Source organism: Panthera pardus, unplaced genomic scaffold, assembly GCF_024362965.1.
Source record: "Panthera pardus isolate Hobbes unplaced genomic scaffold, ASM2436296v1 HiC_scaffold_15, whole genome shotgun sequence".
In the NCBI taxonomy this organism is placed as follows: domain Eukaryota; kingdom Metazoa; phylum Chordata; class Mammalia; order Carnivora; family Felidae; genus Panthera; species Panthera pardus.
The window spans coordinates 12,006,589-12,076,578 of record NW_026526710.1 but is presented as its reverse complement, the minus strand read 5'-3'; the positions used below and the strand labels follow the sequence as shown (position 1 = coordinate 12,076,578).

The 69,990-nt window shown below is 49.2% G+C and overlaps 3 long non-coding RNA genes across 3 annotated transcripts; 1 reads left to right on the top strand and 2 right to left on the bottom strand.

Annotated features, from left to right (window-relative positions):
- Positions 1-9,543: 9,543 nt before the first annotated feature.
- Positions 9,544-25,730, bottom strand: LOC109277506 (uncharacterized). The gene is made up of 5 exons (XR_002085180.2): positions 24,646-25,730; positions 20,301-22,110; positions 15,473-15,824; positions 11,995-12,141; positions 9,544-11,166 (listed from the first exon to the last, which is right to left on the bottom strand). It is a non-coding gene; the product is annotated as an uncharacterized LOC109277506 (long non-coding RNA).
- On the top strand, positions 20,947-36,112 carry LOC109277507 (uncharacterized). Its single transcript, XR_002085181.2, has 3 exons — positions 20,947-21,067; positions 26,818-26,919; positions 36,017-36,112. It is a non-coding gene; the product is annotated as an uncharacterized LOC109277507 (long non-coding RNA).
- Positions 34,369-35,237, bottom strand: LOC109277508 (uncharacterized). Its single transcript, XR_002085182.2, has 3 exons — positions 35,016-35,237; positions 34,703-34,936; positions 34,369-34,666 (listed from the first exon to the last, which is right to left on the bottom strand). It is a non-coding gene; the product is annotated as an uncharacterized LOC109277508 (long non-coding RNA).
- Positions 36,113-69,990: the final 33,878 nt, after the last annotated feature.

Here is a 69,990-nt window from a genome sequence, read left to right as displayed (position 1 = left end):
ATGGAGGGAGCCATGTAATAAAGAGGGTAACTGTGGGCTTCTAAATTGACATCCTCTCCTAAGCCTTGACCTTGAACATAGCAGCTGAAACCAGCTTTCATTTCAGGCTCACTGAAAGGGGGATTGTCTGCGGAGGACCCAGCCAGGTGGAGACAAGGGCCATTACTCAGGACATCTGATCCAGAGAGACAGGCAAACCACCCAAATTATCTGATTTGTCAGGTCCCCGGGATCGGATGACCCAGATAACGGTCAAACTGCCATGGAGACACCACACATCCCAGCCAAAATACCCATGAGGTGGACCCTTCTCCCAGAGCCATACTTGTGGGCAGAGCAGACAGCGACCTTTGCCACCCACCCCCCCCCCCCCCCCCCGCGCCCCCCTCCGCCAAGGTCTCATTTCTGCAAGAGAAGCTTTGGAATTCTCTGAGCGTCTGCAGCGGCCCCAGAAACGTGAAGCCAATCTGGCCCCCACGGGACTCCAGGCAGGTGCGCTGCTGGTCCTGCACTTCGGCTCTCTCAAGGACCCACTCTAAGCCATTGGGCGTAAATTATCTCATTTAATCCAGCAGCCCTAGGAAGGAAGTCATAACTTCATGACTCCCATTTTCAGCCGTGGAAACAGGCACAGAGGGGTTAAGCGAGTCACCCAAGACTGAACACCAGAAGGGACTGGAACCAGTCACTTTTGAACCCATTCCCTCACCAGCCATGCCCTGTCCCCTCAATTCTTCCGCCAGGGGCGCTATTCCCCATTTCTCACCCTAGTCACTCACACATCAGGCATCACTGTGAGCCAGGATGTTCTGCTCACCGACTTCAGATCCTCCGCGATGCAGGAAGAATCAGAATGGATGAAATCAGAAGGGCATGGGATTGACGGAGAAAGGCTCCGGAGAGAAGAAAGACAGACGAAGCAAGACTGGACAGGAAGAGGCTTCAGACTGTGGTGCGGGTCTGATACCTGAGAACAGCCCGGGGAAGGAAGATCTGGGCAGGAAGATCCTCAGGCCATGGCTCAGCTCGGCGGCAAGAATATCACCATGAAATATACCTTTACTTATGTGGAAAAATCATATGCAACAGACCCTGACACATCTTTTACAGAGGGGGGGCAGTACTGAGCAGTGACTATCTTACAACATCATTTATTGTGTATTCATTCGGGTATCTGTGCCCCCAGCCTGGGAAGCCAAGGATCCGTATCTTATCTGTCTGTGTATTGTCAGCACTTAGCGAGGAGCTTACACATCATAGGGACTCAATAAGTGCACATTTCTGGGGCTGCCTGGATGGCTCAGTGGGTTAAGCATCCGACTTCGGCTCAGGTCAAGATCTCATGGTCTGTGAGCTCGAGCCCCGCATCGGGCTCTGTGCTGCTGACAGTTCAGGGCCTGGAGCCTGCTTCAGAATGTGTCTCCCTCTCTCTGCCCCTCCCTCACTCATGTTCTGTCTCTCTCTCTCTCAAAAGTAAATAAGCATTAAAAAATTTTTTTTAAATAAATGCACATTTCTGATCCCAAACTGGAGGCACAGCCGTGTGACCCATGTGCCACATGCATTCGCTGATTTAATCCCTACAACAGCCCCGTGTCGTCAGTACTGTTCCCATCCTCCAAATGGAGAAACTGAGGCCCACCGAGGTGAGGCAACTTTCTTGAACTCGCAGAACTTGGAGGTCTCAGGCCTGGGTTGTCCTGGCTCCACGCTGGGGTTTTTCCACAGGGACATGTGGCTGTCAGGCCCAGCAAACAGGTCATTCCAAGACCCAGGCTAAAATGTAGCCCAATGCCCTCATTCTCCCCGGAGACTCCAGCCCGGACTCTAGAGAAATGCTTTTGGAAACTAGCTTCTTCTGGCACGTTCCAACTCAGACACATGAGTGTCCTAGGAGGAGAGTGAGCCATGGGCTTGTGGGCTGAAGGGGTTTTTGTTACCTTGGAATTCAGGAGTAGTCAGCCTGACCTAGTTACAGAGCTGTTTTTGCTTTTAAATGTTTATTTTTGTGAGAGAGAGAGAGCGTGCACACACACACAGGGCGGGGGGGGGGGGGGGGGGGTGGACAGAGGATCTGAAGCAGGCTCCACTCTGTCGGCAGTGAGCCTGACTCAGGGCTTGACTCACAAACCTAGAGATCACAAACAGAGCCGAAGTCAGACGCTTAACAGACCGAGCCACCCAAGCGCCCCAGAAGCTTCAGTGTTTTGAAGGTTATTTCTTTCCCATGTCTTCAGTGTTCAACCTTTCTCCATGCAAATGAACTCAGGAGCCACAACACATAACAAACAACAGCAACAGGGGCGCCTGGGTGGCTCAGTCGGTTGGGCCTCCGACTGGCTCAGGTCATGATCTCACGGTCCGTGAGTTCGAGCCCTGCGTCGGGCTCTGTGCTGAGAGCTCAGAGCCTGAAGCCTGCTTTGGATTCTGTGTCTCCCTCTCCCTCTGCCCCTCCCCTACTCTCTCTCTCTCTCTCTCAAAAAGTGAATAAACGTTAAAAAAAATTTAAAAAGGAAAAACATTTGTTCATCGCCTACTGTGGGCAGGTCTGGCGTCTGCTGGCCTGGGGCCGTCAATCACATCCATTTCAGCTTCACAAACTCACAACCGCCCTGCATTTCGGGAATTCCTTACTCCCATTTTCCAGATGAGGAAAGTGAGGCTCAGGGCTCAGGGCAACCTGCCCAGCGCTGGCAAGTGGCTCAGATGAGAACTGGATCCGGCCAGGGCAGGGCCGAGCAGAAGATGGGGAGAGAGGGCACCAGCAGCCTGAGCCCAGCTTGGTGTTTCGCCACCCACCTTGGAGGCGGCCGGTCCTTCGAGACATATTGGGACAGCCTCATCCTTGCCACCCTGCCTCCTGTCACCAGCTTGGCCATCCTCCAAATCCAGCCACAGCGATCTCTTAGAACATACACGGCTCTGACTACACCACCCCCCTGCTTAAGTCCTCCAAATGGCTTCCTGTTTCTCACAGCTGAAAGCCCAGGCTCCTTCACGGAGCCCGGCCTGCAACCGGGCCTCAAATCTACTTCCTGCTTCCTTTCCCACCATTCCCATGTGCCCTGTCTAGCAGACTCTTCATACCTCCCCACGCTCCTTCACCACCTTGCCTTTCTTTGCATATGCCATTCCCCTCCCTGGAATGTTCTTTCCCTCATTCCGCTTCTCCATCCAACAAACTCCTGCTCGTTTTTCCAGTTCAAATAGTGCCTTCCCTTGAGGGGCCTTGGTTTCTAGAACCCCATGGCTTCACTAACACCGCAGGGACAGGAGAGTACAGCGAAACCAGTCCGGAAAATGGAATCTTGTTATCTTCTTTATGCCTTTGGATATAATCCGAGAAGGCAATTCCGCGTCCTTAGTGTAGACAACATGTCTCTCAACAACCATTTACAGAAGCTGGGAGCCCTCCCTCCGCCCTTCCGTCCACGCTGATTCTTCTAGTTGCCCAGAAAAGCATACCCCATCTTTGTGAGAACTGCTTCTTTCCACTCTAACCTTGTGTATCTGGGGGAAGCCATCCGGAAGGAGGAAGGGACACCTTTGGGTCTCGCTTGGCCAGTCTTAGAATCCCAAGGCCCCGCCCACAGCGATTGGTTCAGGAAACGGCACACGACCCAAACTCAGCCAATCAGGGAAATTCCCTGGGAGTTTTCTGACTAGTTGGTGGGAAACAACCCTATTTCGTGTGGTCAGCGCTGATGGGGGAGCATAAGTCAAGGTGACAGGCCACAAACACCCCCACCCCCAAGGTGGGATGTGCGTGACAGTCCTCAGGCACTCCTGGCTGCCCAAGAACAAAGGAAAGGGGAAAACCAATGGTTAACTGAGAGAGATCACCGTCCTGCAGGACATTCGTCTCCATCAGTTTACAAATATCCTAGTAAATTACAAGAAAAAGGTAGTCTTATCAATAGCCTCATCTCCGGAAACCTATAGACTCTGTTTCCTGGAGCCCCCACATCACCCCTCCATAGTGATGTGGGGAACAAAGGCAAAAAGGAAATGGCAGGTAAAATTCAATTTCCTTATAACCCGCAGCCCATTGGCAACTGCTTGAGGCCAGCAGAGTAAAATGTTTCCCCAGGAAGTCCCCCGCTGTCTTAATGTTAACGCTTTGCTAGAGGGAAAAACAACCTTAGCTTGACAATAGCTGGGCCTCCACTATCCTGGGAATCTTCTTTAGCATAGGAAAATCGCACTGGAAACTTACCCCGGACTTGACCTCCCCCAAGCTCCCAAGCATATAACAATTCTGTCCTCAGGATCCCTGGGCCGCTCTTCCCACAGGTCCTGTCCCTGTGCTTTAATAAAATCACCTTTTCGCACCAAAGACATCTTCAAGAATTCTTTCTTGGTCGTCGGCTCCAGACCCCACGAACCCCACCATCATCCCAAAGCCTCATCAAGGAGTTTCTATGTTTAGATATCCAGAGCTACCTGTGATGTTGGTTTGAGTCCAGTGAGGATGACTTACCTTGAGGGAATGAACCTTCACGCAGACGAAAGGCTAAAGAGAAAGTATGTTGTTGAATTAGTTCCTGGCTCCAACCCTCCCCAAGATCAGCTACACCCCTGATCTTTCTACAATTGGGTCATAAGAGCCCATGAAGTCTTTGGCAGGTTCAAGTTCAAGGTGGGTTTTGGTCTCACAACCATAAAGTGTGTTTTGGTCACTTAACAACCCGAGGGTCCTAACAAACAAGGTTTAAAACTCTTTTCAATTACATTATGCAATAATGTAGTCAACAAATATTTATTTATTTTAATGTTTATTTATTTATTTATTTTAATTTTTTTTTTTTTAACGTTTATTTATTTTTGAGACAGAGAGAGGCAGAGCATGAACGGGGGAGGGTCAGAGAGAGAGGGAGACACAGAATCGGAAGCAGGCTCCAGGCTCTGGGCCCGAACTCACGGACCGTGAGATCGTGACCTGAGCTGAAGTTGGAAGCTTAACCGACTGAGCCACCCAGGCGCCCCAATGTTTATTTATTTTTAAGAGAGAGAGCACGAGCGCAAGCGATGGAGGAGGGGGACAGAGAATCTGAAGCAGGCTCTGTGCTGAGAGCAGAGAGCCCTGTGTGGGGCTCGAACTCACGAACCATAAGATCACGACCTGAGCTGAAGTCGGACGCTTAACCGGCTAAGCCACCCAGGTGCCCCGGTCAACAAATATTTATTAAGGACGTGGTGTAGAACAGACACTCTGCTAATGGGGACGCAAGAGTAAGATAAGAAGAAGGTCCCTGCCCATACAGAACTCAGTCTGCAGTTGTTGCTGTGCGATGAAGCAGCCACTAGCCTGACTTAGCTATTGAAATTTAAAATAATTAAAATTGGGGCACCTGGGTGGCTCAGTTGGTTAAGCGTCCAACTTTGGCTCAGGTCATGATCTCGCGGTTTGTGAGTTCTAGCCTTACATCGGGCTCTGTGCTGACAGCTCAGAGCCTGGAGCCTGCTTTGGATTCTCTCTCTCTCTCTCTCTCTCTCTCTCTCTCTCTGCCCCTCCCCTGCTCGCGCTCTGTCTCTGTCTTTCAAAAATAAACATTGAAAAAAAAAATTATTTAAAAAAATAAAATAATTAAACATGGGGCACCTGGGTGGCTCAGTCTGTTGAGCGTCCGACTTCGGCTCAGGTCCTGATCTCGTGGTCTGTGAGTTCGAGCCCCGCGTCGGGCTGTATGCTGACAGCTTGGAGCCTGGAGCCTGCTTCGGATTCTGTCTGTCTGTCTCTCTCTCTCTCTCTCTCTCTGCCCCTCCCGTGCTCATGCTCTGTCAAAAATAAATAAACATTAAAATAACTAAACTTAAATTGATGGAGAAATGAATAAAGTAGGCCAAAGGTGGCCAAGGGGACTGAAACAAGCTCTGGTCTCTGGCTTGGACGCCCCTCTTCCAGGTTCTTCTTTTGCCCTGTTTGCCGCGCGCATGAAAACCCCCACGGATATGGAAGCTGACAACTATAAATTATCCTTCCCACTTGCATTCGGCGTTCAGATCGCTGGAGAAACGGTCTCCTCTGAGCCCACCGGTGTTAAATAAATCTCTGATCCACCAAGATCTCCGAGTGCCGCTTGGTTTTTCCGCCAGCGTTCCAGCCTGGTTCTGTAACAAAATAACATTTAAAATTCAGTTATGCAGTCTCACTTGCCACCTTTCAAGGACTCAGTAGGCACACGTACCTGGTGGCTACTGTGCTGGGCAGCATGATACAGAACACCATCCTCAGCACAGAACATTCCATGGGACACTGCTGGTCTAGAGCCTCCCTAGTCAAAAGTGTTCTCGAAACCAGGTTCACCCAGGGGCTTGCTGGAATTGCAGAATCCCTTCTTTCCTGGCAGATTTCGAGAGTCGGAATCTGCATTTCAGAGAGATCGCCGTGTCTTTGTTAAATTAACATTTGTTAAGCACAGCCCCAGGGGGCTGGATGTTGCGCCACAGTTCTAGGAGACCGGGAGGTTTGAAAGAGAGTTCGTGCATTACTCCCCAGTCAGGGAGGAGATCCTGAGCCACCTTGAGGAGCCCAGAGGGGAGGTCAAGGCGGAGTGCAAGGGGCACACGCCTTTATTAGGGTCCGTGGGTAGAGGGCTTTGGGGTTTCCGGTCTAAAGCTACCTTGGGAAATTCAAAACAAAACGAGTGGGTTTGGTAGGCTTCGTGGCCCTGGGAGGCAGGAGAGAAAGCTCATCACAAGGGCCTTTGGGGGAGTCCTATCAGGAACCTACACTTACCTGATGACCACAGGCCGTTAATCTAGGACACGTGGCCGTTGAAGGGGCTAGTGTCACCTGAAGGCCCCTGCAGGCCATTGGGCCACGCAGAGTGGATGCCAATGCGAAAATAACTATGTAGTAGTTTAGCTAATTCTCCACAAAGATGCCCCGTTATTTCACGTGCACATCAGAAGAATCCTGTCCTGACAGCCATTCCAAGTTTACTCTGTCTGCCTAACACTGTCACAAATACCCTCCCATGAGCAACAGAGAGGGTCCCAACCTTGAGAAGGACACTCAGGCTCGCCTGGTTGTCAGCTCCCTGACCTCTCCCCAAGCCACAAAATAACCGCCTTTGGCATTTGTCCACGGAACAAAGGCTTGAGGGAATAACACCAAGATTCAGCTGAACAGACTCCTTCTCCTTGCGCTCACCAACTTGCTCACCAAGTTGATAAGTACGACTCGGGTTAACGATGTCCTCTGGGGGCGCCTGGGCGGCTCCATGGTTAAGTTTCTGACTCTTGGTTTCAGCTCAGGTCATGATGTCAACGGTTCGTGGGTTCGAGCCCCGCGCCTGTCAGCGCAGAGCCTGCTTGGGATTCTCTGTCTCCCTCTCTCTCTCTGCCCCTTCCCCACTCACTTTCTATCTCTCAAAAAAATAAAGAAAGAAAAGAATATGTAGGGGCACCTCGGTGGCCCAGTTGTTTCAGCATCAGACTTCGGCTCAGGTCATGATTTCGCGGCTCTTGAGCTCGAGCCCCACATTGTGCTCACTGCTGTCAGCCTGTCAGCTCAGGGCCTGCCTCAGGTCCTCTATCCCCCTCTCGACGCCCCTCCCCCACCTGTGCTATCCCCAAAATAAAAATAAATATTAAAAAATTTGTTTTTAAATAACAAGCATTGGACTAGGTTGAACCTTGGGGCATTCCCACCCCAGGGATGATTTTTCAATGATACAGTTCTTCCGGGTAAACTCACTGCAGGAGAGCTGGCAGTGATCAGAGATTTATGCTGTTATTATTATTACTTTTATTATTTTTCCAGAAAGAGGAAGAAGGCCCTTACTGCGGGGCATGAGTTCCGCTTGTTCTCATGCTATAAAGGATGTGCCCACCCCTGTGTGGGCTCAGAGGCTGTCAACCAACCCAGCCTGATTGAGAAGCGCTCTTTGAAAAACCTTTACACACACACACACACACACACACACACTCCTACTAATTGGTGGCACCCAACCATAACCAAGAAAAAAGGCAACAAACTATCCATTTAAATTGCAGATTGTGACCTTTATGCTTGAAATCTTTTCAAACATCCTGTTTATAGCTTTGGGGTTCTGGCACTCAATAATTCTCCAAATTATTTTCCTTGGTTGGATTTTTTTTCCCAGTGGTTATTATTATGCACTGCATTTCCCCAATTTCTGGGCCTCACCCCCCAGTTGGTTTCTCCTGAGAATCTAGGTAATTGAGGACTTTTCTTGAATATTGCCACTTTATTCTGCTCAGCCGAACCAGCTGCACGGAGCTGCTTTGCAAGGCTTGGCCCTGCCCACGCAGAGACAGAGGCAGGGGGGTTTCCAAAAAGGCCCCGGAGGTGGGGGGTGGGGGCGGGGAGGGCAAACAAGGGCTTTTTCTCCAAGCTGTGAAACTCCTCTGCCCGGCAAAGATCTTGAATGCACTGGCCTGTGCTGGCCTTCCCTGAAGTGTTAGTAGATTACAGGGGCGGATGTTAGTAGGTTTTACAAGGTAACCACGGGTTAAATTCAAATGAAAGGGTTCCTTCATGGGGGGTTTCTCAAGACCCTCAAACACAGCTCTTTTGGTGTCAGACCAGCAGGCAGGTTTCCCAAGTTTACTTTATCAGAGTGCACCTGTTTGCCTGGAGAAGCCTCATCAAAAGCGGTCCAATCCGGGGAGACGCTGGGTGTTGTGGTTAGCATTGCTGCAAGGTTCCTAATGACCCAGCCCAGATCCAGCCTGGATGGGAAACAGCCTCTTCCTCTCCCTAGAACGTACGCCCCCTTCTATGGGCTACACTGCTCCTGGCTTCCCAGACAGCACAGTAGAAGACTCAAGAGTCAGAAAGCATGGGTATGAGCCCTGCTTCCTGGCATCGTTCTTGTCCATTTTGGGTACCAGCTCATCCCCACAACTGTACCTGAAGATCTAGGAACCTAGGAGCCAGAGTGGACATTGTGACATCTGCCTTCCCGTTCTCCTCTCTCTTCTGGAAACAAACCCCTTTCCTGAGGGGAAACACATAGATCCTTAGAATTCGCCTGTGGAGGCTAATAGCACATCTGACTTTTCTCCGAGAGCTGAAGCCTGCGACAGAAGTGTTTGATGACTGAGCAGGGGATTGATGAATAATTCTAGCCAAACTAAGTAACAAGTGGTAACAAAAATGAGTAAGTACCATGTGCTTCCTGTGTGCCAGGCACTGTGGTGAAGGAGCTTCAATTCACTTACTTAATCTTCATGGCAGCTCTATAAAGTGGCTCCTACGATTATTCCTATTTTACAGATGACGAACCTGAGTCGTTTGCAAGACCTGTCCTTCACGTCTGCAAGTCTTTTTCTTTTTTTAAATTTTTTAACGTTTATTTATTTTTGACAGAGACAGAGCATGAGTGGGGGAGAGGCAGAGAGAGAGAGAGAGAGAGACACAGAATCCAAAGCAGGCTCCAGGCTCTGAGCTGTCGGCACAGAGCCTGACGTGAGGCTCAAACTCACGAACTGGGAGATCATGACCTGAGCTGAAGTCGGACACTCAACTGACTGAGCCACCTCACGTCTGCAAGCCTTAAACACTCTACGACAGACTGGACAGATGGAAAAGCAGCCAGTACGCAGGATAGTTGCTATTAATGGAATACTTTCCTGTGCCAGACTCGTGGGTTACTATCTACCAACGACTTTGGGTAAACCAGGCTCTGCTCCAAGAACTGAATGTTCATTTAATCCTCACAGCGACCCCATAATGTAGGGATGACTGGTTGAGGAAACGGAGGCACGGCAACATCTGTTCATCTGAAGAACAGAGGTTATCTTATCAGCAAAATGGGTTTATTCGGGAATAGCAGAGAGTTGCAAAACAGTAAAACCAGGGGCAAGTGCAACAAACAAAGGAAAGAAACGCTTTATGGAGAAAGAGGAAGTTAGTGGGGTTGTTTTGCATGAAAGGCCCTTAAACAAAGCAAGAGTTCAGGACAGTTTCTCACTAGCTGAGTTGCTGGGATAGTTGATTTCTTACAGGGGATGTAATGTACATCTCTCCCTGTTGGGGCCTGTAATTGATGATAATTTCCTGAATTCTGTTGGGAGTCTGTAATTGACAATTCTTCTTAAAATTGGTATCTGAGTGATACTCTCCCCCTCCCCCCAGACTCCCTTCTGGCCTCCTGACTCCCTTTTAGTGAGGTTCCCTTTTAATTAATCTTTACATGTTAAATGACCTGTCCAGTGCTACACAGCTTCTTAGTGACAGAAATGGGACTCTTTTGAGTCCAGAGGCTGTGCTCTTACCCCTTACCCTCTGTCTTACCCACAGAGTCTGTGCCCTAGAAAAGGACTTTTGTTCTCTCCTGGAGGGCAACAACAGTTTGGACCAAAAAGCCAATGGTCTCAATGCCATTCAGCTCTTCCTGAACCTTTGAAAGCCGGGGCGTCAGCAAGGTGGTGGCAATGTCCTTCCCTCTTCCTTGGTTCTGAGGACACGTACCTTTTCAGTTCCCCTCACCCTCCTTGGGCCGGCCCTTGCATGAATCAAAGCTTTCAGACGGGAAGGAAAACTACAGATGGGCCAGGAGCCCAGCCTCCGGGGTCCTGCTTGCCAGGCCCGGCTGTTCGAACAGCCCTCATCACGTCTGACCACTGTTCTGACACCAGAGCTGAGAAATTTTATTTAAGGGTCTCTGAAGGCCCTGGCAGGCCCACCCCGAATTCCCTGAATTCCCCGCTGCCTGGGGTGGAAAGAATTTCCAACCAAATTTGGCGAGCCAGGAACGACTGTGGTCTGGCTGCTCCCTCTGAAAGGTGCTATGTGGCCCTGGCAGCCCAAAGCATCTTTTGCCTCTCTTCGTTCCTTGCTAAGAATAACCAGGCCACCTCCACACCCTCCACTCAGGCTCAGCCTTTTCTGAGATCTCCCTTTGCTGGGTGTAAACCGTCTTCGGCAGCAGAGAAAGTAGACGGTGAGCCTCCAAGAGCTGGGATTTGAGCCCAGGACGCGTGGTTCCAAAGTTCATTCTCTCCCCACCTATGGGCAGGGCTTTTCCGGAGATCAGAGATGTTCTCCACTGGGACTGCATTCATGGTGCGGGGAGGAGACCCTCAGACCCTCTGTGGCTGCTGCTGTCGCTGTCTGGCCCATACTCCCGTGCACTCATCAGTCTCTTAAAGGGCAGTAGTTTCTTGTGCGAGCCTGGGTCTCAGCCGTAAGAGCTGGGGAATTGGCAAATGACACTAAGTGGGTAAATGCACCAGGTGCTCGTCCTGGGGTAGGACAACTCTGGGCACATTATACCCTGTCTGCCCCAGAGTCCCCCAGTGGGGCTGCCCACGGCCCTTACCAGCTTATTAACACAGACTGTGCTGGTTTCCTTCCCTTCCCGGCTCCCAACCCTCTCCTACTCCTGTTCCCAAGGATCTGCTTCTTCTCTCAGTGTCTCTTATGGGGACATTCAACCTAGGAGGCCCCCTGAGACTCCTAAAGGGGAAGCCTAAGGGGTCTCTTTTTTAAGGAGCCAGGCTCTTAGTTGTCCAGGCTCATTGAAGGCGGCAGGATAGAGTAGGCAAGCACACCTGTGGCAGCCCCCAACCCCTGCCCCCGCCCCCCCCCGGGACACATCTTCAGTCCCTGGCCTTGGAATCCATTGCTTGGGTTTCTTTTGGCTGCATCTGCTTTGTCTTCTGAGAAACTGTGCCAAGCAGAAGTTTTTTGACCCGAAATCTATACTGAGTGTCGACCATGTGCTGGGCACCATGCTGGGGTCTGGCAACCCAGAGGAGCCGTGTTCTCCGCCTCTGCCCACTGGCAGCCGGGAGACAGCATCTGGACCCCATCTCTCCTCTCCAGGTTAACCTCGGTCCTAGGCACCAGCAGCAGAGGATCCTGGGGCAGGTGGTGGACGCTGACCTACCAGATGCCTACGGTGGGAACCCAGGGCCCCGGGAGCCAAAAGACCCCCCCCCCACCTCCTCCCAACAAATTAAAGAGATTGTTTGCATAAGCCTCATCTAAGGCTGGCTCTTGCAATGTTTTTAAATCACCTTTGGCTTCGGGAGGTTGAGTGCCTGTTCATTTCATCAAGCGATGACTCCTGGACAAGACAAAGCCCATTTCCACGGCTAATACGGCAGAGCATTTGGAGAGCACTGAATCCATCAGGAACCCAAGTGGTTTCCCACTGTCATCGGCTGAAAGGCAGATGAAGATACGACTCAGGGCACAGGGTGGAGGCCCTGGGATCAGCGCAAGGATTCCCAGACCCACCGCTAGGTCAGAGCCCCCCCCCCCCCCCCCACCACCACCATTAAGACCCTCTATTAAGTAGTTAAGGGCATAGGCACTGGAGTCGGGTTACCTGGGTCCAGAAAACTGGCCCAAATCCCAGCTCTGCCACTTGCCATCTGACGATGGGCAAGTAATTTTATCCTTCCAAGCCCATTTAGTCATCCATCAAATGGATTAATAATTGTTATTTCCACCGGTCAGTCTTCCCCCGGACATTCATGCCTCTCAGTCACCTTTTCCAAGTCTTCGTTCAGAAGCCACCCCTTCCGAGAGACCCTCCCTCCCTGCCTGGTTAGAAACTACAATACTACCCTCGTCCCTCTTCATCTCCTTTCCTGGCTCCGATTTGTTTTTTCATGACAGTGATTACTGACTATATTGTATCGTGGGTTTATATATATTTTATTTGTTTTCTATCTTGCCCCGGGTAGATTTTCAGCCCCAGGAAGGCAGGGGTTTGGTCTCTTTTGTTCACTGCTCTATTCCCAGCATCTAGAACAATGCTGGATTGAAGTAGATGCTTGATAACTATTTGGTGGGATAATTTCTTATTTAAACCAACGTCAGCAGTGCCTGCTGCATAGCAGTTCATTATCAATCAGGTATTGGCCACAAAGCAGGAAAGTGCCACACAGTTCCTACCTTGACTTTATTAATTCATCTAAAAATGTTCTCTAAAATATTGTCTCTACACCATGTGCCACGCAGTGCCCTAGGCTCTGCTGATGCAGGGATGGACAAAAGGAGTCACAGATCAGCAGAAATGTGATAGTACTCCCCTCGGAGATTGTTGTGAGGACCGAATAAGCTAATGCACGGAAAAGGCTTTGCATAATCCAGGAACAGAGTGTATTAGTCAGCTTTTGCTATGATAAAGCCGTGTGACAAACATCCCCCCAAATCTCAGTGGGCTCCAACAGAGTTACTTTTCACTTACATATATCTGAAGGGTACGGGTCAGAATTGGGTCTGCCCCATGTGTCTTCTCTGTTGGGCTCCAGGGTGAAGGAGAAGCTCCTATCTGGAAATGCTGTTCTCTTAGGGAGAGCAAGTACTGGCAGAAACTTGCCATTCCTAAGGCCACTGCCTAGAACTAGCACACCATCATTTCTGCCCACATTCCTTTGGCCAAATCAATCCACATCGCCAAGCCCCACATCCATGGGCCGAGGAAATGCACTCTCCTCATTGACCAGGGAGGGGAGAGTGAATATTTGCTGGATAACAGTACAAAACACCCTGTTTAATAAAATTTCTTTGCTATTGTAAGGGAGAAAAAAAAAATGCTTCTTCCACAAAATCATACAGGCAGTGGTCAACAGTTACGTGTTATCCCAAGGACAGCCACCTAGACGGTGCCAGAGTTGGAAGCTGGAAACCCATTGGTGTTTTTTTATGAATCAGAGGGAGCACCAGTTTGAAATCAACGCAGACTCAGGACGCAAATCTCAGCCCCGGCAATTAACAGCCCAGCCTCTGTGTGTCCCTTTACCCCTCCAGGAGTCATCTACAAAATGAGGTTCCCACATGGCTCTGGGAGTTGCTGTAAGGAGCAGAGGGCTAACACGTGGGCAGACCCTTTGTGAGCCATGTACACCCGCAGTTGTTGACTATTATTTGGGGCCATGAAAGTGATGGTGCCGCGTGGCTGGTGAAGCCTCAGTGGGCATCCAGCTGAGGCTCAAGCCATTCCTGGTGGAAATCTGCATAAAGGTGCCCTTGAAGGTGACACCCCAATACTTCTCTTGCAGCTCCTTCTCCTGCATTGATCCAGAGTTCCAGTCTTAGCAAATAAGCCATGGGCAAAACAAATATTTATTGGGCACTTCAGTGGGACAGGGACTCTGCTGGGGGCTGACGATACAGCAAAGGAGGCGGTAACAACACCTGCTGTCATGAAGTTCATATTTGGCGCAGGATGTCGGGTAAGTAATTCTAAGCGTGGGAGCACGGGGGGGGGGGGGTTGTGCAGGAGACAACGGACGAGGATGATAGAGCTAAGTTACAGGGGATGCAGGCCCTCTAACCAAAGAAGCAGCCCCTGTAACACACGGCGACCCCAGCTGTGCTGGAGGAGGCCACGTTCTAGGGGCCCTGCTGTGTTATAATGGGCAAGGTTGGCAAGCTCTGAGAACCCCAATGGAGGCACCTGCTCCAGCCTCAAGAGTCAAAGGCAACTTCCTGAGGACATGGCTCATGGCCATGGTGGTTGACCCATCAGGGATGACTGGATGTGTCAAAGTCAATGATAGCGATACAATCCTATTCCTGCCAGCGATTGGCTCGGAGAAGGACACATGACCCAGTCCTGGCCAAGGAGACTTGAGGGAAATCTGCCTGGAGGCTGCACGGAGGGGCCTCCTTGACTCTCAAAATGAGACACAAGGTTAAAAAGAAATAACCCTCTGATTTCTCTGGACGTGGCTGGGTCTGGATGCCAAGCCAGGTCTACAGCCGCTCTCCTGCAACCTGCTGTGAGGGCAGCTGACAGAGCAAAGACATGGCAGGGACGGGGGACCCTCGAGAACACCACAGAACAGCTGTCTCAACCACACTGGGACTCTCCTTCCTCCCTCACCTCTGGAGTTCCATTCACGTGGGACATCAACTGTGCTTCGGGGCTGTGCCTATTTGAAAAAGGGACTTTTTATGACTTGTATCTAAGAGTCAATAAGAGTGAGACAGAGCTGGGTCTTGAAGGTCGCATAAGAGTTTTTTGGGTAGAAAAGAAAGGAAGGTCAACCCCAGGGAGAGAGAATGGCTGGGGCAAAAGTATGGATGTTTTTGGAGAAGCATCAAAAGGGGGAATCGGGGGGCTAGGTCATGGGGTGGGGGGCCTTCCGGGCCGCCTGGGGAACCTGGCCTTGCCCTGGGAACAGCTTCTCTGTGGATTAGTCAGTGCCCTTAGGAGACAGTACAAGGCAAACTCTGGAGTCAGAGCTAAGTTCCAATCCTGGCCTCTGACGACAGACAATTAAGGCAAACCTGTACCAAGCCTCAGTTCCCTCCCCCGTCGGATGAGGTGGGTCATTGTGATCATTAAATACCGATACAAATAGAGACAGGGAGCATCACCTGCACAGTCCTTGGCGATGTGGTATGTGATCATTCTTCCTACAATTTTATTATTCTTACATCATTATATCACACATACACTGTATCGGTTAGCTATTGCCGCCTAACGAACTACTCCAAAGCTCCTGGCTTAAAACCATAAACGATTATTTTGCTCACTGTCTGTAGGTCAGCTGGAGGTTCTTCTGGCCCCAGCCGGGCTCACTGATGGGTCCGAGGACAGCTGGAGTCGTGTCGGTGGCTCCGCTGGCTGGGCTGGGTTGAGCTTTCTTACATACTTGGGGGTCATCCGGGGGTGTCCCATCCTCTAGAAGTCTAGCTCAGGCTGGTCCTCACGGAGGTCGGTCAAGATTCCAAAACAGAGGGTGGGAAGTATCCCAGTCCTCGTGACCCCCGTGCTGGGAGCCACCATATCCACTTCTGCCATATGCTGGAGGTCAAAACAAGTGCCAGGGCTAGCCCAGGTTCAAGGGCTTTTAAGGAAACAGATTCTACTTCTTAATGGCAGCCGCTGCAAAGTCACATCGGAAAAGGAGAGGATACAGGGGACGGTAGAGAATTGAGGTCAGGAGTTATGAATGCCTCTCTCAGGTTTGTACGCTGGGTTAAGAGTCCCCAGCCAGCAAACATCCAGAAAAGGCCTTGGCACTCTCTGGAGGTGTCCCCAGCCTCTTCCTCAGCTGTATTTGCATATTTTGATTGGTTCCCCTACTTATCATCTGTCCCGGCAGGAAGAGCCTTTCTCGTCTCCAGCCCCTGGAGAATGATTAAAATCCCGCACTATCCTCCCGACCTTAACGTGAGATTCCTGGAGGCGGAAACCTGACTTGCCCTAATTTCCCATAATTAATTCGTCAAGACACCTGGTGTGGCTGCTGCTCCCCTCGGGGACTCTCTGGCTTTCCCCCAAGCCGGCCAGTGAGTCCCTGCTCTGCTCATCTCATGAGGGGGAAGGGAGATTCTGTTTCTGGAAGATCTACCCAGAGCCCAACCCCCAAGCGGGTGTTGCTACGTGTGAAGTCACTGCCTCTCTCTCGATGGCCCTGACACTCAGTAGGATTCCCATGTTACAGATGAGCCGACTGAGGCTCAGAGAGGTGGTCGCTTGGTAAGGACATGAAGCTGGGAAGTATCAGACCTCGGGTTAATGGTTCCCTGGTTGCTTAGGGAGCCATACCTGGGCGGATGGCAAAGAAATTGTGGCTTGAAGGCAGTGTAGGCTCCTTCCTCTGGGAAAGGCAGGTGTCCTCGGGCATGTCTTTCCTTTCATTGGATATACCCCCACCTCCCCGCATTGTTACCCAAAATTAGCACCAGGCAAGGAGGTCCTATTAAAATACAAATGTAGGGGCGCCTGGGTGGCGCAGTCGGTTGAGCATCCGACTTCAGCCAGGTCACGATCTCGCGGTCCGTGAGTTTGAGCCCCGCGTCAGGCTCTGGGCTGATGGCTCGGAGCCTGGAGCCTGTTTCCGATTCTGTGTCTCCCTCTCTCTCTCTGCCCCTCCCCTGTTCATGCTCTGTCTCTCTCTGTCCCAAAAATAAATAAAAAACGTTGAAAAAAAAAAATACAAATGTAGTTGACCTTCAACAACAGGGGTTTGAACTGTGTGGGCCCACGTATACATGGATTTTTTTTTTGAGTTTTATTTATTTATTTTGAGAGAGACAGGTTGAGGGGGAAGGGGCAGAGAGAGAGAGAGAGAGAGGGAGAGAGAGAGAATCCCAAGCGGGCCCTGCACTGCCTGCACAGAGCCCGATGCAGGCTCGAACTCATGAAACCACACGACCATGACCTGAGCTGAAACCAAGAGTCGGACGTTTAACCGACTGAACCACCCCGGTGCCCCTGCATGGATTGTGTTTCAATAAATACAGTATGGTTCTGTAAATGTATTTTCTCTGCCTTATGATCTTAATACCATTTTCTTTTCTCTAACTTACGTTATTGTAAGAATACAGTATATAATCCATATAATATACAACACGTGTGCTGTGTGGTCAGTAAGAGTTTTGGACAAGAGTAAGCTATTAGTATTTAAATTTGGGGGGAGTCGGAGCGCCTGGGTGGCCCAGTCAGTTAAGTGTCCAACTTCAGCTCAGGTCATGATCTCATAGTTCGGGAGTTCAAGCCCCACATCGGGCTCTGTGCTGACAGCTCGGAGCCTGGAGCCTGCTTCGGATTCTGTGTCTCCTCTCTCTCTCTCTGCCCCTCCCCTGCTCGTGCTCTGTCTCTGTCTCTCAAAAATGAATAAACAGAAAAAAAATTATAGATAAAAAAATAAATAAATTTGGGGGGAGTCAAAAGTTGTATGTGGAATTTAGACTGTGCACGGTGCCCCGACCCCTGCATTATTCAAGGGTCACCTGCCCTGTGGATCTACAGTTAGTTAAAAACACGGGTTCCTGGACTCCCTTCAGACCTTTCAAAATGGACTGTTTAGGAATGAGGTGTGGGAATCTGCATTTTGGTATTCTCCTTTCTAGACCATTCTGAAGCCCTAGCCACTGACCACACTCTTCACAGGAGAGCACTCACGCTATTGTTAAGTGCGAAGGGTACGCGTGTAAAGCATGAGCCTGTATTTGACAGAGAGAAGAGATCTCAGATGGGCACAGAAGGACCGTCTGGAAGAACATGTGAACAGAGGAAAGTCTCCACTCAGAGCAGAGTCACGGAGCTGGATCTCTATCTATATTGCTGGATCACCGTGCACTGAGCATGTGTTCCCTGGTCATCAGAAAAGGCAGCAAGGATCTTTTAATGCAAATATCCTTGAAAGAGAAAGAGGGTATTAGCAGCTGGAAGGCAACGTTGAAAAGAGATTTCTGGCGGCCGCAGCTGGCTGACAACAAAGGCTTGTGGGAAAACGGCTCTGGTATAGGCAAGCCAAGGGGGCCATGGGGGAGGTGTGGCAATCTCAGCAGCCAGAGGTGCCAGAATCCAGGTCTTTCCGTTTCCACAACCTGCAGTCTTGATCTCTGTGCCGGACCATTGTGGCAGAATGCAACGGTGGCCGCAATTCTTATCCCTCCCCATGCCCACGTGACCACGGTGCTTCCTCTCTCTTTCTCGGCTCAACCGTGTGACTTGCTTCGGCCAATGGCATTTTAGCACACACACATTGGGATAGCTCCAGAATCCTGTACCCGCACCAAAGCTTGTAAGTAATAAAAATAAGTTACCGAACCACATACCAGGAATTCTACTCGTGTTTTAATCCTCACAAGACAGTGCAGTGGGGGAATCATTATTATAGGATCGAAAAAAAAAAAAAAAAAAAAAGGACAAGTGATCGTTCTAGAAAAGAGCCGTAACGCAGGTAAAAGATAAAATCCATACCGTATTAGGGTAATGTCCACACTATAGTAAAGAGCTCTCACAAATTAACAAGCGACAAATGATCCAATAGAAAAATGAACAAAGGATGAGAATTCACAGAAGAAATCTGAGCGGCCAACAAATAAATACAGGCAAACGTGCTTAAATTCTCCACAAGTCAGGGAAATGCAAGGTAAAGTGACAATGAAACACCATTTTGTACCCATTGAACTGGCAAACATTTTAAAGAGCTAGAACACCTCCTGCTGGCAGAGATGAGGGGAAAGAGACTCCCAGGAATGGCTGGCAGATGATTAGAAACTGGCTCAGGAAATCATTTGCTTCCCCAAGTTAACGAAGGTAGATAATGTCAGAGTCATCCTTCAAATCGGGTGGGTTGAACTCCAAAGTTCACATTGTCAACCACTGAATGAATGGAAGGAATTTAGTAATCTAATCTGGAGTATTTCAGGCTGCCTTTTTCTTCTTCTTTTTTGAAATTAAAGCAACAGAAGCCTCTCTTCAAAGAGCATCTTCCAGAAAACCCAGTCCCATGAAAGAAATAACAAAAGAACCATGGGGTTGAAGCGGGGCGGGGGGGGGGGGGCGGGTGGCGCCCCATTCCAGCTACTGGGCCTCTTCCTCGTTACGGAGCCAGTGAATCTCTAGAGCTCCATGGAGCAGAGTTTGAAAACAATTGGCCAAGCCAAACCCCATCATTCTACAGATGGGAGCAAGTAAATGGGCCAGAGAGGGCAGGGATGGCTTGACGTCACACAGCTCATCGTGGCGGAGCTGGGACTGGGACCTGGGTCTTCCTGCCATTAGAACCGCACTCCTTTTGCGGTGTGATTCTCAAAGTTCGTAATAATCCTGCCATAAGCGTCCTCATAGTTATCATTCGTCTGAGCATCTTGCAAGTGTCCGGCAATGTGCATTCATCACGTCCAGTCCTCAGAACCACAAGGTAACGGACTCGGAGGTGGTGGGACATACCCAGTGTCACAGCGCTAAGGAGTAGCAGAGGCAGGATTCGAACCCAGGTCTAATCTGAATGTGAAATGGGAGTGCTTTCCACTGGACCAAATGATCCTAGGTAATGCGGCCGTTTGCTGTGCACGGTACGGGGGATGGGAGAGGGGTTGGAGCCCAGCACTAGCAAAGCATGTCACCTGTCATGTTCTGCTCTTCCTTTCTTTTTTAAATTTTTTAAATGTGTTGTTTATTTTTGAGAGAGAGAACATGAGCGGGGCTCCAACTCAAGAACTGCGAGATCATGACCCGGACCGAAGTCCGATGCTCAACTTGACTGAACCACCCAGGCACCGCCGTGTTCTGCTCTTCTGATAGGCTCTTCACCATTCTCTCTGGGCATGAGCTCCCTACCCCCTCAGCATCCAGCACGGCCCATACTGGATGCTTCACATCTGTTATGCGCATTCTCAGAGGCCAGCTATAAGGTCACCTATGCGGACAGACGGCTGGAGGCAGAGAGTCCTGGGTTCACAACCTATTTCCCGTGTTTCCCAGCTGACAAGTTAACCCACTTCTCCACGCCTGCTCCTTTATAGATAAATCACGTTTCTACAATAATACTGCAGCATTAAGTAGGAAGCCTTGGGATGCGGATAACAGAAACCCCCACCTATCCTGGAGGAAACCTCTTACCCCGCAGAGTGGGAAGTCCAAGGATAGAGTGGCCTTTGCACTTAAAGACTTGGCAGCTCGGGGTGCCTGGGTGGCTCAGTCGGTGGGCGGCCGATTTTGGCTCAGGTCATGGTCTCACGGTTCGTGAGTTCGAGCCCCGCGTCGGGCTCTGTGCTGACAGCTCGGAGCCTGGAGCCTGCTTCGGATTCTGTGTCGCCCTCTCTCTCGGCTCCTCCCCTGCTCATGCTCGGTCTCTCTGTGTCCTTCAAAAATAAATAAAAACATTAAAAAAAAAAAAAAAGACTTAGCAGCTCAATGATATCAGTGAGGATATAGTCCCCATCTCTCCATTCTGCCATTGCCGGAGCGAGTTTCATCTCTTACCTTGCGGCACGTGGCAAGATGGCTGTCAAAAGTGCGGCTGTCACACCTGCACATACTGAAAACGCGGGGGAGCAGCACCCACCCCTTCCTCCAGCTCCTCCTTAGTCGTGAGGGTAAGTTTCTCAAAGGCCACGGACAGATTTTTCCCTCACTTCTCATTGGGCAGAACTGGGTCACAGGCTAACTCCTCAACCAATTATCCGCAAGAGAATCGTACGGCCGGGATTAGCTTGAACCAATCATCTGCCGCGCGGGGGCTGATGGGAAGCCAACCACCTACCCTAAAAAAGATACGTGGAAGGAGGATCTGCCGCGCTAAACGGCCAGCGCAGTGGACCTTCTGCTTCCTTCAGCTTTGAACCCCCAGTTCAGGACCCTGAAGACACTCAGCAATTAGGGAGTGGGTGAGTAAGTGAAGAATCTTTCCTCCCCCTACTCTCCGCTTTGCCCAAGTCAATCATCTCTCGATGACCTCAATGCCCAAACGAAGCCACAAAAGGTGGTGTGGCTGGAACAAATTGGGAAATAACTGGAACTCCCTGGGAAGCTCTGCTGAAGGAATGAGTGGATCTGGGCCAGGCCTGCTGTTGTCCGTGTCCAAAAATACTCCTCAACTCATCACCAGGCTCCCCTGGGCGAGGGTGGACGCCACATGACTGACCTGTCGATTTTGTCATTGGTGGTGTTGCTGCTTCTGTTTTAAATGAACTGTTCCTGGTATTGAGATGATTTTGGAAGCCTTGTTTATCAATATGGCTAAGAACAGCCATTGGTGCCCAGAGTAAGTAGCCACCCTGGTTTTAGCAGCGGAACAACCAAGAATTTCAGCCAGAGGAAACTGAACGGGCAATGTTGGGCCCTGAGTATTGGAATTTGGGCAGTCATTATCCAACACGGGGGCTGTCTCGTTATTTTCCCTCACGCTGGACCCGCGGTGGGGGTGTGAGGGTGGCTGTCTTCACATTCCAGCAGCAAATTAATCTTGGTCCGGAAATTCAGCTAGAGACTGCCTCGTCCGAACCCCACTGATACAAAACATACAGTGTCCTATGGACAGTCACCAATCTCTAAGATGCTCTGTGATTGGAGACAGCCTTCTGTGCGAAATACGGAAGGCAATGTTGGGTAGGTGGTGGAATCATATGGCCAGCAGCCGCGCTAGGAATCCTGGCAGCTGTGGGAGTGACACAATTCTTCCGCCTTTCTCCACCCGTGCTATTGGGCTGGGCCGTGTGACTTGCTTTGGCCGATGGGATATTTTGAGATAACTGTGGGCCAGTTCTGAGCGCAGGCCTTAGGCGGGGCCTGAGTTTTCACTCGCCTCTCTTGAAATTTCTGTTCCCTGCCTTCAGAGGAGCATGTCTTAGGTGAGCACCGGTCCCAGGATAAAAGACAAGGGAGATGGTTAAACCCAATCTGCAGAGCCGTCCCCAACGGATCCAGGAAACTGTGAGAGGAAACAAAAAATAAATGCTTTTATAAATCACACAGACTGTTGGCATAATGGCAGCAAATGCCGACTGATACAGAAATCTGATCGCTAATCATAGTAAAAATAATAACCGATCATAAATATTGGGCCTTTACTATATGGCAGGCTGTACTTGTCATAACAACCCCATGACACAGGAATGGCCTCCATTTTATATACGAGAAAACCGAGGCTCTGAGAAAGTAGGGAACTTGCCCAAGGTCACACACCAGAAACCTACGGACGGTGGATGGGGGATGGTGATGACCCCAAAGGCCGGGCTCTCCCCATCTCCTCACCCAACCCAAGCAGATGATCAATGATGCAAGGGTAGTTCTTTCAGGGCACAAGACCCCTGTCCTGCCATCTGAGCACAGGTAGGAAAGTAGGAGACTTTTCTGGAAAGCCCCTCTCCAGAGACCCAATGGAGTCAACCTCGAACTTGAAACTCTTTGGAAGCCTGGTGGTCCCAGGTGCATGAGTCATTGTCACCTGGGTGGTTGTTGCTGCCTGCTGCCATGTGAGCGTCCCGCAAGGACAGACAAATGCAAGCTTGCTCCCTGTTGAGAGGGCTGACATTTGACTCTTGGAAGCATTTCTTGAGCATCTACTACCTACCAGATGGAAAAGGGATGGCAAAACCTGAGGCTCTTTCTAGATAAGAGAAGGAAAACACATTTTCAAAGTCCCCAGCATCACATCCCAACCTCTCCTCTTCCAGTCTCGAACAAGTCCTATTGTCGTTTGTGACCACCCTCTGCTCCCTTCTGCCCCTCACTCACCCTGGACTCAGGTGCCCGGCAATTATTTCAATCCAAGCCTTTGCTTAACTTGTCCCTGGGGTGTTCTTCTCTCTCTTCTATTTCAATGATCACATTTCTGTTCGTCATGAAAGACCTAATTCGAAGTTCACCTTCTCAGTGCTTCTTCCTCCTGTGAGCTCTTGACTGCTCATCTCGCCAGCTGATCTAGATGGAGGCCTGTCTTTCCCATAAGTCCACGGGTTTCCCAAGGATGGAGACCGTCCCTTGCTTGTCATGTATCACGCTGCATCCCAGCATCCAGCATGATGCCAGGCACTGGGTAGACAATCTGGAAACGGTGCTTTATTGCTGTAGAACACTTTGCAGTGTATGAACTGCCAGACAGCTCAAGGGTCGTGTCTCAGACCCCGTGACTGTGACTATGGGCAGTTACTCACCTCTTGGAGCACCTGCTCGATGCTATTGTTGGAGGATTCCAGGAGATCATCCCCCGAAAGCAACTAGCAGAATGCCTGGCTCATAGTTGGCCCTCCAAAAATGCCATCTACTCACAGGACTGATGTTATCATTTATCACGTTAGATTCTGGGGTAATAAACGTTGACAACTCTGCATTGTGGGAGTCAGAAAACTTTTTCTCTAACTGCCTGAAAGTCAATATTTTAGGCTTTGTGGACCATATGGTGTCTGTCCCACTACTCATCTGTGCTTTTGTAGCATTGAAAGCAGCCACAGACCATGTGTAAATGAATGTGCGTGGCTGAGTGCCAATAAAACTTTATTTACATAAACTGGCAGCGGGCCGGATTTGGACCAAGGGCTATAGTTCACTGACCTTGGCTGCAGGAAATTACAGGAAACCAGAGATGGAATGTCCACTGTGCCTATTCAAGGTTGCAGTTCTCTAACTTGGATCTCAGGCTGCTAGCATCGATTACGGAGTCACCACCGAGGAAGACGTCTGCAGAGGGGAAGGGAGGGGAGGAGACATTCCCGACGTGCCGAGTAGAGGAAGAAGTCATAATGCATCGAAGCATGGGCTTTGGATTCCGACAGACATCAGACAGAACCCAGCTCCATCACCTGCTGTGTGTGACTTTGGGCAAGGGACCCCTCTCCACTCAAGCCTCAATTTCCTCATTTATAAAATGGGCATAATAACAACTTCTGTTTCACAGGCTTTGGGAGGGTAAATCCCATCAAGCGCTTAGCTACCATGCCACAATTCGTAGAAGCGTCTTCAAAATGCCAAAGGGAGTATTACCTAGACCCTGGGCAGCAGGAAGAAAAAAAATATCGAAATGGAAAATGCTGACCTTCTATTAGCTTCTAATACATGGAATTTCTCAGCAAGACCTTGTAAACCGCTTAACTTTCGGCGAGGCTGACATTTGGGGGATGATCAACTCAGGTGTTTCTCGTAGCCAAGAAGCTTTTTTTAAGAGCACACCAAGGCTCTCAGCGCGGCAATTCCACACCTCTAATCTCACTCCCTACAGGTGCAGGCAGAGGATGGGGTCACAGCACCTCTGGGGCTCCAAGGCCCACCCTTCACCAGGCACTGGCCTCCCCCCCCTCCCCCAGTGTGGTGGGAAATGCATGGGGAGAGGCCCCCTGGGTGGGTATTGTTCGCTTGCCGATCTGGAGGGAAATTCACAGAAAAACACGGATTAACACTGGCAAGCAAGAGGATTAAAAAAGACTTCAGAGGGTAAAGAGAAATGAATGCTGATCTATTGGATACTTACTTCTGCACCCGGAACACCAGGTTTTCTCCTGATTCCAATAAGCTCTTTAAAAAATTCATGAGGTTTTTTTGTTTCTCTGCTTATTTATTCGAGTCCCCAGGATAAACTCATGAAAAGCAGCTTCTCGTCGCGGGCATCCTGGGGGAAGGTATAATTTGTATAGTTCAGGCTAATAAATTACACAATGTCAACATGTTCTGTCACTAATGTCCCACGGCAATCCCAGGCCCTATTAATGAGGGGTGGCCAGAGTAAGTGAGCGTTCTCTGGCTTCCTCTTCCTTTACTTTGTTTCCTTCCCTTCCATTCCTGAGGGGCTTCCTGGTGCCAGGCACGGGGGACATAGAGATAAAAAGGCTATGGAAGGTCACGGCCAGGTGGGAAAGAGGACGCTTCAATGGAGAGCGCACTGAGGCAGTATGCCAGGTGCAGGAATAGAGGCCGAGAGGCATCCTCAGGGAGCATTCGTGAGGCACCTGCTGTATACTCAGAGCTGCCCTGGGGATGATGGCAGGCAGGAAGCAGCTCCTGGACGAACTACCACCCCATGCCAATCATCTACCTCGTGCCTCCCAGGCCCCCACTTAACTTGGACCCACGAGCCCCACACACGGCAGACCAGAAAAAACGAATACTTTCACCTGTAAGGATACAAAACCTCGAAACTACCTAGTGTTCCACAACAGGGAGCCCGTTATGCAAATGAGAGTACTTGGTGGCACATCACGTAGCCATTAACAAGGAAGAAGGTTGTGTAGCTACGTGGAAGAAACGCTTAGAAAATAACCCCGAGAATGGAAGGTGAATGATCCATCTTTTACCAGATGAGATGATGAAAAAAAACAAAAAAACAAAAAAACAACTCACCAGGATCCTGCTGTCCAAGAGAGTGGGACCTGGAGGGAAAGGGGGAGATGGGAAGCGAGAGAGAAGGAAGGAAGAAAATGAGAGAAAGAGAAAGAAGGAATGGCCAAGAAAAAGGTAAAAGGAAGGGAAAGAGAAGGCTGACTGGGCCTCTAACTCACATCTGTTCGAGAAGACACCTCGGCCAGGACCCAGCTAGGATGCTACGCCTGCACAGTTAACTCCTTTAAAAAAAATTTTTTTTTTAACGTTTTTATTTTTGAGACAGAGAGAGACAGAGCATGAACGGGGGAGGGTCAGAGAGAGGGAGACACAGAATCTGAAACAGGCTCCAGGCTCTGAGCTGTCAGCACAGAGCCCGATGCGGGGCTCGAACTCACAGACCGCGAGATCATGACCTGAGCCGAAGTCGGCCGCTTAACCGACTGAGCCACCCAGGTGCCCCAACAGTTAACTCCTTTAAAAAGCTGTTGTCCTTGGGGCGCAGGAGTGGCTCTGTTGGTTGAGCATCCGATTCTCGATTTCCGCTCAGGTCATGTTCTCACGGTTTGTGGGATGGATCCCTACATCAGGCTCTGGGCAGACGGCACAGAGCCTGCTTGGGATTCTCTCTCTCCCTTTCTCTCTGCCCCTCCCCTGCGGCGCGCTCTCTCTCTAAATAAATAAACTTAAAAAAAACAAATCTGTTGTCCTTGATGGCCTCAGAGCCAGAGCTTCTGGAAACCGTAGCCTGCGGACTCCCTGGGGCTGTCCTGGGCCTGAGGCAGGCTCATGCCAAGGAGCCTAGGGCGGAGGAATGGGGTCGGCCCCCTGGCCACTCTGTGGCCAGTCTCAGGCTGTCAAAATCCAAAGCGCACCTGGATTCACCTCTTAAGGCATTGGCAAAACCCGGGGATTTTACTGCAGGTGTAGCGGAGGCCAGAGGATGGAGATTACAGAGCCCATCTGTGAGCAGAGCTTCCTAAAACTCCCCTTCCGGTGTTTCTGTCTTCACCAGATTTGCATTGTTTTTGGGCAGCTGCCACAACTCTCTTTTGTCCCCTCTGCCAGCTTTGTCCACTCAGGCTGGTTTCTCTCTGCACCTTGCTTCTCCAAACCCCCAACCGGCGATAAGGACCAAGCCCTGGCTGGTAACCACGCCCACCCTATCCTGCTTCTCCAGCCTGCCCCCCCTCCCCCCGCCAATTTCTTCCCCAAGGGTCCCAAGTCCCTCAAGCTTTTTTTCCGTCTAGCATCATATGGGAATATGGTGAGTGACATCCTCTTTGGTGAACAAGATGGGCTCTAAATTCTGACTTAATCTTTGCAGGCTGGGTGACCTCAGGCAAGTGACAAGTCTGTTTTTGCCTCCAGACCTGTTTTTCCATCTGTACAACGAGGATAGTATAAGCACCCGCCCATTGAGATTGCTGTGAGTATTCAAAGAGTCGATGCATGCAAAATTCTGGTATGTGGAGAGTGTGCGGTAACCATCAGTACTATGATTTATCCACTGGAAAATTCCGTGAGGTCAGTAGGGCAAGGGCTACGGTTCTCATTTTCTAATGAACAAACCAAGGACCAGAGCACTGAGCTGACTTGCCCCAGGCCGCACAGCACAGTCAGCCGGGCCAGAAGTCAAACCTGGTTCTTGAGCCCAGAACCTTCAGATTTCAGTCCAGCTCCTTGAGGTCGAGCCCTGGGAAGGCAGGGGCCAGTGAGGGGGGGCCCCCACATCTTGGGCGTTGGTTAAGCATTCTTGAGAGGAGATAGTGCTTCCTGGCTCCAGTATTCAGAGCCTTGACGTTAAATTATGATAATGTATGGCATGGGATTGTGCTGCCTGCTAGCACCTGACAATCACATTTCTTCCAGGCACAACTCCAGAGAGCCCATTTTGCTGTTCTCAGCAGAGTCTGGAGTGTCTTACCCCAGCCCCCCTGCTTGGGACAGGAAGTTTGGTGCCCTCACGAGCCATTTCTCATGGCAGCCACTCGAGGATCTCCTTGTTTTAAGATTTATTTTTAAGTAATCTCTACACCCAACGTGGGGCTTGAACCCGCAACCCTGAGATTAAGAGTCGCACGCTCCACCGACTGAGCCAGCCAGGCGCCCCGAGGATATCCTCTATCATTTCTAGTTTAGCTGCATGGTGCCCCTCTTTGGCATACTGGCATCCCTACACGAAAGCGCAGAATTCAAAGCTCGTCACTGGATGCCCAACTAGCTGTCAGGATTCCCTCCCCTCCCCCTGCCATCATCACTCATGGTACTTCACAGTATAGCGTGGTGGTCAGAAAATTCTGGAGTCAGACAGCCGTGGGTTCAAAGCTTAGGTGAGACACTGAGTCCGAATTTGGGGAAATGACTTAGTCTCTCTGGGTCTCCATTGCTTCGTCTGTTTAATGGATATTTGAATAATTGTAAGGGGACAAATAATACTTCATAGGGCTGCAGGAATTCAGTAAGATTGTATCAGTTAGCTATGGCTGCAATAATGCCGCATAACAAATAACCCTACAACGTGACAATCGGCAATCCACAGAAGAAATAGAAGTAGCCACCACATACATGAAAACGCTTCACAGCAACAGTAAACAAAGAAAGTTAACTAAGGAAAACCCAAGATATCATTCTTTACCTGCACCTAATTGGTAATTTTTTAAAAGATAGACTGAACTTTTTTAGAAAAGTTTTACACTGACAGAAAATTTGAGAAGAGAGTACGGAGACTTCCCACGTATCCTCGCTCAGTTTTGCCTATTAGTATCATCTTACCTCAATATGGTACATTTGTTACAGCTGATGAGCTGATACTGATGCCTAATTATTAACCAGACTTCATATTTTATTCACATTTTCCTTACTTTTCACTTAACTTCCCTTTTGGCATCCAGAATCCCATCCATGATGGCACCTTTCATATAGTTGCCATGTCTCCTTAGGTTTCACAGACTTGCCTCATTTTGGATGACCGTGACACTTTTCAGGAGTACTGGTTAGGTATTTTGTAGAATGTCTCTATTAGTACCAAAAAAAAATTTTTTTTTTAAGTTCTCATTCGTTTATTTAAGTAATGTCTACACCCAACGTGGGGCTCGAACTCATGAGATCAAGAGTCGCACGTTCTTCCAACTGGGCCATCCAGGCACCCTTGTCTGATTTTTTTCCCTTAACGAATTGACTGGGGTTATGGGTTTTGGAGAGGAAGACTGGAGAGGTAAAATTTTCATCACATCATATCAAGGATACATAGCATTAACATGACACATGACCCCTGATGTGGGCCTTGATCCCATCTGGCTGAGGTAGTGTCTGTCAGATTTCTCCACTGCCAAGGTGCTCATTTGCCTCCTTTCCATCCTGTACACTTTGGAGGGAAGTTAACGTGCAGAGCCCACACTTGGCCCACACTTGAGAAGTGAAGAGTTATGCTCCCCCTCCTTGAGGGCAGAGTATCTACATAAATTATTTGGAATTCTTCCGCATGGGATACTTGTGTCTCTTTCCCATTTAAGTTATTCAATCATTTATTTATATCAATATGGACTCATGGCTATTTGTTTTACACGTTGAGTTATAATCCAATAATTCTTTATTTATCTGGTTCACATTGTCCCAGCTTGGGCCCCTGGGAGCTTCTCAGTTGGTTCCTTTGTTCCTTTGACATACCCCAATTTCTTTTTCGTTTTTAGTTTGGAGCGCATTCTTACAGTATGGCAGGATAAGGTGCTCCCGGCTCACCTTGCATATTTACCGTCCTGGTCATTGAATCAGCCATTTCTCCTATAAACCCTGGTTCCTTTTATGGGAGAATGGGGTTTTAAACCAAGACCTGGGCTTTAGATGTTTGTGTTGCTACTGGGGTGTCATTGCTTCTAGGCCCTCTCAGTGAAGAGCAGGAACTGTCTGTCAGCACGCTGACCTACATATACACAAGTGTATATAAATATTTCTGTGTGTAACAATATGTATGGGGTACATGGGTGGTTCAGTCGGTTGAGTGTCCAACTTTCGATTTTGGCTCAGGTCAGGCTCCCATGGGATCAAGCCCTGAGTCAGCCTCCGCCCTGAGCATGGAGCCTGCTTAAAATTCTCTCTCTCTCTCTCTCTCTCTCTCTCTCTCTCTCTCTCTCTCTCTCTCTCCCTCTGTCCCTCTCCCCTGTTCACACTTGCTCTAAAATAAAAAAGAAACACACACAAAAACCCCAGCATGTACATATATTAAGCTATACATGAGTTCATACTGATGTCCCCAGCTCTAATCTATTACCACACGAATCATCTAGCCTCCTACCCTTGTTCATTTTATACTTCAACAATGAGAAGCCTGGTTCCCACCATGCACCATCCATTCACGTAATTCTTCAATTCCGGTATCCTTTAGTCTCTCAGACTCTGCATGTTTCCAAAGTTACTTAGGTCAGCACCTTTTCTTCCTTCCCCCTTTAGTTTGGCGGTTTCACACATTTGTGGATTCTTTATCACAGGCATCACAGCAAGCAGGAGCTGGTGCTGACCTTCATGAGGACATGGGGCAAGTTCAAAGCAACACCAGCCAGAATATCAAGTGACACTAAGGCATTTGGTATAGAAATTAGCTGCAGGGCCTCACATAAACTTCTCTCTCATGTTAGAGAATGTGCTAGGCATCATTTACTCCTTCCCCACAATTATCCATGCCCTGGAGATCAAAGGTGTTTCAGACATGGATCTAGCCAAGTTCAGGAAGGCATGGAAGGCACAGGCATAGCTCACCTTAATACCAGGCAGACAATGAAACACAACAGGAGAGTGAAGTTCAGAAAACAAAGCCTTCACTTCCAGCAGGGCTTGGAGCCCCTGGGAAGATCTGGGAACTTTGGGCAAGATGACGTCCAGGAAGCTGAACGAGAAGAACCTTCTCTGTGAGCAAACCATGGGGATGGAGAAAAGTAAGAGTCTTGTGAATGGAGTCTAGTTTTCTGACATCATGTTTTAAAGATCTTTGTTTTTTTAAGTTTACTTATTTTTGAGAGAGTGACAGAATGGGCAGAGGAGGGGCAGAGAGAGAGGGGGACAGAGGATCCGAAGCAGGCTCTGTGCGGACAGCAGAGAGCCCAAGGCGGGGCTCAAACTCACGAACCGTGAGCTCTTGACCTGAGCTGAAGTCGGAAGCTTAACCGACTGAGCCACCCAGGCCCCCCTCTGACATCATTTCATTCCACGTTTCAAAACAGAAATAGCCTTATCATTTCTATGCCTAGGAAAGGATGTCAGGATGTCAGGCTCATAAAAAAAAAAAACAACATAGCTGTATATATTCCACTGCGGGGCAGAAGTATATTTTACAAGATCTGTCTCATTGGTCAGACATTTGTGTGAGCTTTTCAAGTGACCCTATAATACAAATATTTGCACTTGTCCAATTTTTGCCTTAGGATAAATCCCTAGTAGTGAATAGTTGGATCAAAGAGTCTGGACATTCTAAATTCTCAGTATCTACGGCAAAATTTCCCTACAGGGACCAATTTATACACTGAGGCATGAGAGTGGCCGTGTGTCCACAATTGTATTGTTGACAATAACTTCCTGTTATCATTCTTCTTAATCTGCTTGCTACGTGGGTCGCTGCCGCAGAACCTCATGAGCCACATGGTATCGACTTGTCTGTCACCATTCACCTTCTGCCTTCCTCCCCCGACTGAGCTCTGGGGGCTCGAAAGCTTCCCCAATCCCCCACATACCACCCTGGAAATGTCTCTGGACTCTGTCCTTCCGGGTGACAACGTGAAAACAGACGGCCCATCAGCTCGGCCTGAAAGCAGTCTGTTCATGGTCTCCTTCAGGTCAGGTACCGAAAACCTGGGCTGGAGGCAAGGAGGCCTGTGCTGTGATGGAGGGAAGGCCTGGCCTTTAAGAAGAATATTTCATTCACGCCCCCGGTGCGTGCCGGCGTTCCTGCAGCTACGTCTGTGTGTTCCCTTCGTGCAGATCACTTAGGGCCTCAGACGGAGCTCTGCTGTGAGCATCCCCGTCACCCTGGGCACACACATCACGTCCTAGCCACTTGGAACCGATGTTTCCATAACTGGGGGTGGCACGATGGTGGGAAGCCCTGGGATCTTGAGAGAAGGGGCTTAGGGGTGGTTTGAACAAAGAACACGCGTATCGTTTCTCATTCCAAGCCTCCCTACGCGTTGAGAAAACAGGCTCAGTAAGGAGGAAAAGTGAAGCCCAGAAAAGGGGAGACATCTGCCTGGGGCTGCACAGCAAATCACCCTGCCTAAACCCTTAAGAGCCTGAGTCCTCATCAGACCTGGCTGCCTCCCCGACGGCAAACTCCTCGTTCTGAATCTCAGCACGCAGTGAGACTCGCGCAGAGGCCTGTTTATGCTGTTGCATTACCAAGCTTTTAAAAGTCCAGATGGTTCCAGTTGTAGGGATCTACAGGCCATAAAACTGTCATGCTCACAACGCAGCGTCTCTCAAGGTAATGATGTAATCTGTTTGCAGAAAAAGGCCCCTGGTCCAGGCTGTCATAAGAGCTGTCACTGCACGAGCCTCCGCCAGGGTAGCGGGGGGTGGGGGAGTGTGGTGTGTGCTCATAATGGGGCAGTGTGGAGTAACCCTCCTCTAGGTCGGCATTCTCCAGCACACAGGGGCCCAATGTGCTTGGGGAGAGCGGCGATCAGATCTGTGTGCCTAGTTCACGTCCTCGATCTCCTCCCTGCACAGAACTGCAAGGCAATGCCCGTGGGCCCTCTCCCAGCACCCCTGCACGCAATTGACGCCGCCTGGAGTGCCCTCCCCTACATTCGCCTTCAAATCCAGCTTAGGACTTGGGCACAAGCCCCGCCTCTGAGTGTCTGACCCAGGCCAAGCCACTTCACCTGTCTGAGATTGTCTTTCCTCTTCTCTAAGTTGGTGTCAGTAACAGATCCAGCTTCGCAGTCCTGGTACAAAGATTAAGCAAAATAATCCTCACGGGCTGCAGTAAGGGCATGCTGGCTGTAACAAAACCCCATTCAGATTAGTTGAAGCTAAACTCAGGAGGGTGAGGGTCTACTCAAAATGGGTATAAGCCCAGAGTGCCTGGGTGGCTCAGCCGGTTAAGTGTCTGACTTGGGCTCAGGTCACGATCTCACAGTTCGTGGGTTCAAGCCCCATGTCGGGCTCTGTGCTGACAGCTCAGAGCCTGAAGCCTGCTTCAGATTCTGTGTCTCCCTCTCTCTCTGCCCCTGCCCTGCTCGCACTCTGTCTCAGTCTCTCAAAAAGGGAATAAACGTTAAAAAAAATTTTTTTAAATGGGTATAAGCCCAATCTTAAATTTCGGGTGTAAAAAAGTGACATCACGTGAACATGCCAGTTGATGGCTCAAGGCCCCTGCACACAAGGACATCCACCTCTTCCTGTTAAAAATCCCACCCACGCTGACCATTCCTGGGTGGTTCATGGATCCACCTGCAGGGAGGGGCTTCCACCGCAGAGAATGACTCACCTGGTGTCCCAGAGGACCACCTCACCCCCCTGGGGACCAAGCTGAGTCCCCGGATCAGTGCTCAGCCTCAGCCTTTTCAGTCACGTTCTGCTTCCCAGGAACCTGGAGTAAGTTCGGTGAGGTCAGGAACCGTGTTTGTCCTATTTGTCACTGTGTGCCCAGCATCCAGAACAAGGACTTGGCACACAGCATCCATTATATGTTGAAGGGATGAATGGGGGTGGGGGTGTGTGTGGATGGATGGGTGAATGAACAGATGAATGGATTGATGGGATATATGGATGAATGACTGGATGGCCATATGGATTCATGAATGGATGGATGGGTGGAAGGATGGCAGGAAAGAAAGAAGGAAGGAGGAAAGGAAGGAAGAAAAGGAAAGATGAATGGATGGATGGACAGACAACTCAAGGTGTGAAATATCAGCCCCCAAGTCATGCTTCAGAAAATTTTATAAGTAAACACCTTTGGTAATTTAGCATTTTGGAACAGCTGGATGTATATCTTTTTTATTTTTTTAATTTTTTTTAACGTTTTTTATTTATTTTTGAGACAGAGAGAGACAGAGCATGAACGGGGGAGGGGCAGAGAGAGAGGGAGACACAGAATCGGAAGCAGGCTCCAGGCTCTGAGCCGTCAGCCCAGAGCCCGACGCGGGGCTCGAACTCACGGACCGTGAGATCGTGCCCTGAGCCGAAGTCGGACGCTTAACCGACTGAGCCACCCAGGCGCCCCTATCTTTTTTAAATAGAAAAGGTAAATCGGGGGAGCCTGGCTGGCTTGGTGAGTTAAGCGTCTGACTCTTGATTTCAGCTCAGGTCATGATCTCCCGATTCAGGGGTTCGAGCCTACGTGGGTGGGATTCTCTCTCCCTCTCACTCTGCCCCTCCCCGACCCCACTGTGCACATTCTTTCTCTCAAAATAAATAAGCTTTAAAAAAATTTTTAAGAAGTAAATCAACATCTTTAAAATCCTAGCCTAGGAACTTGCTGATTCTGCATGAATTTGCCATCTCGCTGTGTTATGTAATGATCATAGTTATGCATGTAAATATATTTCTAAAACACGGTCTCTAATTACACGGATGTGATCTGTGTTGATGATTCTGGGAAAGAGGTTAAAAGTCACCAGAAAGGGAACAATAGCAAACGTTTACAGAGTGTCCGCTAAGCATCAAGTTGTTTTATTAAAATGCTACCCTGGCGGGGTGCCTGGGTGGCTCAGTCGGTGGGGTTAACTGTCTGACTTTTGATCTCGGCTCAGGTCATGATCTCACAGGTTCATGAGTTTGAGCCCCACATCAGGCTACACACTGTCAGTGCAGAGTCTGCTTGGGATTCTCTCTCCCTCTCTCTCTCTCTCTCTCTCTCTCTCTCTCTCTCTCTCTCTCCCTCCCCCACTCCTGCTCTCAATCTCTCTCAGAATAAACTTAAAAAAATTTTTTTTAATGCTACCCTGCCACATTCTCTCAGTTCTGCACCGAGAATAATTTCATGCCCAGTTTTCAGGCGAGGGAACTCAGATGCCATGAGGTTTCATGTCCTGTGGGAGGCCACACAGCTGGTACATGGCAGGGCTGGCTTTGAATTCAGCTTTGCTCAGTCCCCCACGGCCTGCCTGGGAAGAGGGCCTTCTGGAGGAGCAGGAACGGGGTGACCATTGTTTTAGGGCTGTGCTTACCTGTGCTGGCTCGCTAATCTCACAGCAATCCTGTAAGGAAGGAACTGTTATTACCCTCACCTGGCCGGTGAGGAAACCGAGTTTCAGAGATAAACACCACTTCTGAGGTTGTTGATTTAATCCGCATGAAAGCTTTTCAAGGTCAACCGGATCTCGTGGCAATATGGCCCTAGAGAAGGCAGACAATGGGCTCCAGGGCCTCCTGGGCTCGCTCTGTGCCCTAAATTCCTTCATTACACTCTCCTTGGAGTCACGGTGTTTTGACTCTGGTTAAAATGCAAATCGTACCTGGAGGATAACACAGAAAGCCATTATTGGCCTGGAATAACGCCAGGCCACATTCGCGTCCAAATTCCATTTTCAATACCTTTGGGTTTCTTTCTAATAACTTGAGAATGTTTTTCTGCAAGTAATTCATGTTCATTGTAGAAATTTAGGAAACGTAGAGAGGCAAAAAAAAAAAAAAAAAAAAAAGAATAAAGAAAAAAAATTGCTTGAAATCTTTCTGAGGCAGCCATGTCTTTCCATTTCATCTAGTAGCCGTGCTCAAATTTAAAACCATACATGTCCCACTCTCCACCCAGCTAATTAGCGGCTGACGCCATCCCCAGGCTGGGGGTGGGGGTGGGGGTGGGGTGAGGGGAGGAGCACGTGACCCAGAAATGGCCAATTAGAGCATCCCAGCCCTGGCCACAGTGATTGGTTCAGGGAAGGGAGCACAACCAATCCCGGCCAATTAGAGCTCTGCCCAGAACTTTCCCTGGAATCAGAGAGAAAGAGGCTTTTCTTCTTCTTCTTTTTTTTTTCTTTTTACTTGTCCTAAGTTGCAAAGAGGTTGGGAGCAGGAAGTGGCCAGTCTTGCCTCAGTGTGTGGAGAGTTTGCCTGAGAATGAAGCCAACTCCACAGAAGAAAGGAAAATTGAGACATAGGGAGAGAGAGATTTCTGACAGTGTCTGAGCACCTGGATCCAACTACACCTGAAGCCAGTCTTTTAATAGAGTTTTCAGTTATTAAATTGAGCCATATGCAATTCCAACAGTTGGCAACTTTTGACCCCCCTCCCTCCAAAGACAATTCATATCATTCAGCTTAATACACGAGACAACAAATCCCTTTCCCTACTTAACTGAGTTTAAATTGCGTTTGAGTCTTGCAACTGAAAGAATCCTGTTCAATACACCCATCATCCAAAGAAAATCAGCAGTCACATTTTGCTCTATCTCTTCCCATACTTCTCTGTGTGCCTGTATTTGTGTATGTTTGCATACTAGATCATAGCATAGTGTAATGCAGTATAATAACTTTGTGACATTTTAATTTAACTTATTATCTGTGTAATTCGTTGTTCCATATCTGCCTTCTCCTAGGCACTGAAAGTTCAATACCTGCCTTCCCTTGTGGAGAACACATTGGCAGGACCATACTAGGTGCTCAATAAACATTTGTTGCGCATATCAATACAGGTATATACTGGGGTGCCTGGCTGGTTTAGTCGGTAGAGCGTGCGACTCTTGACCTCGGGGTTGTGAGGTTGAGCCCCACGTTGGGTGTAGAGATTGCTTAAAAATAAAACCTGAAAAAGAAATACAGGTATATACTAGAAAGTGGGATCCAGCGCGAGAGAATGATTTAGAGAAAAGCCAGTCTGCAGCCTGGCATACGTCTACTCCATAAAAGTGAGATATACTGTCCCATTAGAGTAGGGTCCACGTGCACAGCAAACAATGAAAACTGAACACCTGCATTAAAATTTACACGGGAGGCCAGCTAACCCCAGCAGGCTAGATAGAAGACTGGCACTTGCTGAGGAGAATGTGTTCAACTTATCAGCCTTTTAAAAACGTTGGCAGGGGCCAGGTTGGGGATGGGCGCAGGAAAGAAATCCAATGACAGGATTCGTGATTTGAAACCCGTAGAAAGAGGTTCAGCAGAGGACTTTTTCTGAATCTTCCGAACGTTCGTTGCTTAGGTCACAGGCTGGTGACTTATTACTGCCCCCTCCAGGTGGTATGGGGAAATGCAGGGGAAGAAATGAACTGCAGTCGGTCAAGCCATTAGTTGCACTACTGTGTTTATCATAGGCTCAGGATGATCAGAACCTGGAGTTATGCTCTCTCCTTATTTCAACCATCATCAGTCTTCACCTCAACAGCAATAAGAGTGGCTGTGGGGAACAGCTAGGCAAGGGGCTAAGAGCGTTCCATGCATTATCTCATTATCTCTTACAATACCCTCGGAAATGGATACTTTTAGGGACCCCTGTTACAGATGGGGAAGCAGAGGCTCAGACAGGTGAAGCCACTTGCTCAAGAGCACATAGCTGGTAAATGGCGGAGCTAGGACTCAAACCCAAGGTCTTCTGACCCTTTCTGCTCTGCTGATTTTCCAGATGATCTAACCCCCTCTCCTCATCGTACAAGTGGGGACAATAAGGCTCTGAGCAGCCCCCGGAGCTCTGAAGTTGGCGGGGATCCCAAATAGCTACGAAGACCTTTACAAAGTTACACTTACGTTTGGCTTTCCCAAAATGATCCCAAGCAGAGGATGGGAGGGGTCCCAATGCAGTGACCCCTGGTGGGGTCAATCAGAAGAAACTTGCTAATGTTGGCATCGTATGCAAGTACTGATTGGGAGGGCAGCCGAGGGCAATCCACCGCAGAGAAATTTCACCCGAGGCCGCAGGACAGGGGTGGGGGGCTACACGAGAGACTGGTCACCCCCACGCCATCTACGCTGGCAACAAGCTGAGTCCCTGTAAGGGTCTGCCCCTAACACAAACGGAGGGGCAAACTATGGTGGACCCACACCAGGGAGCACCGTCCGGGCAGTCCGAGATGCGGACACGACAGCACGGGTGGATGTTAATATCACAGCACCACGAAGGAAACAATAAGCAGGATGCAACCCACGGCACCGTGCCGTTCGGGTAAATAAAAAAACACATGCACACAAAACATGTTTTCCGGGGACAAATATAAATAAAAGGACATCAAACGGATCAGACTGGCTGCCTGTGGGGCATGTACGGGAGGGGTGGACAAGAGTGGGGCGTGAGGATAAATGGAAATGAATGAATGAATGACACACGGAAGACGGTCGCAGACAGTAATGTGAATGTGTCCTAAGCCAGGAAACATGAGCACCTCAGCCTCAGCACCCCAGGTTGGAAACAATAAAACTCAAGACAAAATCACCCTACTAGGCTCATATGCAAAACAAAGTCCTAGCAGAAGGAGCCCAGCATTTTTGAAACACCTACTGTGTGTCAGGCACTGTGCTACGGGTGTGTTATCTCATTTGCTCCTTGACAGAATATGGGAGGGCAGTGTTGTTTGTTTTACAGGTGGGGACGGTGGAAGAGAGAGGGGAACAGCCTGTGGCGGGGCGGGTATTCACCGGAGGAATGCATTTCTCACCTGGGAACCCGAAGCCGAAGCCATTTGCTTGCAGGGAGCCCTGGTGAAGCCACACTCCGTAGCGTCTATTTTCCTTTTAGGGACTGAAAGGACATCATCAGATGATAGTAAGAGAAAAACTGTGACAGTTCCACAGGATGGCCCCATTCTTTTTGAAAAAACGTGTCATGTGATTTTGCCTGGAAAATGAGCTGGACACAGGTCCACACGCTGGCAGGGAGTTCCTGGGAGCAGGGATGAGTCTCTGCTGGGCACCCCTGTCTACACTACCCGCTCCAGGGCTGACCCACAGGAGGGCTCACTACACATTCACACGCATAGTTCCTTAGGCAGGAAGCTCACGCGTTTCTCTACACCTTTATGTATCATCTGCATGTCTTAGAAGAGCATAAATCGCTCTTCTAATCAAAAAGGAGCCATAAAGCATTTCCTGTGTGGAAGGAAAATGTTTGCTTCCTGTGAATGAGCAGAGGGATTCTGAGGCCAGCCCTGCCTGAGACTCCTGTCTCCCGGGGTAACTGACGATTGCAGGGACCCCGACCATCCGTAGCACCTAATGGGAGCAGAGTTCAGGGCGGAGGGCTCCAGGGGGAAAAGGCAACTTGAGGAGGGTGGCATCTTGGTTAACCCAAGCCTTGGAGCCTAACTCCAGACGAGCCTGTGATGCAGGGCGTGCTCTTTGACCACGAAACCTCTGCTTCCACACCTGCGAAGTGGGCTGGATGCCAGGCACGGCATGAAGATTAAATGAGAGAGTGCACGGAAGGGGTTTAGCACCAAGCAGGGGCTCGACACATAATACTCGCGTTATTGTGGCTGGGGGCCAAGCGAGCGCCTCAGCTGGCAGGAGCAGCAGGGACAAAGGTACTCAGCACGACTGTGCCGCATCCTGTAGGGCTCTTGTTTTCAGATTTCTACTTTTAAGGAATCAGAGCTGGGGTGGCTGATCCCTTGTCCTTCCCAGCCTCCTCCAGAGCTGTGCCCAGGGGGCCTTAATTCCTGGATAAAAAAGGCAATAAGGGATCATCTGGGCCAGTTTCGTCCCTGGAGCACTCCGTGTGCTGAGGAAACACTGAGGAATTATAGCACAGCCCACAGCTTCCAGGCCGGGGCCCCAGACCGGGTGACTAGAAATTAAGAGAGAAGATTCTAGAAGCAGACAGAGTAGGAGTTGTCTGAGGGTGGGAGCCAGCTTTACCCAGACCAAAGCCCTGGGAATAAACAGACCCCCCCCCACCCCCACCCCACGTAGGAGATCCTGGCAGTAGTCCTTGAGGACATACACACACACACACACACACACACACACACACACACCAGCTCAGGGAGCTCAGTCAAGTCAGAAATGACACCCACAATTGTCCAGCCACAATCCACAATCCCTTTAAAGTAATAGAAACATTGGGGCACCTGGGTGGCTTGGTTAAGTATCCGACTTCGGCTCAGGTCACCATCTCACGCTTCGTGAGCTCAAGCCCCGCTTCGGGCTCTGCGTGGACAGGGCGGAGCCTGCCTTCATCTCTCTCTCTCGAAATAAATAAACTGAAAACAAAAAGTAATACACACATTATGCCGTATTGAGTGATTTCTAGGAGCCAGGCACTGTGCTAACATCTTTACAGGAATCAGTTCATGTAATCCTCCCAATACCAGGTAGCGATTAGGATTCCGACAGGTTGCAAGGACAAGAAATAAAGTAACCATGGCTTAAGGAAGGAAGCGTGCTTATTTATTTATTTATTTATTTATTTATTTATTTTTAAGTAGACTTCATGCCCAGACTGGAGCCCAATATGGGGCTCTCATGACTGTGAGATCAAGACCTGAGCTGAGATCAAGAGTCAGACGCTTAACCGACTGAGCCACCCAGGCACCCCGGAAAGCTTATTTTTCTCTCATGGTGAAATGAGTTCAGAAACAGCTGGTCCAAGACAGATGCCAATGACTAGAGTTCCTTCTTCTTGGAGGTTCTGTCATCCTCAGCATGTGGCTCTCTCCTCATGGCCCAAAATGGCTGCTTCAGCTCCTGCCTCACAACCACATTCCAGTCAGCAGGCAGGAGAGAGTTCACGTCTCCCTCTTAGGGTCCTTCCAGGCAGTTGCAGGTGACATTTGTTTACACGTCTCCCTGGCCGGAATTAGTCCCATGACTACCTTGAGCCACAGGGAGTGATGGAAAAATAAAGGTTTTACTTCAGGTGACCATGAGTCCATGTCCAAGTTAGGGAAGGAAACGAGAGCGTGGCTACCTGGTGGAGGGAGGGCACTCGAGGTCTAGGCCATAGAAGTAGCAATAATTCTGCTTTTCAGAAACTGAAATTGAGGGGAAGCTGAGGCCCAGAGGGAGGCACTGACTTGTCAGAGGTCACTCAGCCAATATGTGGCAAAGCCTGGGGTGAACCAATGCCTGTCCGACTGAGCCACTGGGCCTTTGGAAATCTGTATAAAAAGATACGGGTGGGAAGTTCTGCAAACAGGAGAGACCCAGAGACACAGCTTCAGAATCACAGGCTTCGGGGCTTGGACTTTATATGCAGAGTTTCAAACCAGAGCCGTTTTGACAACTGAATCCAAATCCCCAGGAAACCGTTGTTTCTAGCTGAGGCTGTGACGGAGCCTTAATGACAACCTAAAGAAGGCCGTCTCTGCAGGGCCCAGGGAACAGGCCGTGAATTCTGTTTAGGATGTCCCTTCCTGGCCAAGCTAAACCAGGGAGGAAAGAGGTTTATGCCAGGCCATGAGATCACACCTGGAGGTCCCTCTCCAAGGCGGTAGCAGGGGGGATTTGCGGGGGCCATTTGTCTTCTGCCCTCTCTGGTTCAGAGGATGTGCAAATAATCGTGGTTATTTGAATTGCCTCACAGAGCGGGGAGATAATGAAATCCCGCTGAGGAGTCTGTGAGGAAGGACACCTCCAAGGTGAAACGTCTCCTGTTTGGTGCTGACATTCAGGGCCCACAGCACCCAGACCAGTGGGACCCGCCAACCACAGGTGCAAATTACCCCACAGGAGAGCAAATGCGAATAATAATGACCGTGGGTAAGCCACTTGGCATGCAGGTTCCTGACTTCCTTCTCACCAAGCTCCCAAGACAGAAGGACACGGTATCATCCTCAGCTTAGGCAGGGAAAGTGGCGTCTTGAAAACAAACTACAACCACTTGGGGCATCTGTTGGTCAGTTTCTAATAAAGTAGTACATAGTCTTATCATAGGACCAATTCTACTTGGAGGCATTTATCCAAAAGAAATGAAAACACAAAGATTTCCCAGGAAACAGCCCAAATGTCCACCCAATAAGAGAATATGGGGGGGGGGGGAGAGGGGGGCGGTAATTAGGTGTCCGTACAGCAAAATGTTATTCAACAATAAAAAGCAATGAGCCACTGATGTGCAACAGCATGGACGAATCTCATGGAAATGATGGAGCATGCAGTAGGAGTCCATGCACCTGAAGTTCAAGGGCAGGCAGAGTTTCCCAAAGGTGCTAGGAATCAGAGGATTGCTCACCTCTGGGGGGAAAAGTACGGAGTAGGAAGGGGCACAGGGCAGGGACGCTTCTGGAAGGATTTTACATAAATCGGTCAGGGTGATACAAGAGTGTTGCGTTTGGGGGCGCCTGGGTGGCTCAGTCGGTTGGGCGGCCGACTTCGACTCAGGTCATGATCTCGCAGTCTGTGAGTTCGAGCCCCGCGTCGGGCTCTGTGCTGACAAGCTCGGAGCCTGGAGCCTGCTTGGGATTCTGTGTCTCCCTCTCTCTCTCTGCCCCTCCCCCACTCATGCTCTGTCTCTCTCTCTCTCTCTCTCTCTCTCTGTCAAAAATAAATAAACATTAAAAACAATTTAAAAAAAAAAAGAGTGTTGCATTTGGCAAAATTAACTGAGCCGGTTTAAGATTTGTTCATTGTATTGTATGTAAATTATGCCTTGATAGAGTACAGGGAAAAGAATAAAGAGGTGAAGTGTCTCGTACGGCGAGAAAATGATGGAGTTGTGCCACAAACCAACAGCCAGCCTGAACCAAACACAGAAAGACAGCCACCACCTCATTTCCAGGGATTGGGAAGATCTCTGTTCAGCTCGCGTGTGTCCCTGAGCCAGGCCTGTGCTGGGGCTGGGACGGTCCTGTCCTGATGCAGGGTTTGACCCCGGGACAGGGGAGCAGCCATTCCAGAGCCACGGGGGGGGGGGGGGGGAAGGAATGGGGGGGACAGCAGATTCCCCCGGGAGGGGACCGTGTCCAGATTTTCTAGACCAAGGGGGCGGCGAAACCAGAAAGGAACGAGAGAAGGAAGGGACGTGATGCAGATAAGGAACAGGCTGGGCAAAGACCCACAGTATGAAAGGAGAGAATGGGGTCCATCGGGGGACAGAACTGCTAGTCACAGTCTTCCTTAGAGAGGGGACAGGCAGTGATAAAAAACGCCATCAATAAAAATAATAAAAGTGCCTACACTTTACGCTCCTTACTCTGTGCCAAGCACTCTTCCTATATTAACCCAATAAATCTTGGCAAGGACCTCATGCGGTAGATTGCCCCCATTTCGCAGATGATGAAATTTGAGGCTCAGAGTGGGGGGGGGGGTAACCTGCCTGGCGTCACAGAGATAGTACGTGGTGGAAATGGGATTCGAGCCCAGGTCAGCAGGCTCTCGCATGCATATTCTCCCTGTCACCCTGCCGCCTGGCTATCCAGGTGGAGAGGGACGGATCACAAAGCCCCCCACCAGCCGCACGAAGAGCTCATCCTGGGGGCAGTAAAATCCTTACTGCCCCTCTCTGAGCTTCAGTTGCTGCGTCTGTAAAATATCGATGTTAATCATTCCTACCTCAAAGCACCGTGATGGGCTTACAGTGAAGGCATAGTGTCAAGCAAGCCGGTAAAAGGCCTGGCCTGGAGGACACCGCCCGGTTCGTGAGCTGCCGTTACTTTACGGGTAGAGCCACTGAAGAGCTCACACGCCTGGACCTACTATGCGCCGGCGCTCTGCTAAGGGATTGACGTGAAGTGCTTCATTGAATGCCCACAGCAGCCTGGGAGTTAAAGGTCATTGTCCTCAAACGTCCCGCAGACGAAGGAGGTGAGGAAGAGAGGCTGGGAACTTAGATGATGCCATAAACGAATACCAGGACAGGGCTTGAGCCCACAGCGTCAGGCTCCACTCTGCAAACCCCCACCCTGCACCCGGCGGGACGGCGGCCCCATGTGGCCGGTGAGCACAGAAAAGTGTCAGGTCTGAACGGGGGTGTGTTGTGAATGTCAAACACACACCGGATGCTGAAGACTCCCTTTGAAAAATCTCGTAAATGATTTCTCACATTAATTCCATGTTGACATGATCATAGTTGGATGTACTGGCTTAAATACAAGAGATCATTGTATTTAAGGGCCCGACGCGGGGCTCGAACTCAAGATCATGACCTGAGCCGAAGTCGGACGCCCCACCGACTGAGCCACCCAGGCGCCCCTCTTTTTACCATTTTTAATGTTTATGTATTTATCGAGTGCGAGTAGGGGAGGAACAGAGAGAGCGAGGGAGACAGAATCCGAAGCAGGCTCCGGGTTCTGAGGTGTCAGCAGAGAGCCCGACATGGGGCTCAAACCCATGAATGGTGAGATCGTGACCTAGGCCAAAGTCGGATGCTTAACCGACTGAGCCATCCAGGTGCCCCTTACCTTTTTTTTTTTTTTTGAATGTGGCTTCTAGAAAATTTTAAATTACATATGGAGTGTGCATTATGTTTCTTCGGGGGAGTGCTGTCCTAACCACCTTGCTACATGGTTCCTGATGCATGGGGATGAACCATTAGCCTTGGCTCCCAGCCTCTCCACACAGGTCCTTCTGAGGTTGCTGCACTTTGATTTCAGTCCAAGTGTGCCTAGGAGCTGTGTCCCTTGTCCCTCGAGCCTTAGTGAGTGAGTGTGTGTAAGCACGTGCGCTCGTCAAAGTCACTTCCTGCTGGGCTCCTTCTTCACCACTGTTGGCATCACAGCAGCTCCCAGAAGGTGGGAGAGGGCAGAGGGGACCCCACGCCAACACAGAATCTCTGCCCTCTGCTCCCACTCCTGCGGGCTGCTCCATCTGATGGCGCGCCAGCCCTGCGCTTCCAGATTCTGGCCCCCGGCAAGGTTATTGAAGCTGAGATCGGCTGTCCTCCCTCTCCTAGGGAAAATAAAAATATTCTAATTAAAGCTGGGAAGGCCCTGGGAACAATAGTGCTGGCGCCAGGCTGATGGATGTAATTCAATTTGCAGCGTGAAGAGCAGGACTCTAGGCTCTGGCCATTACCGTGTCGATTGCAGGGCAAACACGATCCAGAAGTGGATTTAGCGAATGCAGGCCAGCCCACATGGTGGTGGAGGGGGGGGGGGGCGCTTGAGTCTTGTATCTGTGGTCCGGGAACAAGTGATGTCATGGGGTGTGGAGGCCCAGATACACCCGCTCCTCCAAACCTCAGTTTCCACATCTGGGAACAGGGGATCACGTCGGCATCCCACCTCCTAGGTCCTCATGAAGACTGAAAGAGGCAATGTAGACCCGGTGCGTGGCTCAGGGCCTGGCCCAGAGTAAGCGCTCAATGAAACAGAGAGCCATTCTCTTTTATTTTAGCTCCTTCCCCCGATGGTGACATTGGACATCACACCAATTCTCATGTCCTCAGCAGGCACCTGGTGCTACAGCCAGATCTCTGGTTCCGGGGGTGATGCCCTGGGAAGGCAGTGAGCAGAGGAGGGGGACAGGCTAAGATGGAGGTTCCTGGGCTGGTCTGTGGTCATGGCTAAAAATAATCGTCACAATTACATGGGGAAATATCATGCTACCAACAGCTGGCTACTGAAGTTGCAGGGTCGGGAATAAAAGGTAAGATGCAAGGGCCTGGATGTCGGATCTCCGGAAGCTTTTGGAGAGAAGTCTGAAGTCACTCTGTACTAGATAATGAAGCTAATGGATGCTTTTGTGCCAGGGCAGACGGTGGGGAGGTGAGATTAGGAGAGCCTGCGGAGGTGAGAGACAGAGCAAACCCAGCAAGATGTTTAGAGGCTGGAGCTGGGTGAGGGAAAGGGGTCTGAATCACCCTCGTCACCACCACCAACCCCCGAAGAGTGCCGATCCGGGGATATTTGAAAAATCTTGATGCCTCGTGTTCCATTTTGAAGTTGTTTTCACTCGAGCGAGGTTAACCCCTCCTGTCTTCCACTCCGCCCCTGAAATCTATTATCCTCACAAATAGTTTGTGCGATTGGATTTCTGTCTATTGTTTTTTTTAATGGAGCTCAAGCAGGAAGCTGAGCTTCGAGTCTGGGGGGATGTGGGGCCACAAAGTGCGGAAGCAAGAACCCTGGAAACCCGAATCCTTCTGAGAACTGGCAAAAATCTCGAGGGGGTTCTGAACTTCTCAGGCTACTGCTGAGTATTATGTTAAGACCTTCCCCCACTGAAACCCCCCCCCCCCCAAGTCCTCCTGGCAAAGCAGACAGTCCAGAGAGTTGGGACTCCTTCCTCTCTGTTGGTGGCCAGCTCTGTAACAAAAAAGCAGATGGAGTCTAGCTTAAAAACAAGGGGAGGGCAAACTGGAGAGTTACTTAAAGCTCAGGGAACTGCAATATGAGATAAACAATAAGCCACAGAAAGGCCGGTAACCGGGGTAGTCCCAGGGACCAGAGCAGCAGGAATGGTGGCTGCCTCAAAAGACAAATGAACTAATTATTTTTGTCCCTAGGGTACCTGCTCAAGATTCAAGTCCCCAAGAGAGGGACTCTGATTGGCCTAGCTCGAGTTACACAGTTACCTTAGCACGGAGGGATAGGGCTCAATGGAACGACACACGGAGGGGTGGAGGGACAGACAGTTCCTTAAAGAAGCGGGACGACGTTGCTCCCGGAATGAGGAGAGAGGGGATACCGGGCGCGCGTGTTTGTGCACGCGTGCGTGTTTGTGCACGCGTGCGTGTTTGTGCACGCGTGCGTGTTTGTGCACGCGTGCGTGTTTGTGCACGCGTGCGTGTTTGTGCACGCGCGCTCACACAGAGGTGCCCACCACCTTCCACCCCTTGTCCACCCAGCATCCATCCTTCTACCCGTACACACCAATGTATAAGGTCCCCTTCATTGCCTGAGCCGATAATTCCACCTACACCTACAAACACAGGGGCCCGACTCCATGACAAAATGGCAAATAAAGCAGCCTATCTATCTGGAAATATCCCTTTCAGGAGTAAGAGGAACCGTTGCAGGAAGCTGTGAGAATGTTCAGGGAGGAGGTGGGGGGCTGGCTCTCAGATTAGAATTGCTACCTGACCCCTCCTCGGCAAACAGGAAGACGGCAGGTCTGGGAAAGGTGGGGGTCCTTAGCCCACTCGTAGGGGTACTCGACTCGCACGGTGGTTACGTCAGGGAGGAGGCGATGCCCCCCACGAGGTCCCGCCCTTGGAAGACACTACGTGGGGCACCTGGAGCCTGATTGAGGAACTTTGCTTGAGCTTGCAAATTCCTCCTTGCCCCTATGTAAGGCATGCTTCCGGCCCCAAGTCAGGCAGTGAATGTGAACAAGTATGGAGCAGCAGTCAAGAATATAGGCTTTGGAGTGAGGTAGAACTGGGTTCAAATCCCGGCTCTTCTTGCTGGTTGTGCAACTTCGGTCAGGGCTGGACCTCCTGGAAACTCAGTTTCCTCAACTGTGAAATGGATTGGTGTCTGTCTCATCGTGTCACTCGGATGAGTAAGCGAGCTGATGCATGTAGCAGACGTCAAATAGTACTTGGTAAAGGCTCCCTAATTAAAAAATTTTTTTTTAATTTCTCTCCCTGCTCCTCCCCGGCTTGCTCTCTCTCTTTCAAAGTAAATAAATAAATAAATAGATAGATAAATAAATAAATAACTATAAAAACTTATTAAAATAAAATAAAAAAAGTAAAAAGAAATGGGTGAAATTAATTTAAATATCTTTCATTTAACTCAGTATCTCCCAGATGATACCATTTCAACATGGGACCCATATAAAAAGTTATTGAGATATTTTCTGCATTTTTTTTTCTTGTAGCCATATTTCAAAAACTAAAGAAGAAGCATCTGTAGTGAACGTTCACAGTGTATTTTATTTTATCCCATATATCTAAAATGTTATTTCAATATGCCATCAATATGAAAAAGCATTCGACATTAAGCATTAAAAAGCGTTCCTACTATCATACGGAGTCCTCAAAATCTGGAGTGTTCTTGTACGTTTGTGGTACATCTCAGCTTGGACCCGCTGCACTTCAAGTCCTCAGGTGGCCACAGGTGGGTGTCACGGTGGACACGGGGGCGTGGCAGAGTATCTGCGTTTCCTTTATGCTTCCCGGGAGCCCTGTGAGGTATTAATAGCCCCATCTTGTACATGATGAAATGGTCCCAAGGTGACTTGTGTGTGTGACTTGCCCAAGGTCACACAGTTGGAGAGAGCGGGGTTCGGGGCTCAATAGCTTGGGTTTGGGGCTGATACAACCCCTCTGGGACCCGGGTCCTTCCCCCGACTCCGGAGCCCCCACGCCTGCCTCAGGATGGTCCACCCCCAAGCTATCGATTACCACCATGATTTATGGCCCTCCTGCCAGGCAGTCCTGGAGACATAAGTAATTTGTTTCTGACAGTGGAGGCCTGCCTGGACACCCTCACCTCCCCGCACCGCCTCTGCTTCCAGCCCAGACGATCGATCGATGCCCCGCTAGTCAATGGTGCCGAGAAGTAACCTACGGCTGCAGTTAGATTCGCTTAATCAGGCACTTGCTCAGAGCAGCTCATCTGACAATTTTATTGGGCCGGGAGCATCATATTTCAGTGTCTGTTTCAACCCAGGATGCTTGTTCCTTGATCAGCCAGGGTGGATGTTGGGTCTGCTGCTTTATGTATTACAGCAGGGCCTGCGCTCCTTCCCAGGAAGAGGAAACCCACTGACTGGAGTATAATCGATTATCTGACCTGGAAAGGGTCACCTGTCAGCCAACCAGCATTTATTGAGCAAAATCTGTGAGCTCAGCTCTCAGTGGGACAGGATGAGGGCCAATAATGCCAGTGGCTATAATAACAATAATAGTTAACATTTATTTAGCCCTTACTGCGTTCCAGGTACTGTTCTAGCATGTCGTACATGCACGCACCATATCGCAGGGTAGGTGCTATTTTAATTCCCATTTTGCTGGAAATGAAACGGAGGCTCAGGAATGTGAAGGGGCTTACTCAAGGTCACGTAGCTGGAGAGGAATACATTTGAAATCTAATCCTGAGCAGTCCGGCTGCCCTCGAGAGCTCACTGACTTGGTGAAGAGCCACAATCCATAGTCAAAAAACGTTATGAATGATAGAAGGGGGAAAGCAATGGGGACTATTGTTTCTGGACTAACAATCATAATATCACAGCCAACACTTATTGGAGAACTTCTGATGCGCTAGCCTCTCTTTTAAGAGCTTCACATACCGTATCTCATTAAAGCTCCACGAAACCTGGAAGTAGGTACTATTACAATCTTACTTTACAGATGAGGAAGCTGAGGCTTGAAGACGTCAGACGGTTTGGCCAAGGTCATGACAATGTAATTCCAGCGAACGGATGGATGGTCCTGCTGTGATGTTTCCCTGTATGTTTGGCTTGGTTCTGATCCCTGTGCTATTCACCTGAAGACTGCAAGGTAAGGCTGACACCCCAAGAGAGACATCTGAGCTGGAAGAAACTGACATTGAACTGGGCACTCCCAGCTGACACAGCTTTAGTAGTAAGGACATTTTAGGATCCATGAGGATCCATGAGTTCAATCGGATTCTCAAAAAATCTAAGACCCACTGCTTTCAAGGGTTGTTTGGAGGAAGAAGGGTTCACCTGTCAATGGAAAGCATTGGATAAAGGAGTGAAGAGGCTGTGGGATCTGGAGCCAGACCTGGGTTCAAATCCTGACACTGTCCCCAAATAGCCACCTGAACTTGGGCAAGTTAGTTACCATTCCAAAGCCAAGCTTTCTCATCTCTCAGATGGGGGTCAGAATGGCATCTAGTTCATAGGGTTGTTGTTGTAGGGATGTGCTATAAAATGATGTGTGTGCTACAGACTGAATGTTTCTCCCCACCTCCAAATTCATATGTTGAAACACTGATCCCCGATGAGATGGTATTTGGAGATGGGGGCCTTTGGGAGGTAAGTAGGTCATGAGAGTAGAGTCCTCATGATGGGATTAGTGGATTAGTGCCGCTATAGGAATAGAGAGGAGAGACCTTGCTTCCTCTTTCTCTCTCTACTGAGGACACAGCAAGAAAGCAGTTATCCCTAAAGCAGGGAGCAGGTCCTCAACAGACATTAAAATCAGCTGGCACCTTGATCTTGGACTCCCAGCCTCCAGAACTGTGACACATAAATGCTTGTTGTTTCAGCTGCCCAGTCTATGGTATTTGTTACGGCAACCCGAGCTAAGACAGGATGAAGCAAGACAATGTGTGTAAAGTTCTTAGAAGCTTAGCACATAGTTGGCCCTCAATAAAAAGTAGCTGCTATAAAGTGGATCCCCACACTTTCCAACCCCTTTAATACAAAATTAAAAACCACTGAAGTCTACTCTTCACCACTGATCTTTGCCAGGTGTCATTTCTAACAAAGCCAGGTCCGAACCCATGGGACCCCCAAAGACACTTCCGGTCTAATGTAAAGTGGTGGACCTTCTCTAGAATAGCTTAGACCCTTCCCTTTGCCCTTGACTAACATTCTCCGATCCCCGCTGCTTCTCAAACCCAGTCCCTCTGCAGCCAAATGGCAATGGAGGGTACCCAAATGGAAAACTTCCAGGAGAAAGCTCAGGCTAACACCCCAACGTGAAACACCTGCTGTTATGGATACTTCTAACCGCCACACATCTCCTGTGCTCAGCACTTTCCCTACATTGGCTCATTCAAGTCCTCACAGCCCCCCTCTGTGGTGGTTGGTATTATTACCCTCAGTTTCCAATTGAAGGAGCCAAGACTCAGAGAAATGAACTTACCTGAAATCACACAGCTGAAAAGTGGTGGAGGCAGGGTCATCAGCCCCAGAACCCATATGCTTGACCACAATGCTCGGTTGCCCCCTTTCCCCAGAGCGACTGTCCGTTTTGTGTATAGCCACTGCCTCAGCATAAATTTTTGGACGAACCCATAGCCAAATGGATTTTCAACCCCATGGTTGTCATAAAGAACAATCCAGCAAGGAGCAGTTGCTGCAGAAGGGGAAGAAAAGTCCACCCCGAATTGCAAAAATCACAATGGGATGTCTGTATAAGGACATGGAAGCAAGGAGGGAGCCCGAAAACTAAGCAATCCAACAGTTTATAACAAATGTTTTAATTTTTTTCAACTTTTATTTATTTTTGAGAGACAGAGACAGAGCATGAGCTGGGGAGGGGACGGAGAGACAGGGGGAGTCACAGATTCTGAAGCAGGCTCCGGGCTCCAAGCTGTCAGCATAGAGCCCGACGCGGGGCTCGAACTCGCGGACCGCGAGATCGTGACCTGAGCCGAAGTCGGACGCTCAACCGACTGAGCCGCCCAGGCACCCCTATAATAAATGTTTGAAAGTGCTTCACGAGTTGGGATAAAGCCTTGCGAAGTAGCAACGTGTTTTGGAGTGTTCACTGGAGTTGTTTTCCACGCTGCATTTCCTTACGACGCCTGCTTTCCCTCAATTCAGGCAGCAAATGGCTGGCAAGGCAACTCTGCCTAAGAAAGAGTTGACACAGAAGAGTAGACAATAAAGCAGTCAGGCTCCTGGCTTGAGAGCTCTGCAGTCTTTCTCCTGATGCAGAATCTCTGGACGTGTGACCTGCACAAAGTGGCAGCCTTATTAAGTCCCCCCGGGTGATTCTAATGTATGCAAACGTTTGAGAAGCACTCTTGGGCTGCTGATAAACCAGTTGGAAGAATGTTTAGCAAGGACAAGACGCCCTAGTTTTTGAAAACCTCCACAGGGATCCAAAGAGAAGAGAGTAAAGGAGAACCACAGAACTCCGATAGTGTTAGGACCCTGAGATGGAGCTCTTCTCCTCACCCTCCTTCCTGACCCCAGGCCAAGGAAGCATCCCCAGGTAGGCTGAGGCACTTGAGAGCAGCAGACACCTACAGAAACCCTTCCCTTGGGTGTCACCTGCAGATAGGAGGGGGAAGACCTGCGTTCTTGGTGCCCGGCGCGGGATGGGTCTGACATGTGAACCTGAGACCCACCCTTCTGAGGTTCCTGTGCCTAAGAATGGCATCAGAGCGGAAGAAGAATCCAGGTTTCGAAGCAAGTCCCAGAGAGAGACGGTTTCCTAAATCCCAGAGTGGTGTGAAAGCCACAGAAGAGCTCCTACAGGCCGAGCTGGGGGTCAGAAACAAAGACTCACCCAGCAGTGACCCAGATGGGCAGATGCGCCAAGAGCAGACAGTTCAGGATGTTGCAGGTGTTGCCAGAGGGAACGGACTAGAACAGAAGGATCTGATTCCCATCTCACTGCCGTGCTTTGGTACGACGTATGCTCCTCCCGCCCAAGGTAACCCCAATGAGAACTAACCTAAATTGTTATTGGCGTCCCATTTACATCCCTCGGACCCTTTACCATTGTTATGCACACACTCTCCCCAGGTGTTTGATTTTCCATGGCCAGCACCTGTGTCTCTGGGCTGCTCTCAGGCTTCCAGAACCCCCTTGGCCTTGCCCACCAGAGAACCCAGAGTGGCTACGCATTTACATCCCCCAGGAAAGCCTGTAACTAATGCTTGACGGGGGTGGAGAGAAAGACATACGAATCGTCAGCTTATGTGCCCCCAATCTAGAACATTCTGATGTGTGACTGTCACTGTCCCCAGCACCTTGCAGGTCCGAGCAGAGGCTGTCCTCCATGAGACCTGGCTTGACACCCCCCTCCGTTGAGGGTCTCACTGGCCTTCACTTTCATCAGATTTTCCCGGGACCACTTCTTCATACATCACTTTTACCTGAGTCCTTACTTTAAGGTATGTTTCTGAAGAATGTAATGTAAAATGTGAGCTCAAACTAAAACTGAGTTTGGTTACAAGGAAAAACAATTAAGTTCCATTTTTCTGCCTGCCCGAGTTTATAGACTGAGGTTTACAAGACAGTACATATTAATGAATACTATCCTAAAATCTATTTCTTTTCAGCACTCACAAATGTCCATGAACGATCTCACTAAATCCATGAGTCAGAAACCATCAGTGTGCCCATTTTACAGGTTTCAAGAGATACAAAAACTCGGGGTTCAAGGGCTACAAGTAGAGTTGGAGCCCTGCCCAAACCACAGACTCTATACCTTGGTCTAGCCACAGTCTCACGCTCTGAGCAGAAGCACTGAGGAAAGTCAGAGACACAGTCGCTAAGCTGGGAGCCCAGAGCCCCTGCTACAATGGGCAGCTCTGGGCCAGGAGAAGTGACAGGAGCAGATCTCATAGGCAGCCTTTGTAGCAGAATGGGCAGAGCACGGGCTCAGAGTGTATACATGCCCTGAGTGGGTTTAATCCCAGCGTTAGCACCTACTTGCTACGGGGCCTTGGGCAGGTCTTGTGACCCACCTCTGAACTTCGTTTTCTCACTTGTGAAGTGAGGTTAATAATTATTAAACGTTCAGATCCCCCAGCTAGTGATTCAGGGAATATGATATGGATCCCCGACATCTGTGGTCTTAATAAGCTCCTGCTGAAGTGTGCTGATGACTGTAATTTACTTTGAAATGTACCAGAAAAATAAGAAGGGTGGGTTGATTGAGACAGAAGCAATAAAGCAAGAAAAAGAAAATATTAAGGGGTAGCATCTTTGTGACGGATAAAATTATTTCAACTCTCCCATAGATTTGAAACTTTTTATTCTAAAATGTTGGGAAGAAACTCTCCCAAGGAGTGATTCTTTCCTGATGCAAAAGTCTCTGTGTACTACTTTTATAAGTCGCTTTGATGCCCGAAGCAAGAGAGAGGCAAGGCAAAGGCCTGGAGTGCTTGCTTACTTTTCCAGGGTCCCCTGTCATGGGCATTTAATCCAGTCTTTAATTTGCATTTTCTTTTGTTTGGGAGTTTTTTAGAGAGCATGTGCCCAGCGAGGTTCTCAGCTGCAAAAGAACACTGGTTTTGATAGCGAGACGGTGGGAGCAGGGCTACAAGTACCTAGGGAGAGAAGAGGTGGATGTCACTGGGCGCAAGATGTATCTTGCAGTCACCAGATGTAACTTCAGTGTGGGGCCCATGATATTTCCCAGCGCTTGGAAACCACTCCCATTCATCATCCTTTATGCTTCTGATTCATCTTGCAGGCAAGACAAGTCGTTTTACACTGAAGCAAGAAGGATTCCTTTCATATAGCCTTCCGAATCAGTAGGCTATTTATTCTCTTTCTCCAAAGGCTTCTGTCAGTTCATGCTGGATCTATCCAGGTTTATTCTAAAGTGCCTCCCTCCAGCAGACAAAGCCACAGTGGCTACAAACCTCATTGGTAATGCACCCAGACCCAGAGAGATGACCACACCATCGACAAAACAACGGGGGTCACGGTTAACGAGCTACTTTTCATCAGAGGTACCCAGGAAATGACAAGTTGACGCTGGGCATCAGTCAAGAGCCAAAGGGTAGAGAACCAGCTTTTATTCTGAAGTTTATTTTTTCCCTTTTTATGATATAAAATTAACTTGACTTCTTGGGAGCAGTTCAGTGCCTAACACACCAAACCCAGCCTCTATCTTTAGCCTACAGCCTGACCCATGGTACATACTCAATAGATTTCTGGACAATATAAAAAAATACATTTGCCTTCATGGATTAATAATTTAACATTAGGCATCATTTACGAAATGAATTGTGCGCCCAGTTATGGTAGATTGTTTGCAAAAATGGTGCTAATTATTCCCCTCCCCGTATCTATACCTCATGGCAATATGACTTTGCATCTCCTCCCAACAAGGGATGGAGTCCATTTTCCTGCTCCTGAGTCTTGATCAGCTCCGTGACTTGCTTTGGTCAACAGGATGTGGCAGAGGCGACTGGGTGCCAGTTCCAATCCTAAGCCCCAACAGGCCTTGTGCATGTTCCCTTCACTCTCTTGGAACCCTGTCACTAGCCAGCTGGAGGATAAGAAATTAAGCAGAGCAGAGACAAGATGGTCCAGCTGGGACTGTCCTAGATCAGCCAGCTCCCCTGCCAACACAACCCAAACCAGCAACCTACTGAAATGGTATGAGTAAGCCAAGATCATCTGAGACTAGAACCACTCAAATGAACCCAGCCCAAATTGTGAGCTAAATTCCTTGTGGTTCTAGCATCTAAGTGTCGTTCTAAGACGCTAAGTGTTAAGGTTGCTTTTTTTTCCCCCACAGCAAAAGCTGAATGAGACACAAGTACTATGTTATGCATAGAATATCATTTGACCCTTACAATAACCCTCCAAAGTAGGTATGATGGATACAGTCACGTGTCTTCCAAAAAAATGTGTTCTTTCCCTATCACAAAGCAAGAGTTTGAGCTGGGACAGAGTTGCCCATCTGGGGACTAAATTCCTCAGTTCCTCTAGCAGTTATGAGTGGTGATGTTGAGTGAGTTCTTGCCAAGAATTGGGAGAGTGCGAATGATATTGTAACTTGTACCTCAATTACTTAAGATAAAAATCCCTAGCCTTGGAATTCTGTTCTTTTCCCCTTCCCGGTGGCTAGATTAGGCGTAATTAGAGAGACGATGTGTTGGAGGTAGCAGAGCCCATCATCCTGAATTCCTGAATGTCCCTTGGCAGAGGCATGGCCCTAAACTGTTAACACAGAAGAGATAAACTTCTGACTTGGAGCCACGGTGCCGCGAAGCCTGTTTGTTATAGCAGCTGCTGTTGACCTAATGCCAGAGAGATCATTACTTCCATTTGACAGGGAAAGAAATACAGGTCCAGAGCGGTAACATGACTGGGCCTCCACTGTCCAGGACCATAGCCACTAGCCACGGGTTGCTATTAGATTTAAAGTAGTTAAAATTAAAATTAATTAAAAATCCAATCCTTCAGTGGCACCAACCACACCTCAAGTCCCCAGTAGCTATATGCGGCTGGTGGCTACTACACTGGACAGCACAGCTGTAGATCACTCTATTGCCACAGAACGTTCTCTCAGAGAGCCCTGTTCTAGAAAGAGTTGGGATTCTATCCAGGGTCTGAGCGACTTGAGTGCTTTGCTTGTCTGCCTGCCTCCTGCCATGCAGAGTGCTTTTCAAGAGTTGCTCCCCTGGTGCACGTTCATGTTTATTTACAGATCATTATTATCTATCTGTCAGAGAGGCTAGGAGGGAGGAGGGGAAAGGAGACACAATTAAAGGGTGATGGCAGCTGGCAAGAGGATCAATAAAAAAAAATAAAAGGAATCATCTCTGAAATGTTCGCACAGAGTCATTACGAAAATATCACTTGATTTGCCAACGTTGGGTATGAAATGATATAGATGTCTATGCCTCCACCCAGAACTCGAAAGGAGGATGACCCACCCTGGATAGGATTAGCTGTTCCTTTCTTTGCAACCGCTGTGAAAGGGACCCATACTGATCTATTTAGGATGGTGACAGTCAGAGAGAGCCGGACGATTCACAGGGTTGGTGGGGACTGCTGGATGCAGTCGCCGCACTGGTCTCGTCGGGAAGATTAAGCAGAATCATGGCGTGATCAGATTTCATTCTACAAAGATCACCTTGAATGCATCCATATGATGGATTTCAGGGACAAGATGGGGAGTGCTGGGTGACAGGCTGCGAGGCCGGGCAGGGGTCCACATCAGAGATGATGGTGGCTTGGACTAAGGCAGTAGCAACAGGAAGGAAGAGAAGAGGTCAGACTGGAGGCATATTTAAGGAGACAGGCATTGAATAAGGATGGACATGGAGACTCAAAGGGAGAGAGCAGAGTCCTTGACTTGGTGCCCAGTGGTAGACCCCGAGACAAGAGGGAGAATCTCATTTAGGAAGTGAAGGTGGACGAGTGGGAAGGCGAGGGAAGAAGAGAAGGCAGACAGTGAAGACCTAGTCAGCTACCACTGAGGGCAAAAGGTGCTTTTGCCTGCTGGGGAGCTCTAAGGATAGTGTAGACCATGACCGCAGAGGAATCCCACTCTAACAGCAAGGAAGCCGGGGTATTTATACACCAGCTCCTGCTTGTACTAGCTGAGGGCTGCCTCCGGAGGGTGGGCTCATTTCCCAGCATGTCTGCGCCCGCATGTAGACGACAGAAAAACCCTCGGGCTACAAACGGTAGGTGAAGGCAGACGAAGTCTGTCTGGTGAACTCCTAATGGTAAGGACGAGAGATACGGTCAGGGCACAGTCTGCCCCAGGAACTGGGCATCCAGATCCAGCACCCTATGCGCTGAATTGAGAAATGGAAGAGGAGGTGGGAAGGGGGAGATTGCTTTAGACCCACCGCTGCTGCCTACAGTGGTCTCCAGCGGGCACTGGGACGTGGCTCTGGAGATCATGGACCATCCAGGATATAAGCCAGCGGTGGGGGGCGGGGGGGGGGAGCAACAGTAACACGGCTGGCACCTGAAGCCATTGGAGAGGATGCTGTGGGCCAGGGGGAACGCACAGCATGAAGAGGTCTGCGACCCCAGGGTGGACCCCTGAAGGACACCCACATCCCCAAACTCCGGCCACTGGTCCTGTGCAGCTGAGGCTGCCGAGAACATCCATTAAACGAGCCGCAGACAGAGTCTCAGGGCAGCACAGAGGAAAGTGATTACTAAGAAGAAGTATCTGAATTAAGGAAATAATTCTCTAGCATTTTTTAATTAAAACCTTCAACCCAAGAAGCTTGTTAATTTTAGCTTCGGCAAGTGGTTCTCCTGCCACTCGACATCCTGCTGCCTGAGCTCTGTCTGCCGTGCCCGCCTCTGATTTCCCTAATTTGTGAGGTGCTCTCACTTTGGGTGGCAGGAGGGTGATTACAGCCAGATGGGAAGGCAGCCCCTCTAGAGGCAGATTCCTGTTGGATCTTTGCAGCCAGCAGGAAGCTGGGGGGGGCGGGGGGGGGGGGGAGGGACTCCTGGGGACTTTCTTATTCCCCCCTCCCACCTCAGATTAGACGCATTTGAAGAGAAGAGAAAAATCTTAGTTGCAGGGTGCTTGACAAAGAGATATCGAGACAGGCTGGCGGAGCACTCCCCCACCGTGTGAATGAAAGAGTGATGTTAACTCCTGACTAGCTCCATGGGCAGATGGGGAACTACGGAGTTCTTTCCGTGTGCCAAGCATCCTGCTCTTTGCCTGTTCTGTCTCAATGCTTACAATTAGTCTGCGCATTAGGTAGTATTATTAGTCCCATTTTACAGATGGTCAAACCCAGGCTCGGAGAGCTGTAGTGACCTACTTAAGGTCACACGGCTAGCGAGCAGCAATGCCAGCCACCCAGGTTCTGAATAATGGGTAAAAGAAGCATTACTAAGAACGAGCAAAAACAGGGAGCCCGGGGACAAACCAGGGTGGTGTCCCTGGCCCGTACACAACATGCTCTGTGACTGTTTGCTATTTGTATTATTACGATGATCCTCATACTTTAAATGGCCTTCAGAAGACTACCACCCCCAAATTACAAGCTTCCTGGTGAGCCAAGATTCGTGTTCAAGGATGCTTCTCCCAGCATCATTTATTCATAGGGGTGAAAAGTTGGAACCAATCTAGGTATACAAAGATAGGGGATGAGGGTAATCAATTATGGGGGTTCCATACACCATCACAGCATGTATATGTTAAAAATCATATAGAAATAAATGATTAATGACATGGGGAAGATATTCAGAATATATTATTAGGTGAGGGAGTTCTTTTAAATTTTTTTTTTAACTTTTTAATTCATTTTTGAGAGACAGAGACAGAGTGATAGCAGGGGAGGGGCAGAGAGAGAGGGAGACACAGAATCTGAAGCAGGCTCCAGGCTCTGAGCTGTCAGCACAGAGCCTGATGTGGGGCTCGAACCCATGAGCCATGAGATCATGACCTGAGCCAAAGTCGGATGCTTAACCAACTGAGCCACCCAGGCGCCCCAAGGTGTGGGAGTTCTTTTAAAGCATGTTACCAACAGCATAATACCTTTTGTATACAAATTATTTGGGGGTGCCTGGGTGGTTCAGTTGGTTAAGCATCCACAACTCTTGATCTCGGCTCAGGTCATGATCTCAGGGTTTGTGAGTTTGAGCCCCACATTGGGCTCTGGACTGACAGTGTGGAGGCTGCTTGGGATTCTCTCTCTCTCTCTCTCTCTCTCTGCTCTTCCCCTGCTGGTTCTCTCTCTCAAAATAAAAAAAAACTTTAAAAAAATGATTTGATTTGAAAAATAATACATGTGTTTATATGTATATATTCACATATATATACACATATATTTGAAAACTGAAAAGACAGACACTAAAATAAAAGTGAGTTTCTTCTCGGTGCTCTGATACGTATGATTTGAATTCTTTGTTACTCTGCATTCTTTCCCACATATTCCACAATTGGCAGATGCTCTTTTGTAATGAGGAAAAAAACCACGTGGCTATTATTATATATTTTTAAATTTCGACATACTCTAATTGACCGCAGAGTCCCTCACTCTTGTTCGAGGAATATGACATCCTAGCTTGCCTTCCTAAATTGATCGATCACGTTTGGTTTGCCATTTTCTGTTTGCTCTGTTATCTCTGCTTAGCTGGACAGTATTTTTGTCTTTCCGCAGTGGTTTCTTTTTTCAAATACTTAGAGCTTCTTGGCTCCTGATCCTGTTTGCATCTGGGATGCACTTTGCTTGCCTTGAATGATATTTCTATTTCCTGTTCCTGCCTTTGAGGAGGACAGGATGACACATACTGCAGGAAGCGTCAGCAATTTGTCTTCTGGTGTGAAAGGTCCTGTCCCTGCTGGGGTTAATAGGTCCCTGGGGCCCAGCCTGAACTTGAGTCCCAGTGTCCACACTTCCACTGCCCCCAAAGTAAGGAGGGTTAAGGACTCATTCAGCCTCGCAGGGCAGGGCACGGCCCACACATAATGCCCTGTCAGTACCAGAGTCTCCCTACTCCTTCTGTCTGTTCACTCTTGAGTCTGGAGCTGCGTTAGAGACTATGGCTCTCTCCAGCCTTCCTTCTCCATAGATCAGAGAGCACACGACTTAAATCTGTCTGAAGTTGTTTTATTTTATTTTTTCATTTTAATTTTTTGAGGGCGTGCGAATGAGCAGGGGAGGGGCAGAGGGAGGGAGACAGAGGACCTCATGCAGGCTGCACGCCCGGCGCAGAGCCTGACGCGGGGCTCGATCTCACGACCGTGAGATTGTGACCTGAGCCACAATCAAGAGTTGGACGCTTAACTGACTGAGCCGCCCAGGCGCCCCTGTCTGAAGTTATTTTAAATTCGTGGCCCGTGAACAACACCTTTGTTTCCCCCACAAAGTTGTAGACCGATTCCAGTTAAAAAAAAAAAATTTTTTTTAAATGGAATTTGGGTCAAGAAGGAAGGAAAATGCATAGGACACATCCTCTATCTCGTTCCACTCTCTAAGTGTTTGAAAATATTTCGTTTTGCTAGAAACTAAATGACATGAAAATAGTTTTCAAGATATTGCCTCCCTTCTTGGGAGGATTAGCTGAGACATAGTCAGCAAAAAGTGTTTTCAACTATAAAAGTACAGGTTGGCGTTACTGCTATCCACGTGTATGTTTCGATGCAACATGGAAGCAAGTGGATGCCGGCAGGTGAGAGGTGAAAGAAACCTCAGGGGCTGGCCTATCCGGAAGTTTCTATTGCAGGCTGGCTGCAGAGCCCTTGCTTGCGTGGAAGGTGAATGGGCAGGACCATCTAGGCTGTCAACTTCATCCCACCCCCTTTATCACACCTGTGGCAAGATGGAGGCTGTGGGAGGCAATGGGGCTCCTCCGACCACACAGCCAAGATTCCGGACTCGAACTCAAGTCTCCAGAGTTGGCCGCGGGTTTGTAGAAGTCCCCTGTGCTTTGTGCCCTATTCAGTTACCTTGTAAGAATGCTGGCCTAAAGCCGCTCACTAATCATCAGAAGACCGACCCCCGGAAAGTCTAGAATTGCGTGGGCGCACTAGGGGGAGATCCCAAAGCAGCCATCTGGGACGTGACTGAGCACCTCAGGCCACCCCAGAGTGGGACATGACATGACAGTGATCAAGAACCGAGCCGGATGAACGCCTACATGAAGACAGTGCGGGTAGGGGCTTAAGAGTGGGAGTCAAGTCACCCAAACCGAAGTTCGAATCCCAGCTCCACCACTTGCCAGCTGAGAGCTCAGACGAGTGGGCCAACTTCTCACACACGAAGAGTTTCCTCACTGTGCGAATGGAGACTGATAATACCCCTTCCCTTTTCGTGTAGTGATGAGGACAATGAGATAATTCATGTCGAATGTTCTTCACGGTGCCTGGTGGGTGCTCAAAAATGTCAGCCGGGAGATTAGTCTTTCACTACATAAACCAATATTTGCTGACCGTCTGCTAGGTGTCTACTATTTACTGACCATCTACCAGGCAGCGCCCCAGATGCACACAGCACAGTTGAGAACAAAGAAGAAAAGTCTCCGACCTCCTGGGGCTCCCATTTGGAGGAGAGACAGGAAGTAATCAACAGAAAAGAGCAACTGGGGAGAAGTGCCTGAGGACAGTGGATCCAGAACAAAGCGGCAGAAGCTGAGGAACGGCCACCGCCAAGCTGTCAGTGGGCTCAGAGGGGCCTGCTCGGGAAAGGGGCTATAGGGAGGACTCGAATAAAAGGGAGGCGACGACAAAGAGGTCAGGGGAGGACACTGCAGGCAGGGGGAGTGGCTGGCGACCTCCTGGCCACTGCTAACTGGAACAGAATGGACGACAGGGCAGTGGGTCCGGAGGTCCAAGAAGTAGCTGGGGCCTAATATATCAGGCTTTATGAGCCAAGGTCAAGGCATCGAATTTTATTCAAAGGCCTCGGAAGCCTTTGTAAGATTTCCAGCAGGGGTGACGTGATGTGACCTCCTTGGGTTTCACTACAGTTATCAGGTATTCCCGTTATTGACTGACTTCCTATAGCCCCCTCCCCACCGCCACCACTGTGTCCTGTAGACTCTGAGGGCAAAAATCAAGCTCAACCCATCTTGACAATCCCTTCCCTTCAGGTCCTAAGAAACTGCCCTGGGTCCCTGCAAATATTTGTTGAATGAAAAAAGAAACAAAGACGGATGGACCTGTTTTCTTTGCATCTGCCTTAAACCTGGTCTTGGTTCTGCTGCCTTGTCTCCTCGGGGAGGGAGTGTCAACGTGGCTGGCTCTCACTCTCTCATCTTGGTGAGGGAAGCCCGTGACTGTGATGGGGGGGGGGGGGCCGGGGGGGGCGGTGGTACTGAGCGAGTGAGAATGATGATGGGGAAGCAGGGCGGTCGGTGACACGGCTGGTCATTCGTTACCTGCTGGCAACTTGGCACAAGAGAAATCGGGCCCTCGGAATTCTAAATGAACCTGCCTCTCTGGGTGAAATAGCCAGGGTTCCATCTTAGCCCAGACGCATGGTATGGTCCTGGAAGGCATTCCAGAGAGACTGCCGGTTCCCAAGATCCAGCCACTGCAGGATTCGGGAAACCACGTGCAGTTTGGTCACCCGGACTCTGGGACAAAAGAAACGCCCAGAGAGGAAAAGGTTCCTCTGATATCTGTCTTCCATCAGATGGTGCTAATGATTTAAGACAGGGATAGCATGTATGTTTCATGTCAATTCACACTGACAGGTAGTGGCTGCCTGTGTTGAGGCTTCCGAGGTTCCATCCGGGCTCAGCTGGAGGGAAGCTGTGATTGGTTAGTGATGTCTGTCAAGACATAAGATGGGGGAGCAATAGTCTAGTACCACAAATTTTCCATCCTTGTTCTAAAGCCAAGAACCTAACATATCATCCTACAGAAGGAAAAAGGGGATCTTTTTTTTTTCTCCAGTGCATGCCATTTTGGTTTTGATTTTGCCTCAATGGAACAATATTATCTTCAATAATTACTTAAAAGGTGCCAGACACTAGGCTCTCTGCTTTACAGGTATTATCTTCTTTTCTCTGCATTACTCCTCTAAGGTACCATCATAAGTATCTGACACACAAAGAAATTCCAGCTTAGAAAGTTGAGTGACTTGTCCAAAGACTCTAAGCCAGTAAGTGGCAGAACCAAGATTTGAACGCAGCTCTGTGGAATAAAGACTCCACATCCCCTCTCAGTATTTGCATTTTAGCCCCACCCCCACTCACAGATACACGCACACACACACGTGCCCATGTATACATACATACATATGGACATGCACATATTTCACGCATACACATACACACATACATGCACACGCAACACATGTGTGTGCACACATGGTACACACATATACACACATATACACCCACACACATGCACATACACACACGAAGCTCTCTCCTGTATTTAACCTCCATCCCTCTTGCTGCAATAAAAGCAAAGTCCATCTGAGAACCCCACAATCGAAATTCAAGATCTGAGCAACTCTGAGCAACCCTGCCCAATACAAAGGCCACTGGCCACAAGTGGCTAATGACACTTGACGTGTGGTCAGTCCGAACTGAGAGGTGCTGTAAATGTAAAATGCACACCTGATTTTGAAGACTCAGTAGAAAAAGAAGAATGGAAAATATCACACTAATAATGTTTTATGCTGATTATATATTAAAATTATAATAATTTTGATACATTGGGTTACATAAAATATATTATCAAAATCAATCTCACATTTCTTGCTCTTGTCTCTCTTTTTTAAAGATTTTTTTAGGGGTGCCTGGGTGGCTCAGTCGGTTGGGCGTCCGACTTCGGCTCAGGTCATGATCTCACAGTCCGTGAGTTCGAGCCCCACGTCGGGCTCTGTGCTGACAGCTCAGAGCCTGGAGCCTGCTTCAGATTCTGTGCCTCCCTCTCTCTCTGTCCCTCCCCTGCCATGCTCTGTCTCTCTCTGTCTCAAAAAAAAAAAAAATTTTTTTTAAAGATTTTTTTAAAAGTAATCTCCACATTCAGGGCACCTGGGTGGCACAATTGGTTAAGCATCTGACTCTCGATCTCAGATTAGGTCATGATCTCACGGTTTGTGACTTTGAGCCCTGCACTGCCACTGGGCTCTGCGCGGATGGGGTGGAGTCTGCTTGGATTCTGTCTCTCTTTCTCTCTGCCCCTCCCCAGTTTGTGCTCTCGCTCTCTCTCTCTCAAAATAAAGAAATAAATGTAAAATAAATTAATCTCTATATGCAACGTGGGCTCAAACTCACAACCCCAAGATCAAGAGTCACACGCTCCACCGACTAGACCAGCCAGGCCCCCCTCTCGCTTTTTTTATTAATGTGGAGCTGAGATAATTGAAAGTGACACACATAGCTCACATGTGTGGCTTATAAAATAATTTCTATTACACAGCACTGTTTTTGAGATCAGAAGAGGCCAGAAAGGCAAAATGATTGGCCTAGGTCACCTCACTTTGGGCAGGAGATAAAGGACCACATCTTAGTTGGCTTGTCCTCAGGTCCTATGCTCTTTGTTCCTTAGAGGAAGGGCGGCTGGCTGGAAACCTTTGGTCTTCCTTTCAGACATACTTTCGCGGGGAGAAGTGGAGGAGGGGAGAAATGCAATTTAGACCAAACCGGAAAACACTTTTTTTCCCATTCCAATGCCTGATGGGACACAGACATTTGGGTCCATGAGCCTCGACTGTCTTCTCCTGGAGGCTTGCAACGAACCTGGGCGGGGGGCCGCCTACATGGCTGCTCCATTTGTTGGCCCCCAGCAGGTGTGTTCCCAGGGACAACAGCCTGCACAGACCGTTCTCTCAGGCTCAGGCTGTCTGGGGCAGTCTAGGTGTCTGAGAACTTGACTGCATCCTGAATAACTTTGCAGTCAGCTGTGGCTCCAGTGGGCGCCGAGGGACTCGAGTCAAGCAAGCCCTCATCACGACTGCCTGCCAAATCCTTACGTTCCGGCTCGCGACTCACACTCTCTCTATCACAGTACCGCTCAGCAAGGAGCAGGCATGATTCCCACACGAACTGAGGTTGATTGGACACTCTGAGATTCAACTTGGCCTCTAGAGAAACTGTCTTGAAATGCATCTCTGCCTCTGCCATCCATTCACTTAAAACATCCTCGATGGCTCCCCACTGCCACCAGAATGAATTTATGTTCTTCAGCCTTCCTTGCCCATTGGCTTCCGTGCCATTGTCTGCAACTCTCTGCCCGAGGGCTTTCCTGATCTCCAGAAGGCTGCTCTGCCTGCTTCAGGAAGTGCTGGGGAATTAGCACCTTGAAGGAGCAGCCTTGGACCAACTGAGGGAAGCGGACAGCTCTCTTGTTTCTCTGTGGAATCATTCTTTGGTGGGCGTTTTACCCCCACTTCCTAGCATCTTTCCCAGGGATTAAGCTCCAACTGCCTTCTGTATGAATAAAAAAACCCATGTCCCCAGGAAGGGCTCTGAGAGATCTCTTTTGACCTCAGGGGAAGGCAGCGTTCAGATTAAGCCAACACTTGGAAGGCAGAGAGAGGTGGGACCCTCGGTGACACGGCAGAGCTACTGGAATTCAGCTTTGCCTGCTCCACGCTCTAGCCGCTGACTCTTTGGCTATGTTGGCCTGTGTTTCTTTGATTTTCTCAAGTAAACTTTCACCTGCAACAGGGGTGTCACCTGCCCGTTGTTCCCACTTTGAGGTGCTCAGTCCAGTCCCAAATGGAATCTCCCCTCCAGTGCACTCACACATTTCTGGAGTATCTAGGGATCTTCTGAGGATTAGTAAGTGTCTTTAGGGCAGCATTCTTACAAGGTGGATGAATGGGGTACAAAGCACAGGAAGGGCCTTGATGTTACTTTCCTGGTGCCAGGACAGTCAGTAGGAAAGTTCTGGAGACCCAGGCAGGGGCTGGCTCCCTGGACATGATGGAAATCCAGGTTGGGTGAGCCCACCCCAGGCCAACAGGCTGGTCCCCACAGGGCTCAAATGCTGTCCCTCCCAGGTGCTGACCACTAGAGTGACAGTCTCGGGAATGGAACACGAGCCTTCAAGTCTCCAGTCTCCAAGCTCCTCCCCTGCTGTGGTCCTGCCTCATTCATCTTTAAGCTCATCCTCAAAATTCTTTTTATGTGGCAGTATTTAATGGCATATCAGAAATAAAGTGTTGAAAAGGAACCCGGGCCTTTCGCAAGCTGTGACACCCCAGGAAAGGTCCTGTGATTAGAACACAAAAGTCCATTTCCCTTCCCTGAAAAGGAGTAACAGTATTTTTATTCCTCTTGGAAAGTGATCCTCCACCCAAGGATTAGCCAAAAGGCTGATTCGGTCTCTCATCCAAGTACTAACCAGGCCCGACCCTGCTTAGCTTCCGAGATCAGACGAGATCGGGCGCGTTCAGGGTGGTATGGCCGTAGATGCCAAAAGGCTGATTCGGATGCCTCTGGCAAGGTGGATGCATTAATACATCTTGTACAACACCTTAACCTCAAATTACAAGGCATCCTGGTGTGCTAGCACCGTACAAGGCTGCCATTTTGGTTACACACATGTATCTATCTCAACTTCTAGAAGACTGTGTGCTCCGGGAGGACAGGGATGATATATTCAGCTCTGTTTATCCCAAACTGAGCTTCAGTTATGGCCCATATTCACCAGCATCACCTGCACGGGACAAGAATCAAGCCAGGGTGCAACATTCTTTCCTACCCCTCCAAGGCTCCACGTCCAACCCTCTCCCCCATGTAAAACAGTGACCTTGCAATACAAAGTTACAATATATCACTTCTCTGCTCTTAGAGGAATGAGTATCAAATCCAGAAACTCAGGCAGGCGGGGAAGCGGAAATTTAATCATTAGCAACTACTGAACGCTTACATGGGCTAGGCGCTGGTCTAGACGTCTCACCTGAACTATTTCATTTATTCCTCACCATATTTCTACAAGGTAGTTATAATCATAATCCCCATTTCACAGTTGGGGAAAATGGAGGATCATAAAGGTTAAGTCACATGGTCCAAGGTCTCACAGCCAGCTAATGTCAGAGGCCAGGATTCAATCCCAAGCAGCCTGACTTCAAAACCTGCCCCATCAACCGGACAGAACCCAGCATCTGTCTTTCTGGGGAGTATGGTCTGGGGACCATTGTGAGCTACACTCAGGAAGGCAGGAGTTTCTTCCTCTTGGAAAACTACATTACACAGTATGTTTCTTGGCTGAGCCTCCAAGAAAGAGTTCTGCCGGAACTAAAAATGATTCCAGTTTCCTTGCAGAGGTGGAAGGGTGGGGGCGGGGGGGGGGGGGGGGGGGGAACCAATATTTTTGATCCCATCAGAAAAGACACTCTGTGTGGCTCTCTGTTCCATTTTGGACTCCCTCTATTCTGGTCATATTCTTACTAAAAATGAAGGATCTGGAGTGCCTGGGTGGCTCAGTCGGTTAAGCCCTGGACTCTTGATTTTGGCTCTCAGATCATGGTCTCCCAGTTCCTGGGTTCAAGCCCCTCCACAGACTCTGCTCTGACAGTGTGGAACCTGCTTGGGATTCTCTCGCTCCACCCCTCCCCCCACTCTCTCACTCTGAAATTAAATAAACTTTAAAATAAAACAAAATAAAATAAAATAAAATAAAATAAAATAAAATAAAATAAAATAAAATAAAATAAAGGGCACCTGGGTGGCTCAGTCTGTGGAGTGTCCAGCTTTGGCTCAGGTCATGATCTGGCAGTTCATGGGTTCGAGCCCTGCCTCAGGCTCTGTGCTGACAGCTGACAGCCTGGAGCCTGCTTCGGATTCTGTCTGTCTCTCTGCCGTTCCCCTGCTCATACTCTGTCTCTCTCCGGTCTCTCAAAAATGAATGGAAATGTAAAAAAAAAAAAAAAAAAAAAAAAAAATTTTGTAATAAAATAAATAAAAGGAAGGATGCGCTCTCTCTCCTTGGCTACTTGTTCTAGAAGCCGCGCTCAGTTTGGCCACAGTTCCCATTCTGTCTCAGCCATCCGTTTGCAGATTGTAGCTGAGGACTTTCTCTGTGTGTCAGACGGTGCTAACGACACGGCAGCCAACGTCATAGCTGCAGGTCTCCTCTCCGGAGTGGACAGTCCAGGTGAATGCAGCCTTTTCTGCTCCCTTTACAAAGCATCATGGTTTTTGGTTGTGGTTTTTTAATTTGGGGGCTGTGCTGCGGGAAGGGAAACAAGGGGTGGGCGGGAACAGCCTCCGCGTGACGCTCAGCACGGGGGTGGGTTCCACGCAGTGCAAGGAGAGCTGCAGTGGGGCCAGCACAGAGAGTTCCGGGGACCGCAGCTGTCCTCCTGACCCCCATCTCCGCCGCTTGGGCAGCCCGCAGGTCCCCTGCAGATGTGACAGCGTGGGCATCACCAGCAATCAGGAACGGAGGCCCGTCTCTGCGCCCGGCGCTCCCGGCAGAGCCCGAACGTTTTCCCTCTGGGCTCAGAGAATGAAGGCCTCGCTGGCAGGCAGATAATGGCCTGGCCGCCTGTCGTTCCACCTTTCAGGAATTTGGAGGGGAGGAGTTCCTTTTCCGGAGGCCACCAGAGCTGACCTTGAATTCTGGGGCCGAGATGCAGCTCTTGATGGACCTGTCTGTGAACGGTGCCAAACGGAGCGGCGTCTTCCTTCCCAGGGCCTCAGGTCTAGCTTCCCTTGGACGCTTGGGGGTCATCCTGTTCTGTTCGGCTTCAAAGGACAGAGAAACAGGACGAATGCCCTCCCTGCGAGAAGTCATCCCAGGCCAGGTTATCACTTCACACGCAGCCCACGGGCTCTCCGGAGGGCGCCCAGCAGCCACACTGCGCGGGTCTGTTGTCACGTGACCACGCCCTCACCCTGGCCCCAGCTGATTGGCCAGTGGTGGGCACATGACCTGGGAGCAACCAATCCTCAGGTTGCTGGCAAACAACGGGCGTGGTGGCTTCAAAAGGGTGAGCTAGTTCACTGCTTTCCAAGGGGAAGGGTGGACGCGCTGGGGTCACGGAGAACAGTTCTAGTTGGGGCACATACGATTTTTAGTTTTTACTTTTTTACACATGTGATTTTTTAAAACTTTAATTGTTACGCTTTTATTTTGGTCTGTATCAGGAAAATGCTGGCTCCCGTTTATGGTACTGAATAAAAATTCCCTTTATGATACATAATATTAAATTCACAAACAATTGTTTTTTTTTTTTTTTTTTTTTAATGTGTAGTGTAAATTTTAGCCCGGCTTTTAGAAGTCTGTGGCAAATAAGGCAAGAGAGGAAGGCAAATGATCGGCAGGTGGTGAAGTCCCAAGGCCACATTCCTCCCTCAGGAATTGGAAGTGAGGGGCAGGGGTAATTGGTGATGGGTGTCCTTGGGGTTGAGTCAAGGCCACAGCAAACCAAAGCCATGTGCAGGCTGCAGCTGTGAGGGAGAGGGCAAAAACGAAGAGGGCGGGAAAACTGGTTGGCGGTAAACGAGAAGGTTTTAGTAAATGTGCATCAGGAGTTGGGAGACAGAGAAACAATGGAAACAAAGGTAGAGATGGAGAGACTGAGACAAAAAGACAGCTGGATGGAGAGAGAAACTGAGACAGGCAGAAATGCCCTGTTACCTACCTCCCGGGACTACCTGGGTCTGCCTCCACTCTGCACATGTCCTTCCAGTGAACCCTGCTTGCGTCTTGAGATACCCTGAGTGGGTCTGCATTCACATCAGAAAAGCTGACGTAAATGGATGGATAGGAAAAAATCGTATTTTGAAGATTCTTGGGCACCGGCCAGCACATTTAAATCGACAATGGCAGGCAATGAGGAGCCATTGAGGGTTCTTGAGAGAGAAACGGGGAGGTACTCTGGTGAGCTGGGTAGGCTTAGGGAGAAATTTAAGGAGACACTCACTTGTAAGCTCAGATATCCAATACCAGTAGATGGATGATTTCCACTGCTCCTCTGTGAACTTCATGGACTCACCGAGCAAAAGAAGGACCAACAAGGGTATGAGGTCCTACTCTAGCCAAACCCCCAGGTAACCGTCTCTAGAACTTTGCTACTCTGGAAGCAAATCGAAAGAACCAGTTGGTATATAATTTAAATTCTGCTAATGTGTATTTACTATCTGCACCCAATTATCACCAATCAATATAACAGTTATTACTTAATGGGTGAAAATTGTAATTCCAGTGCCCCAGATCGGCATAGGGCGTTGCAGCTAATTGGGACAGAACTTAATTCAGCAGTGTAATGAAAATGTAAATTCCCACACATTAATCAAACAATTATTTCTATAACCACTAGACAGCTGATCCTAAACCTAATTAGGAAATAAACAAAGTTAATCAGTGAGCAGACAACATTTACTAATCATATATGTGTCACAAGAAAAGAAATATAAGGCAGTCGTTCATTAGAACATCCCAAACCCAAACCATTCTGCCATCTTCAATAATACGGCCTCTCAGCTTCAAAGAGGCAAGATACGAATTTTTATTAGAGCATTTTTTCTGCTTTAGGGTCTAGGAGACACCAGAAAACAAAGATATGTATTACCATGTACGATAAATAAGGGTGCCCCTTTAAATAACAGAACCAAGAGCTGGAAATGTACTTATGTGATATGGTGGACACAGTGGGCTCGCTTCGAGCTTAATTATCAGAGTGCAGTTCTCTTTAAGTGAGAGGGAGAAAGGGAAGCTCATTCCATTGCAGACATAAAAACTGGAAGACGACGTAAACCAAAGCCAATGGCACTTCTCTGTCTACACTGCACATCCTTAGCTTCTTGTCAAAAGTGCTGCCTGGTACAGTTCTAGGCCCCAAACACGGATTCTTCCCCTCAACTTGCCTGGGCTGCTGATTGGTTCTCGGGGCTTTTACTGTCCCTGATGCCTCTGCGAGGCTCTGCCCGACCATCGTGTGGACTGAGGATGGTGCAAGCTCATCTGGAA